Source organism: Carcharhinus amblyrhynchos, chromosome 16, assembly GCF_965287045.1.
Source record: "Carcharhinus amblyrhynchos chromosome 16, sCarAmb.v2.hapA, whole genome shotgun sequence".
NCBI lineage: Eukaryota > Metazoa > Chordata > Chondrichthyes > Carcharhiniformes > Carcharhinidae > Carcharhinus > Carcharhinus amblyrhynchos.
This window is the reverse complement of record NC_137339.1, coordinates 5,844,556-5,916,644: the sequence shown is the minus strand read 5'-3', so window position 1 is coordinate 5,916,644 and position 72,089 is coordinate 5,844,556. Positions and strand designations below refer to the sequence as shown.

At 45.6% G+C, this 72,089-nt stretch overlaps 1 protein-coding gene across 1 annotated transcript; it reads right to left on the bottom strand.

Moving 5' to 3' along the window:
- Positions 1 to 28,039: 28,039 nt before the first annotated feature.
- Positions 28,040 to 57,290, bottom strand: sdc4 (syndecan 4). The gene is made up of 5 exons (XM_080204611.1): positions 56,941 to 57,290; positions 36,725 to 36,845; positions 33,892 to 33,920; positions 33,040 to 33,220; positions 28,040 to 32,265 (listed from the first exon to the last, which is right to left on the bottom strand). The coding sequence occupies exons 1-5, from the start codon at positions 57,001 to 57,003 to the stop codon at positions 32,114 to 32,116; spliced, it is 546 nt and encodes a 181-aa protein (XP_080060737.1). The 5' UTR covers positions 57,004 to 57,290; the 3' UTR covers positions 28,040 to 32,113.
- Positions 57,291 to 72,089: the final 14,799 nt, after the last annotated feature.

The window sequence follows — 72,089 nt, the reverse complement described above, 5'->3', positions numbered from 1 at the left end:
CAAGTGCAAGGTGGTCCACTTTGGTAGGAATAATGGTAGGAAGGACTATTACTTACGTGGTGAAAAACTGCAGCAGGCGACGGTGCAGAGGGACCTCGGGGTCCTTGTGCATGAGTCGCAAAAACCCAGCCTGCAGGTGCAGCAGGTGGTCAGGAAGGCTAATGGGATGATGGCCTTCATAGCGAGGGGGATTGAATATAAAAGTAGGGAGGTCTTGCTGCAGCTGTATAGGGCATTGGTGAGGCCGCAGCTGGAGTACTGTGTGCAGTTTTGGTCGCCGCACTTACGCAAGGATATTTTGGCCTTGGAGGGAGTGCAGAGGAGGTTTACTAGGCTGATGCCGGAGTTGAGGGGGTTGAGCTATGAGGAGAGGCTGAATAAACTGGGCTTGTACTCGTTAGAGTTTAGAAGAATGAGGGGAGATCTCATTAAGACATATAAGATGATGAATGGGATGGATAGGATAGAGGTGGAGAGACTCTTCCCGCTCAGAAAGGACAGTAGGACTAGGGGGCACAGCCTCAAGATAAAGGGGGGGCGGTTTAGAACGGAGTTGAGGAGGGACTTCTTCACTCAAAGGGTGGTGAATCTCTGGAATTCTCTGCCCGTTGAGGTGGTGGAGGCTGCCTCGCTAAATATTTTTAAGACACAGGTTGATGGGTTTTTGATAAGCGAGGGGATTAAGGGTTATGGGGAGAGGGCGGGAATGTGGAACTGAGCCACGACAGATCAGCCATGATCTTATTGAATGGCGGGGCAGGCTCGAAGGGCTAGATGGCTTACTCCTGCTCCTATTTCTTATGTTCTTATGTTCTTATCTCCCCACACAGTCAGAAGAATACTGACAGTACATGACTGCTTATTGCTAATTTTCAATGTTCCATCAAGATTAATCACAGAATCTTTATAGAACTATCTTCCAAAGCCACATTCTCTTATTATAACTCTCACCACCACTTTCTTCAATAACCTCCAACAGGCCCTCCTTCACAACAGTCCCTTCCTATCTTCTGCTCAGCATTCTCTTTGCCCTGTTGTAGTGCGTTCCATGTTCTTTATTACTGGGGCAATGAGACACAGGTTTTGTTTTAGCCACAGATATCAAGGAACATGCATCAGCACCAGGTAAATGCAGTTCGAGTGCAGATCAACTATGATCTATTTGGGTGGTGGTGTGCAGCTTTGAAGGGCTGAATAGCCTCCTCCTGTCCCTATAAAACCCAAGTGTTTGTTGTCACTACGTCATTTAGAGTTGGGCAGCATGGTGGCACAGTGGTTAGCTCTGCTGCCTCACAGCGCCAGGGATTCAGGTTTGATTCCTGGCTTGGGTCTGGGTGGAATTTGCACATTTTCCCCATGTGTGCATGGGTTTCCTCCAGGTGCTCCGGTTTCCTCCCGCAGTCTGAAAGGCGTGCTGGTCAGGTGTGCTGGTGCATTGACCAAACAGGTGCCAGAGTGTGGCGAAACTAGAGGAATTTCACAGTAACTTCATTGCAGTGTTAATGTAAGCCTTGCTTGTGACTAACAAATAAACTTAAGATGAGAAGGAATGTCTTTGTAAATCTTTGCAACTCTTTATTCTCAAGGGTTGTAGATGCTCAGCAAGTGGATATGCTCAAGACACTGATTGATATATCTATATACCAAGAACATGAGAGAAATAGAGATAGTCCAGAAGGATGGAGTTAATGTTGAGCAGTTGGAGGAACTAACCAGCCTCTTATTTCTTACAGAATAGTGAATGTGCGATTGTACCCAAATGGATATCTCTTTGACTGTTGTAGCTTTGTGTGAGCCCATCTCTGTTATCCATCAGGAACTACCTTACCCTGGTATGTCAGGCTGGAAGTTAAAGATTAGAACAGATGTAGAATGTGAATAGCAAAATCTGTACATGGGAATTTTATAATTTATTGATTCACAGACACAGGCATCTTTTTGGCAAACCAAATAAGGCAAGGGCAGCATTCATTTCCAATCACTAATTGCCTTTAAGAAGGTGCTGGTGAGCTGCCTTCTTGAATTGCTGCTGTCCCTGAGATGTAGGTACACCCACAGTGCTGTTTGCGAAGGAGTTCCAGAATTTTGACCCGGCGACAGTGAGATGTTAGGATGGTGAGTGGCTTGGAGGGGAATTTGGTGGTGGTGTTTGTATATGCCTGCTGCCCCTATCCTTTGAGGTTATGATGTGGAGATGCCGGTGTTGGACTGGGATGGGCAAGATGAGAGTTCACACAGCACCAGGTTATAGTCCAACAGGTTTATTTGAAATCACAAGCTTTCGGAGCTTTCCAGGGCCTTTAGTCTTCACCTGATGAAGGTGCAGCACTCCGAAAGCTTGTGTTTTCAAATAAACCTAATGGACTATAATCTGGGGTCGCGTGACCTCTCATCTTGTCCTTTGAGGTGATAGAGGTTGTGGGTTTGGTAGTTACTATTAGAGGTGCCTCAGTGAGTTGCTGTAGTGCATCTCACGGATAGCACACAGCTGTCAGTGTGTCGGTGGTGGAGGGAGCGAATGTTTAATGTTACAGTAGAGTGGCCCTTGAAGTGAGGGAAGAGGCGTGTTCTGACAGTCACGTGACTGGCAAGGATCGTATGGATTGCTCCGGCAGGAAGCTAAGCCAATCGGGAGGAAGGGGCAGACCAGGGGTGAAGGTGGGATTCATAGTTGGAGCTCAGAAGTCCAGAAGAGCAGTCACATTTGTAATCTGGTCTTACTTTGTTGTATATGTATATAAATAATCTGCTGGCAATAAAATCTTTATAGTCAAAGGTAGTGGGTGGATTACTGCTGAATGCTCATCAGGTGGATGTTCTGGATTTCTGCAGCAAATATAGAGCGCAGCTGCCTGGGAACAAAGTACACCCCCAGCCATCTGTGTGCAGAGGGGAACACTCTCAACAACACAGGTCAAAGAATAGTGTCCTTGGGGAATTAACAACTCTGTTCTGACTTAGTGGCTTACCAAGAATTTCTCAATCCAAAACAAAAATGCTGAAAAATAATTCTGCTGAGGTTTTGCCACATTACTGAGGTTAGGGTTTTTTGTGCCTTGCAACCATCTGTTCATACTGCAATTGTTTGCAATATGCCCAGGGTAGATGAGGGTACTGGGGGAGGGATCACATGTCAGCCATATGTTGGGTTAAATACATACAATAATTTGCAGTTGTGTGGTGCCTTTTACTTAACAAACTTTGCCAAAGCCCTTGACAGGCAATTAGAGGACACTGCACCAAAGACTGAGTTGCAACACTAGATGCATTGTTTCTTTGGAATTTAGAGAGAGAAGTGGCCAGTTTAAGGGATTTGAAGAATCCCTGAGAACAAGGTTGTGAGGGGTGATGAGTCCATCACTGGTGGCAAAGGGGACAACCAGAAACCGTGGAGCTTTGGTTAGGCTAGGAGGTTTAGTGGATGCTGTCCGTACACCTGAGCCAGAGGCTCCAGATTCAAGCCTCACCCCAAGGCCTGATGGCTAAGGAAGTGTATTCCTTCCAACACATGCAGGCAGAAAGAGCAGGAGAGAGTCCTAGTCAGGCATGAGATGGAAAGAAAATTGAAGCACTTATATGTGGGTGGCACAGTGGTTAGCACTGCTGCTTCACAGCACCAGGGACCCAGGTTCAATTCCAGCCTTGGTGACTGTGTGGCGTTTGCATGTTTTCCCCATGTCTGTGTGGGTTTCCTCCAGGTGCTCCAGTTTCCTCCCACAGTCCAACGGTGTGCAGGTTAGATGGATTAGCCACAGTAGATGTGCAGGGTTAGTGGGATAGGGCGGGGGTGTGGGCCTGGGTAAAATGCTCTTTTGGAGAGTTGCTGCAGATTCAATGGGCTGAATGCCCTCCTTCTGCATTGTTGGGATTCTATTGATTATCATTACTATTCGTAGTTCCAGATATACATGTAAACTGTATGTTGCCACAGAAATGCAGATTCCTTTGTGGCTGGCTCAGTTGGCTTGGTGTCTAGTGTAGATCAGACCAGGAGCAACAGCACAGAGTTCAATCCCCATTCTGAGTTATGTGGCGATCAGGGGGAGACGATGGTCTAGTGGTATTATCGTTAAACTATTAATTGAGGAAACTCAGCTAATGTTCTGGGATCCGGGTTCGAATCCCGCCACGGCAGATGGTGGAATTTAAATTCAATAAAAAACATCTGGAATTAGAATCTACTGATGACTATGAAACCATTGTCAATTGTTGGAAAACCCATCTGGTTCACTAATGTCCTTTAGGGAAGGAAATCTGCCGTCCTGGTTTGGCCTACATGTAACTCCAGAGCCACAGCAATGTGGTTGACTCTCAACTGCCATTGAGCAGCCAGGGATGGGCAATAAATGCTGGCCAGCCAGCAACGCCCATATCCCACAAATAAATTTTAAAAAAATGTTTAAAAATGGACTGAAGAGGCAGATTCTGCGTAATCAGAAACCTTGCAGATTGGGCAGTTGAGTGATAAATGAGTTTAAACAGAGGTAGATGTGAGGTGATGCACCATGGTAGGAAAACATCACCTCTACCTTAGAAAATAGGAAACTGAAGAGGATGGAATTGAGAGGAGATCTCATTGAGACGTATAAGATGATGAATGGGATGGATAGGATAGAGGTGGAAAGACTCTTCCCGCTCAAAAAAGACAATAGGACTAGGGGGCACAGCCTCAAGATAAAAGGGGGGGCGGTTTAGAACGGAGTTGAGGAGGAACTTCTTCACTCAAAGGGTGGTGAATCTCTGGAATTCTCTGCCCGTTGAAGTGGTGGAGGCTACCTCGCTAAATATTTTTAAGACACGGGTTGATGGGTTTTTGATAGGAGAGGGGATTAAGGGTTATGGGGAGAGGGCGGGAAAGTGGAACTGAGCCACGACAGATCAGCCATGATCTTATTGAATGGCGGGGCAGGCTCGAAGGGCTGGATGGCCTACTCCTGCTCCTATTTCTTATGTTCTTATGTTCTTATGGAAGAGCAAAAGGGATCTGGAGACACGGATGGATTAGCCGTAGTAAATGCACAGGATTATTGGGATTGCAAAGTAACTAAAATGCTAAATGAGCACTCCAAAGTGACCAATCAGTAGTCTGGGGATTTCTCTTGTTCTTCTCCTAGGAAGTCTGTGATGGGCTTTTTCTGCTTCTGGTTTATTTTGGAAACAGCAATAATTCCTTTGTTTATTCCATTTATTGGAGCTTTGGAATGAGTAGAGGTTCCGCCACTGCCCTACCCTTCTGCATCTGAAGCATTCTGCACTGCCTGTGTTGTAGGCTGAAATTTTACTGGCCAGCCTGAAACGAGAATGAGAGCCGGTGAGGGGTGGACCATGCAAATCGAGGAAACTCAGCTAATGTTCTGGGATCCAGGTTCGAATCCTGCCACGGCAGATGGTGGAATTTAAATTCAATAAAAAACATCTGGAATTAGAAATCTACTGATGACCATGAAACCATTGTCAATTGTTGGAAAACCGTTGATCTCAGGCAGGAGATTCTGGTTTCGGGATGAACGAGGCTGAGACACAGGTGGCATCACGCTGGGGAGAGACCATTCATCTGTTCAGTAGGTGGTAAAGGATTTATTCAATCATCCAACCTGTTGACACACTGTGAGTGAAGTCACACTAATGAGAGACACTTTAAATACGCTGACTGTGGAAAAGGCCATGTAAATTTACAGGAACTGATATACCATCAGAGTGATCACACTGATGAGAGGCCGTTCAGGAGCTCTCACTGTGGGACTGGGTTCAAGCGATCATCACACTCACTGTACACTAACACACTCACACTAGGGAGAGGCCATTTATTTGCTCTGAGTGTGGGAAGGGATTCACGGATTCACCCAGCCTGTTGGGACACCAGCGAGTTCACACTGAGGAGAGACCATTCAAGTGTCCAGACTGCGGGAGGTGTTGTAAAAGATCTGAGGAACTAAAGCTCCATCAACGTGTTCGCACTGATGAGAGACCATTCAGGAGCTCTCACTGTGGGACTGGGTTCAGGTGGTCATCTCAACTCACTGGGGAGACAGTGTTCACCTGCTCTGTGTGTGGGAAAAAATTCACTCAGTCATCCCACCTGCTGGGTCACCAGCAAGTTCACAAGTAATTAAAGTGATTGGATTTTGCTGTTAATCACATCCAGGACTGATCCAGGTTTACTGGGGTCTGCTGATGTTAATAAACTGCAGCCCGGTTATAAGGGTTTATATTGAGTATGAAGTGAAATAAATCAGCTTTGTGTTAAACATAGTGCGTCGAGTCTTTTTAATATCCGTTAATTCCTTTTGAAGGTCTCTCTTTCTCTCCCTGACTCCTCCATCCTCACCTCCAACAAGTGTGAGGAGCCCATGGAGCTTCTTTGTAAGACTTACAAGAATGGTACACAAACTGAGACAATGTTATCAGCTCCTCTGCTGCTTCCCTCCCTGCCTCTAACCCACCGGAGTCAGACATTGTTTCTGAGCTCTGAACTCACACCTTTCCTCCAGTAGCACGGTGGTTAGCGCTGCTGCCTCACAGCGCCAGGGAACCGGGTTCAATTCCCAGCTCGGGTCACTGTCTGTGTGGAGTTTGCACATTCTCCCTGTGTCTGCGTGGGTTTCCTCCGCATGCTCCAGTTTCCTCCCACAGTCCAAAGATGTGCGAGCTAGGTGGATTGACCATTCTCCTCAGTGTACCCAAACAGGCACCGGGGTGTGACAGCTGTGGGATTTTCATAGTAACTTTATTGCAGTGTTAATGTAAGCCTACCTGTGACTAATAATAAATAAATAAATAACTAAGCAAGTTATAAAAAGAGCATTGGAGCACTGGGGAAATAGCAAATAAGACTTACAAGAATGGTACACAAACTGTGAGGTTATAATTGCCAGGAAAGATTGAACAGGCCAAGGCTATATTACTTTTAACCACATTGAGGTCTTTAACATTATGAAGTGTGTTGCACAGGTTAGATGTGGTGAGAATGTTTACCCTCATTGGAGAATCCCAAATGAGAGACGCTAAATAGTGGGTTAATCAATGTAGTAAGGCAATACGAAGAAATGTCAGTGTGGCTCGTAGATGAAACTTGCTACCATTTGAGGAAGTGGTTGAAGCAAATAGTTTAGACTCTCTCAGAGAGAAACTGGAGAACAACAGGGGAGAGAGAGATAAGCTGGGAGGTTCTGATGAGGCTGATTTCAGAGAATTCCTATAATGCAAGAGGAGGCCATTTGGTCCATCAAGTTCACACCGACTCTCCAACAGAGCGTCTTACCCAAGTCATATCCCCATTACCTCATGTAGTTACCCCACTAGCCCCCCCCCACCCCCACATCACACATCTTGGGATACTAAGGGGCAAGTTAGCCTGGCCAATCCACCTAACCAGCATGTCTTTCAGGAAGGAAACTTGGCGCTGTCCTTGGTGCTGTGAGGCAATAATGCTCACCATCATGCCACCCTAGATGGAATGGGGGTGAGTCATGTGAACTATAAACACCAGCACTGATTAATAGCCGGCTTCTGAGCTCAATATTTTGTGTAAAAGTCAGATCTGTCTTTGTAGAATTGGAAAATTTGCAGGCACTAATGTCTGTCGAAGTAAGACCCAGCCATTATCATCTGTAGAGCATGAGAAAAGCAGCAGATGGTGCGCCCAGACCATCAAATAGCTGCCCTCTCGGGCAGGACCCCTCTTCCCTGTATCTGTCTTTGGACAGGGCTACAGTAAGTGGACGGGGTTAGGAACGGGGTTGGGGGTGAGGACTTGGGGATGCGGAATGGGGTTGGGATTGTGGAGGGGGTGAGGGGGATGGGGACAGGGCTGACAGTGTTTGGGACAGATTTGGGGATGGGGTTAGGGGCTGGTGATGGTGTTGGTGATGGGGTGGGTTTTGGGATTGGAGAGGGGGGTTTTGGATGGTTTGAGCTGGGGGGGTGTTGGTGATGGGGAGCGTTTTGGGATTGCAGAAGGGGGTTTTGGATGGGTAGGGGTTTGAGCTGGGGGGGTATTGGTGATGGGGTAGGTTTTGGGGTTGGAGAGGAGATTTTGGATGGTTTGAGCTGGGGGGCTGTTGAAGACAGTTTAGGGGGTGTCATTGGCTGGGCCAATATTTATTTCCCATCCCTAATTGCCCTTAAATTCAGTGAGTTGCTCGGCATTGGTAGAGGGCGGCTTACAGTCACCACATTGCTGTGGCTCTGGAGTCACATGTACTGGGTAAGGACGGCAGATTTCCCCTCCTAAAGTACATTAGCGAACCAGAAGGACTTTTCCAGCAATCGACAATGGTCATCATTAGATGATTAGATCATTAATGATGCTAAAGGGTAAAAACTTTCCTTTAATAAAGGTTAATTATTATTATCCTTTATTAAGGTTATTAAAGTTTGACAAAAACTCCTTTGCCAAAATAGAGCTAATTAGAAAGGAATGAGTTGGAATCTTATTCCCCAGGAGGTGAGAGTGGGGAAACACTGTCCCCATCTCCGACTCACCTTCGTTGATATTTCACCAAGTGAGGCAACCAGATCGACCTTGGTGAGCTGGCAGTGAGTGGCAGAGTGGTAAAACCCCACGCTCTGGGGTCACAGGTTCGAATCCCACCAAGGCAGCCGGTGGAATTTAAATTCAAGTGATAGAGAAACAAGTCAGGAATGGAAACCACAACCATTGCTGATTGTTATTAAGAATAACCCACCCGGTTCACTAATACCCTTAGTTATGAGGCCTCTAAACTCTGAATTCCCAACACCTCCCCAAATCTCTCTGCCTTTTCCCTCCTCCTTTAAGATGGTCCTACGAATCTACCCTCTTTAACCACTTGCCCTAATGTGTGGCTCGGTGTTCAATTTCATTTGAGAGCACTCCTGCTTTGGGATGTTATGTGCATTAAAGGCGCTGTCTAAATGCAAATTACTGCTGCTGCTTTAGTAGATTTGAATCTTCTCACTGAAACAGGTGCTAGTTGCTGTTTGGGAGCGTTACCTGCTCTGTCCACACTGAAGGAAATAACAAACCACACACACAGGCACACACAGCGCTCTACCCTGTTGGTACAATCCAGCTGTGGGGGTAATTGGGAGGGCACGCTGCCAGCTCTGATGAGCTAACGTAGACCACATACATTTCAGAGCTCGTTTTCGCCAAAGTTAAGCTTCCATGTAACAGCAGCACCGTGAGGCCAAAGCAATGCCAGTAAAATACCGGCTGACCCTGTGCCCATTGTAATTAACCCAGCACCTGAATTGTGCCAATTAAGGCACTTGGCACGGACAGGGAAACTATTCCATATTCTTCACCAAGGAGGTTTATTCTTTTTCAAATTGATTCAATTAAAATCAATTAAATTGGAGACAGAGGATTGAATTTTTATGAGCACACTTTACCACAAACATTAAAGATTGAAATACCTCACCAATTAAGCTATTAAATGGATTCGCACAGTTTGTATTTAATTGAAAACCTAATTTAATTTGGAACTTGTATTTACACGGATCCTTTCATGACCCTGGGCATCTCAAAGCGCTTACAGCCACCGGAGTTCCTTTCAAAGTATAATCGCGCTCCTCATGGCGGAAGCACAGCAGCCAATGTGTGCACAGCAAGATCCCATGCCCAATGGGAACTCCGTCTACTTTCTCAGGAGGCTAAGGAAATTCAGCATGTGCGCTATGACTCTCACCAATTTTTGCAGATGCCCCATTGAAAGCATTCTTTCCAGATCTATCACAGCTTGGTATGGGCTCCTGCTCTGCCCAAGACCGCAAGGAAACTACAAAGGATCATGACTGAAGTCCGCAAACCAGCCTTCCATCCATTACCTCCATCTACACTTCCCGCTGCCTTGGAAAAGCAGCCAGAATAATCGAGGACCCCCGCACACCTTGGGTATACAGGGTGGAATTTTCCCTTCTCAACCACCACGGAAATCAAAGCGGGTCGGACCATGCAAATGTCAGTTGACCTCAGGAGGGATTTTCCAGCTTTGGGGTGAGCGCTTCCTTCCACTGTCTTCCATTGGGAAAATGAAACAAAAATCTGAAAATATGTACCAACTGACTCTGCTGTCATCAGACTTCTGAATGGACCAACTTTGTATTAATCTGATCTTTCTTTAAACTCTAGCTATGACTGTAACACTATATTGTGCACCCTTTCCTTCCCTTCTCTGTAAATGATATGCTTTATCTGTATAGTGCGCAAGAAACAATACTTTTCACTGTATCTCAGTACATGTGACAATAATAAATCAAACCAAATCTGTAAACTGAGAACTGCCAGCCCCTATCCCTGTAACCCCATGTATTTACCCTGCTAACCCAATTGGCATTAAAGGAGCAATTTAGCATGGCCAATCCACCCACCCTGCACGTCTTTCAGACTGTGGGAGAAAACTGGAGAACATAAGAACATAAGAAATAGGAGCAGGAGTAGGCCATCTAGCCCTTCGAGCCTGCCCCGCCATTCAGTAAGATCATGGCTGATCTGTTGTGGCCCAGTTCCACATTCCCGCCCTCTCCCTTAATCCCCTCTCTTATCAAAAACCCATCAACCCGCGTCTTAAACCAGGAGGAAAACCACGCAGACACGGGGAGAATGTGCAAACTCCACATGGACAATCACCCAAGCCGGGAATCGAACCCAGGTTCCTGGCGCTATGAGGCAGCAGTGCTAATCACTGTGCCGCCCCAACCACTGTGCCAACATTAAAAAGTGTGAGCATATTTCTACAACAATGATGCCATGGATATTTAAGGTGAAACACAATTGTTTGTGTACACACCCTTCTCATTTATCTGCTCTTTCCAATGTGCGTAACATCTGGAAATGTTCCTGTTCAAACATGACGCATAATCATGAGCCGGCTGAGGTGAATCATCTCATCAGGCAGCAGGAGCTCTCTGAGAGGGATACGTGTGTTGTTCCACCTCCAAACACTCAACTCTGATGACTGTGTGTCTGCTAACAATGTGGGGCATTTCTATCAGGATTCTCTCGGGATCAGTTCAGAGAGGGATTCATGTCATGTCTGTCACGATCACAGGATGTTGTAAACCACTTTTCAGCCAATGAAGCACTTTCGAAACGTAACTACTGTCGCAATGTAGAAAATGCATCAGCAAATTTAGGCACAGCATGCTCCCAACCGCAGCAATGGTGATAATGACTCAGATAGTCTGCTTTTCGGATATTGAAGGAGGGGGGAGACGTTGGAAATAACTCACCACTGCCCCTTCCACAACACCTCCCCGCTGCCCAACTCTTTCTCGAAACATTGCCGCAGGATATTTCATGTTAACCTGGGAGAGTTTAATTTCTCATTCAAAAGAGCATTCCCTCAGTACTACACTCGAGTATCAACCTTGAATATTAAGGAATATTAGGGGGGGGCTTCTTCACGCAGAGAGTGGTGGGAGTGTGGAATGAGCTGCCGGATAAAGTGGTAAACGCGGGGTCACTTTTAACATTTAAGAAAAACTTGGACGGGTTGATGGATGAGAGGGGTGTGGAGGGATATGGTCCCAAGTGCAGGTCAGTGGGACTAGGCAAAAAAATGGTTCGGCACAGACAAGAAGGGCCAAAAGGCCTGTTTCTGAGCTGTAATTTCCTATGGCTCTATGGTTAATCCTTGTGCTTGAGTTCCTGATGTGGGATTTCAACCCACAAACCTCTCACCAACATTTACAGATGCCCCAATAGAAAGTATCCTTTCTGGTTGTATCAGAGCTTGGTATGGCTCCTGCTCTGCCCAAGACTGCAAAAAACTACAAAGATTCGGAGACAAGTAGGCTATCCAACAAGACACTGCTGATGCACAAAGTAAAACTTTGGCTGCAGATTATGCTGGACAAGGTTATGCCAAGAGTGTCACTCATTACAACAACAATGTGCATTTACATAGCACCTTTACTATGTGACATGCCCTATGATGCTTCTCCGGAGCCTTAACAGCCAATATTTGACACTGAAACATGTAAGGAGATATCAGCTCGAAGGAATTTGTTTTTCAGTCTCAGGGAACAGTTTTATTGCCTTTTGGATTTATTTCTTTCTTGCCAGTTTCCCTGTCTGATTTTCTGTATGTGAATCCCAGAGACATTAGACGCTGTCCAGAACTTCAGTAATGTGATTATTCATTGGGTGCAAGCCTGAGAAGTGAACGCTGTCAGCATATTTTCACAGCTGCATTGCTTACTTGCAGACTCTGAATCAGGGGATGAGTTCAAATCCCCCACCAGAAATGTCTAAACCACTGCAGGGCCAGTGCCGGAACAGAGTGCTGCACTGTCAGGGATGCTGTCCTTCAGCTGAGGTATTAAACCAAGGCCTTGCCTTTCCCTTACATGGACATCATTGATCTACAGATTCGAAGAACAGCTGGAGAATTCTCCCCAAGTGACTTAGACAACATTTATCCCTCAACCTGCATCATCAAAAATAGATTATCTGATCATGTGGAACTCTTTGCCGCAGAAAGCTGTGGATGCCAAGTCATTGAGTGTCTTTAAGACAGAGATAGATAGGTTGTTGATTAATAAGGGGACCAGGGGTTATGGGGAAAAGGCAGGAGAACGGGGAGGAGAAAAATATCAGCCATGATTGAATGGCGGAGCAGACTCAATTGGCCAAGGGACCTAATTCTGCTCCAACGTCTTGCGGTCTTACAGTCATTACCACATTTCTGCTTGTGGGATCTTTCTGTGCCCAAGTTGGCTGCCACAATTCCTATGTGGTAAGAGTGACAACAATTTTAAGAAGTTTTCCCCCGGCTGTGAAGCACTTTGGGATGCCTGAAGATATGGGACGTGGGTGTCACTGGCAAGGCCAACATTTGTTGCACATCCTTAACTGGGGGGCACTGTTTTAAAATTAGGAGTTGCCCTTGTAGGGCAAAGATAAGGAGAGCCTTCCTCTGGGAGGGTAGTGTGACTTTGGAGCTCTCTGTCTCAGGAAGCAGTGGAAATAGGTTGTTGGGGGGGCAGGGTGGGGGGACAGGACTTTACAGCCTTGCTCATCCTGAGTAAAATCCCACCCGAGCTCAACAGACCTTCCCATGCGCCACACCACCTCTCTCTCCGCCGCCCCCCCCGCCCCCCCCTCCCAGTTCCCAAGGTGGGCAGGCTGGTAAAATTCTGGCCAGGGTCTTTGAACATTTTTAAGGCGGAGGTAGATAAATTCTTTTTGGGTAAGGAAGTAAAAGGCTATTGGGGGGGGGTGGGGGTAGATGGGAAGAGTGGAACTCAACACAAACAGATCAGCTGTGATTTTATAGCATAGTGGAGTGAAGGGCCAAATGACCTACATTTGCTCTAATTTTTTCTGTTTGTATGTACTGAGCTGTAGCTGGCTCCGTAAGCCACAAGTCACAGTAAGTTGATCCACTATGAAATGGGTTAATACCTGGGTGTGATCGTTCATCAGGACTCTGTCCTTGATTCTTATTTTGATTTGATTATTAATGTGTATTACCCTCAAGCACTTTTACAATAAAAGATGTTTGTTTAAAATAATTAAATCAGCACACACCCTTAATGCTGGTAAGCACGTTGCCTCCCACAGTCATTCCACCCCCACCTCCTCTCCACTATTACCCCCGCCCGCCCACACTTCCCACTCCTCTCCCATTCTTCTCCGTGAGCAGGAATGCGAACGAGGGACGTGCAAACCAGTTTGTTTTGGCACTAATTCATCAGTATTTCGTAAAAATTTGATGTTGCGCATCTGATGCTCAAATCCCAATAGGAAAGAGATTGAACACAATGGAACTGCATTAAAGTCTTGACAAGGACATACATTTGCCTGTTTAAATCATGTGTTGCATTCGTTAACTCACACCTCCTAGAACTAGGGTTAGAGTCGAACTCTCAGAATAAAAGAACAGCCATTTCAGATGGAAATGAGGTGACATTTCTTTATTCAGAGGCTGGTGAATCTCCCCAGAGAGTTGTGAATGTTGAGGATACTCAAGGCTGAGATTGATAGGTTGTGGATGTGGAGACAGGATATGGCCAGGTGAAGTTAATCTCTGAGCATGACTGTGATTTGATCAAATTAGGGAAGGTGCGAAGGGTTAAATGAGCTACCCCAGCTCCTATTTCTGAGGTTCTCATATTCCCAGATTAAATTAGCTTTGAAAAATGGAATCAAGCTCAGCCCCAAATCATAGAATTCCTGCAGTGCAGAAATTCGGCCCATCAAGTCTGCACCAACCACAATCCCACCCCAATCCTATTCCCGTAACCCTCATATTTACCCTGCTAATCCCCCCTCACACGAGGGTTAATTTAATATGGCCAATCAACCAACGCGCATATCAGGGTGGCACGGTGACACAATGGTTAACACACAGCGCCAGGGACCCAGATTGGATTCCCGGCTTGGGTCACTGTCTGTGTGGAGTTTGCACATTCTCCCCATGTCTGTGAGGGTTTCCTCCAGGTGCTCTGGTTTCCTCCCACCGTCTGAAAGATGTGCTGGTTAGGTGGATTGGCCATGCTAAATTCTCCCTCAGCGTATCCGAGTAGGCACCAGAGTGTGGTGACTAGGGAAATTTCACAGTAACTTTGTTGCAGCGTCAATGTAAACCTACTTGTGACTAATAAATAAACTTTACTTTTACTTTGGACTGTGGGAGGAAACCAGAGCACCCTGAAGAAACCCACGCAGACGTGGGGAGAATGTGCAGTGTCCTCACAGAGGGCGACCCGAGGCGGGAATCGAACCCGGGTTCCTGGCATTCTGAGCAGTGCTAACCACAGTGCCACCATGCGCCACCTCCCCCCCCCCCCCTCCACCTCACCCCCTCAAAATGAATCGTACTGAGTACTGTAGCTTCTTGGAGCCTGAGGGCAGATTTGATCGAGCTGTGCAAGATCAGAGAAGATAGACAAAAAATTATTCCCATTGGCTGATGGTGTAAGGATAGAATTTATGTCGTAGATCAAGGTGGAGGGAGGGGGGTGTGAGGAAGAGTGTTTCTCTGCAGCGAATGGCCATGACTGAGAACTCACTGCCTGTGAGGGGGCAGGAATCAGGGACAATGAATGATTCCAAAGGGAATTAGATGTGTACTCAAGAGGGTTAAACAACAGGGCTCCAGGGATAGAATGGAGCAGTGGGACTGACTGGATCACTGTACAGAGAGCCAGAATGGAGCCAATGGGCCAAGTGGCCTCCTTCTTTGTTCTTATGGATCTATGGTTCAATGACCCCTCCTAATGGCTCATAGCCTCCGAGTTCCACGGCAGCAACTTAGAGGGATACCCACTCCAAGGATTGTCCCCAATGGGACATCCCCACTCTCACATCTCCTCAGGGGAACTCTGTCTCACAGAAAAACTCACCTCCCCCTCCCCCCACAGTCCCACAGGATCTCCTTCCCTAAACGGGAATCTTTCCCCCATTGGGACTGCCCCCTCCCCCATCAGTGCTCCTCCTCCAAGGCCCGCACACCTTCTGACTTCCACCACCCCACCAAGGCCCGACCCAACACTCTCCACTGCCCCCCCCGCCCCCACCCCCTCCTCACCCTCGCTCCCCCCCCCCCCCCCCGGCTCGACTTACCCCGAGGCCCAACCCAACAGCCCACCCCAAGGCCTGAATTAACTCTCACCAAGGCCCCACCCAACCTGACCTCCCCCCATCTCCCCCTCCACCCTCCCCCACCACCACCCCCCGCCCCGGACTCTCTCCATCTTACCTCCCCCACTCCATCCCAGCACAAAACCTACCCACTCACCTTCTCCCTGGCCTGCGCGGGACATTCCAGATTGCCTGGACCTTTAACTTACCTGGATTTTGATAATAAAAAAGGGGTGTGACGTTCTTAATCTGACCCTTGGCCTCGGGAACTCGCTGCATGGCCTGACCTTGCCGGGCCTGAGTTGGAAGGTTCAGTGAGATAGGACCAATAGAAATTTGAGGTAAAGAAAGCCAAGAGGATAATGGCACCTGCCTATCATCGCTACTCTGTAGGAGTTCAGTCCCATTGGCTGGAATTCTCCGACCTCGCCCACGCCTGGGATTCTCTGGTCAGCGAGTTTTGGCTGAGCGCCAAATTGTCTGTTCTCGCCGGCAGTGGTGATGGAATGAATGAGATCGAAGAATCCCACCCATTACATCCTTCTCGAACTTGATGTGAGATCTTCTAGCCTGATTTGATCTCCTGTGAAGGGCCCTGGGGTGTTTTTGTTAAGCTAAAGACAGATTGGAAGTAAAAACTGTTGACTTTGTAAATCTTTTGCCAAAAACCCATCTTCAGCCAGTCCTTGAGGAAGCAGATTGGTGCCTCTATGGGCAGTGCCAGTGTGTCACACCTCCATTGTAAGGCCAGTTACTGGACCCAAGGCATTGGCACTTTTGCAAACCACTTTTGTCCGGCTAGCAAGTTTTTATTTTAGAAAGATCATAAAGCCACTCCCCAGTATGTTTTTTTTACAAGGAGTGCTAGTTACTCTTTACAAAAATCTCCATGGTAACTGCTGAATTAACACAGGAGGCTACCATGGAAATGAATAGAGGATAAATTTGTTGTTTGGAAACCGATGCAGATTAAGAGGTTGGAGCAGACTTTAACATGCAGAGTCTCGTCTTGATAAACATGCAACTGCATTGCCAACTGGCACTCAGCTCCAATCAGGATTAAAATGCATCAGATTCATTGCACACTACATTGAAAGACAGTCATTTGGTCACGAATTTTGCTGCAGGCACATACATCATTTATTCAGCAATTCAGGGAGCGTGGAACAGAATTGAGTGATCCGATATTGCATCAGGAAAAGCCATCTGATTTCTAAAAGTCAACTGCTGCAGTTTGATGGATGAGAGTTGGATTAACTGCCTCCAAGTCACTATCATGTAGAATTATAGAATGGTTGCAGCTCACAAGGAGGCCATTTGGCCCATCTTGCCTGTGCCAGCTCTCTGCAAGAGCAACTCAGCTAGCCCCACTCCCCTGCCCATTCCCCCAAAACCTTGCAAACCTTTTCTCATCAACCCACAGAAAACGGCTGGTCCGGATGGAGTACCTGGATGAGCACTCAGATCCTGTGTGGACCAGCTGGCGGGGGGATATTCGCAGACATCTTCAACCTCTCATTACAACAATCTGAGGTCCCTATCTGCTTCAAAAAGACGACCATCATTCCAGTACCAAAAAAAAGACAGAGAGCGTGTCTCAGTGACTCTGACTTCCCGTGGCTCTGACTTCCATCATTATGAAGAGCTTCAAAAGGCCAGTCACGGCACGAATCAATTCCAGTCTCCCGGACTACCTGGATCCACTACAGTTCGCCTATTGGCGCAACAGGTCCACAACAGACACCATCTCCCTGGCCCTGCTCTCAATCCTGGAACACCTAGATAACGAGGATACCTATGTCAGACTCCTATTTATCGACTATAGCTCAGCCTTCAACACCATTAGTCCGAAGAAGCTCGTCTCCAAACTCCATGGCCTGTGGCTCAGCTCCTCCCTCTGCGACTGGATGCTGAACTCCCTAACCCACTGATCGCAATCAATAAGGATTGGCAACAATATCTTCACGATCATTCTCAACACCAGTGCCCCACAAGGCTGCATCCTCAGCCCTTTATACACCTATGACTGTGTGGCCAAACTCCCCTCCAATTCGATTTTCAAGTTTGCCAATGACACCACCATAGTGGGACGAATCTCAAACAATGATGAGACAGAGTATAGGAAAGACATAGAAAATCTGGTGAACTGGTGTGACAACAATAATTTCTCCCTCAATGTCAACAAAAGGAAGGAGAATGCCATCGACTTCAGGAAGCATAGAGGAGAACATGCCCCTGTCTACATCAACGGGGTTTGAATGGAAATGGTTGAGACCTTCAAGGTTTTAGGTGTCCAAATCACCAACAACCTGTCCTGGTCCCCCCCATGCCGACACTATAGTTAAGAAAGCCCACCAAAGCCTTTACTTTCTCAGAAGACTAAGGAAACTTGGCATGTCCGCTACAACTCTCACCAACTTTTACAGATGCACCATAGAAAGCATCCTTTCTGGTTGTATCACAGCTTGGTTTGTGCTCCTGCTCTGCCCATGACCACAAGGAAGTAGAAAGGGCTGTGAACGAAGCCCAATCCATCAGGCAAACCAACCGCCCATCCATTGACTCTATCTACACTTCCCGCTGCCTCAGAAAAGCAGCCAGCATAATTAAGGAACCTACGTACCCCCACGGTGAAGGAAAAGACAGAGTGCAGAATATAATGTTTTAGTCACAGCAAGGGTGTAGATCAACTTAGTGTGAGGTACGTCCATTCAAAAGTCTGATGGCATCAGGGAAGAAGCTGTTCTTGAGTTGGTTGGTATGGATCCTCAGACTTTTGTATCTTTTTCCCAATGGAAGAAGATGGAAGAGAATATGCCTGAGGTGCAGCAAAAGCAGTGGTTCTGATAGCAACACCTAGCGAGCTCCACTCTATATACCATCCTCCAGTTCAATAAACAATCATTCTCCATCAGTCTGTGTCTCCGGATGCTTTGTCAACTTTGTACCCATGCTGTCCCTTTAATTCCATGGGCTTCAACTTTGCTGGAAAACCTGTCACATGGCATTTTATCAAGAAATTTTTGGAAGTCCAACTATTCTACATCAACCTTATTAATCCCCTCTGATAACTCAGCAAACAACTCAATCCAGTTGGTTCACAGGCATTTATTTTTCACAGTGGTTAGCACCACAGCCTCACAGCGCTAGGGATCCGGGTTTAATTCTGGCCTCAGGTGTCTGTCTGGAATAGGGACATTTTACCGCAATTATACAAGGTGTTGGCAAGGCCACACCTGGAGTATTGTGTGCAGTTTTGGTGTCCTTATCTGAGGAAAGATGTTCTTGTACAGAGGGAGTACAGCGAAGGTTTACCAGGCTGATTCCTATGATGGTAGGTCTGTCATATGAGGAGAGACTAAATCAGTTAGGATTATATTCACTGGAGTTCAGAAGGGTGAAAGGGGATCTCATAGAAACTTGTAAAATTCTAAAAGGATTATGCCAGGTAGATTCAGGAAGAATGTTCCCAATGGTGGGGTCAAGAAGTAGGGTCATAGTTTGAGGAGCAGTGAGAAATCTCACAACACCAACAGGTTTTTTTTGGAATCATGAACTTTTAGAGCGCTGCTCTTTCATCAGGTGAATGGAGGTTAGTTCACAAACATGGCACATATAGGCAAAGACGCAATTACAAGAGCAGTATCAATTGGAATGTGAAGAATGGTTGGAATGTGAGTCTTTACCGATATAAGTATTTATAGGTAAGAACAGTATGCATAGAGAGAAGTATTATCTCAGTTAAGGACGTGTGAATTGTCTCAATCCAGGACAGTTAGTTTGAGGAGGTTACACAGTGAGGGAGGGCCCAGGTCGTGGAGGAGGTTACACAGTGAGGGACGGCCGAGGTCATGGAAGAAGTTATACAGTGAGGGAGGGTCGAGGTCGTGGAGGAGGTTATAAAGTCAGGGAGAGTTGAGGTCTTGGAGGAGGTTACACAGCGAGGGAGGGATCAGGCCATGGAGGAGGTTACACAGTGAGAGAGGACCCAGGCCATGGAGGAGGTTACACAGTGAGAGAGGGTCGAGGTCGTGGAGGAAGTTATACAGTGAGAGAGGACCCAGGTCATGGAGGAGGTTATCCAGTAAGGGAGGGTCGAGGTCATGGAGGAGGTTGCACATTGAGGGAGGGATCAGGCCATGGAGGAAGTTACACAGTGAGAGAGGACCCAGGTCATGGAAGAGGTTACACAGAGAGGGAGGGATAAGATCGTGGAAGACTCATTGAACCTGAAGATGGGAATTTTAAAATTGAGGCATTGCTGGTCCAGGAGCTGATCAGTGAGTGGGGGTGGGGCTGAACGGGAGTTTGTGTGCATTTAGGGGAGAGAGATTTGCATCAAGAAAGATTAATAAACAGTAGTCGATGAATCACCAGCTAACCTGGTTTTAGTGATAGTCAGTAAGCATTGCATTGGGGTGTAAGTTTAGATGATGTTTCAGAATCCAAGAATGACTGGTGAGTCTGCAGCCTGTGACTCACGGGTGAGAGTTTGTGTCAGCGCAGAGAAGTTGATATAGTTTGGTCCAGTGTGTAGTAATTACAAATACACACATTGTTATATTTACTCATTGTAATATTATGGGTTTGTCTTACCCTTGTTGTATTGATTTGTGGTTTCTTTTGGCCAGGAAACTCAATGTTTCATCATTTGTTACCAGATATGGTTGAATCATAGCAAAACCTGCCAGACTTTCGCAATGTTCTATGATCTTTGGTGAAGGGCCAAGGCCCCAGTGAGGATCCTTGTGGGACACCACTGATCACAGGATAGTTCAGACTATCTGCTCATTAGCTTTGCTCTTTGTCTGCAGCAACTCAGCCAATGTTTTATCCTTCAATTCCGTTAGCTTCGGGCTTTAGCTAGCAATACCCTGTTGTGTGACTTCTGGTAATCCACATGAATAATAGCAAGATAAAAACAAATTACTACAGATGCTGGAATCTGAAACAAAAACAGAAAATGCTGGAAAATCTCAACAGCTCTGACAGTGTCTGTGGAGACAGAATAGAGTCAATGTTTCGAGTCAGAGCTCTGATAAAGGTTCATCCAGACTCTAGACATTAACACTGATCTCTCTTTACTAATGCTGTCAGACCTGCTGAGATTTTCCAGCGTTTTCTGTTTTTTGAATGACAGCAATAAACATTTCGCTTGTCTGTCCATTGATTCTGCCTACACTTCCCGCTGCCTCGGAAAAAGCAGCCAGCATAATCAAGGACCCCATGTATGCCGGACACTCTCTCTTCCACCTTCTTCCACTGGGAAAAAGATACAAAAGTCTGAGGACACACACTAACCAGTGCAAGAACAGCTTCTTCCTTGCTGTTGCCAGACTTTTGAGTGGACCTGCCTATACTAAGCTATCTTTCTCTACACCCTAGCTATGACTGTAACACTACATTCTGCACCGTTTCCTTTCCTTCTCCCCTACGTACTCTATAAATGGTATTTTTGTTTGCACAAAAAATATATACTTCTCACTGTATATCAAATCATGTGACAATAATAAATTAAAACAAATCAGAAAGCATTTAAAAAATATTTGGATGGGCGCTTGAACTGTCATAACTTTCAAGGATATGGGACAAGTGCAGGAAATTGGGATTAGTGTGGCTTTAGTAACACTTGTCAGTACAGGCTGGATGGGCCGAAGGGCCTTTCTCTGCCCCGTACAACTGACTCTACTGTGACGACTTGAGTCACCGCTTCAAAAAATGCAATTAAATTCACGATCCACCCTTGACAAGTCTGAACTGGCTTTCTGTGATTAGTGAGATGATCTGTCATCCTATCATTAATTACAGACACAGGCACAAGTGTAATGTGCTGAATGACCTCCTCCTGTGTTGTTTGGTTCTATGGGTGGGGTTTTATTGACACGCCACGCTTCCCAACATTGGGCCCTGGTGCCGATCCCAAGATGTCAGGGTAAACACTGTCAATGCAACGAAACGTTCACTCATGGCGGCCGGTTAAGAAACAGCTGCTGGGACCTGTGTCCCTCCGAGTTGCTGGTCCAATCAGAGAGCCAGCAGCTCAACAAGTGCCACCATTAGAGGTGGCCATTGCAGAGGCTGCAAGGAAAGAGATGGCACCGCCATATTGAGGAGTTCGCAAAGGGCCGGTGCAAAGAATACTGAAATGCCTTTGTCCAGCACCATCCAAGGGACTGGAAAACCCAGCAGATCATAGAGTCCCTATGATGCAGGAAGAGGCCATTCGGCCCACCAAGTCTGCACCCATTCTCTGACAGAGCATCTTACCCAGGACCATTTTATCCTGCTAATTACCCTAACCTACACATCTCGGGACACTAAGGGGAAATTTGATAGGGCCAACCCATCTAATCTGCACATCTTTGGACTGTGGGAGGAAACCGCAGCACCTGGAGGAAACCACTGCAGTCACAGGAAGAACGTGCAAACTCCACACAGACAGTGACCGAAGCTGGAATTGAATCTGGGTCCCTGGCACTATGAAGCAACAGTGCTAATCACTGTGCCACCATGCTGCAGGTTGCATGAAGGTTGGTTGGATCTTCAGATTGTGTGGGCCTTCATATGGGCCCATGACCCCTAACGTCTACACAACATGTCTACAAACAGCCATTGAAAGTACAAGGACTCATTGTGAACTGAACACAGTGACTGATGTCACTCTAGACTTCACCTATGAATCATTTCTCCCGGGTTGTGTGCATTGGTTCCACCCACTCCAGCTTGTCTTCTTTTTCTTTTGCAAATATCTGCTTCTGGCATTGCTCCCTTTTCTCGTCAACAACAAACTGTGAAACCAATACAAGACACAAATTGACTCACGTTACCCACTGACCCCCTCCTCCCGCTCCTCTCCCCCAAGGACTGAGGCACTCTCAGGGTCAGAGAAGGCGGCTAGTTCCAGGATTGCCTCTGGCCTGCTGGGAAGTGATTATTTGGAGGACAAAAGTGAGAAAATATGTTGAGCAAGAGGTTTGGCAAAGGGCAGAGAGAAAAACAGCAATCTGTGATACTTGAAATCTTGAAAATAGAATGCTAAAATAAGGTGCAGCACAAGCATTTACCTTGTAGAGCAACTCTCTGAGAATTAAAATATTGTGGAAGGGAAACTGAATAAGCTCCGAAACGAGCAGTGATTATTTCATAAGAACATAAGAAATAGGAGCAGGAGTAGGCCATCTAGCCCTTTGAGCCTGCCCCGCCATTCAATAAGATCATGGCTGATCTGTCATGGCTCAGTTCCACATTCCCGCCCTCTCCCCATAACCCTTAACCCCCTCACTTATCAAAAACCCATCAACCCGCGTCTTAAAAATATTTAGCGAGGCAGCCTCCACCACTTCAACGGGCAGAGAATTCCAGAGATTCACCACCCTTTGAGTGAAGAAGTTCCTCCTCAACTCCGTTCTAAACCGCCCCCCCTTTATCTTGAGGCTGTGCCCCCTAGTCCTACTGTCCTTTCTGAGCAGGAAGAGCCTCTCCACCTCTATCCTATCCATCCCATTCATCATCTTATATGTCTCAATGAGATCTCCCCTCATCCTTCTAAACTCTAATGAGTACAAGCCTAGTTTATTCAGCCTCTCCTCATAGCTCAACCCCCTCAACTCCGGTTTCAGCCTAGTAAACCTCCTCTGCACTCCCTCCAAGGCCAAAATATCCTTGCGTAAGTGCGGCGCCCAAAACTGCACACAGTACTCCAGCTGCGGCCTCATCAATGCTCTATACAGCTGCAGCAAGACCTCCCTACTTTTATATTCAATCCGCCTCGCTATGAAGGCCAGCATCCCATTAGCCTTCCTGACCACCTGCTGCACCTGCATTCGAAATAAATGCAGAAAGCACGTGAATATTCTGCTTATTATTTGATTTTATTTCTTTTATTTGATTTATTTTTGTCAAATTTATTGGTATCCAGTGAAAAATATTGTTTCTTACACGCTATACAGACAAAGCGTACTGTTCATAGAGAAGGAAACGAGAGAATGTAGAATGTAGTGTTACAGTCATAGCTCAGGTGTCAAGGAAGATCAAATTAATATAAGTTAGGTCTGATGGCAGCAGGGAAGAAGGTGTTCTTGAGTCGATTGGTATGTGTCCTCAGACACATACCAACTGACTACCGGCGGGGGGGGGCACGGTAGCACAGTGGTTAGGACTGCTCCTTCACAGCTCCAGGATCCTGGGTTCGATTCCTGGCTCGGGTCACTGTCTGTGTGGAGTTTGCACGTTCTCCTCGTGGCTGTGTGGGTTTCCTCCGGGTGCTCTGGTTTCCTCCCACAGTCCAAAGATGTGAGGGTTAGGTTGATTGGCCGTGCTAAGAAATTGCCCCTTAGTGTCCAGGGATGTGTAGGTTAGAGGGATTAGTGGGTATAATGTGTGGGGATGTGGGAGTAGGGCCTGGGTGGGATTGTGTTCGGTGCAGACTCGATGGGCCGAAGGGCCTCTTTCTGCACTGTAGGGTTCTATCTGACTTTTATATCTTTTTCCCAATGGAAGAAGGTAGAAGAGAGAATGTCCTGGGTGTGTGGGGTCCTTAATTATTCTGGCTGCTTTTCCGAGACAGCGGGAAGTGGAATGGATTGGGCTAAATTTGTGACCAGTTTCTTGCAGTCTTGGGCAGAGCAGGAGCCATACCAAGCTGTGATACATCCAGAAAGAATGATTTCCATGGTGCATCTGTAAAAGCTGGTGAGAATGGAAGCTGACGTGCCAAATTTCCTTAGCATCCTGAGAAAGTAGAGGCATTGGTGGGCTTTCTTGACTATAGTGTCAGCTTGGGGGGACCAGGACAGCTTGTTGGTGATCTGGACACCAACAATGATGGTGATGTGCAACCTCAGCAATTACTGCACTGCTGAAGGGTCAGGTTCCATGCGGTTAGGTAGATTGGCTGTGCTAAATTGCCTCTTAGTGTCCAAAGACATAGTTTATATGGATTAGCCACAGTAAATATGCAGGGTTACGGGGATAAGGTGTTGGTGTTGGGTGGGGAAGGACATGCCTGGGTTGGATGGTCTTTCGGAGAGTTCGTATCGACTTGATGGGCCAAATGGAGTTCTCTGTATTCTCTCGTACTCATGCCTCTTGAAGTTAACTTGCATCTCTTAAAGGTCAGCCGCTGCTTGCAGTGGAGGCTTGAGTGGGTGTGTTAAGAAGGTCAGAGAATGTTCTCTGAAGATCTTTTATGCAGCACTGGAGACTTTGTAGGAGAAAGAGAAAGGCATGCATTTGTATAGCACCTTTTATGACTCCTGGATGTTCCCTACTACTTTTTTCTTATTCATTTGTGGTACACAGCGTCATTGGCTGGCCAGCACTCAGTGCTCATCCCTAGTTGCTCTTGGGGGGCAGTTGAGTGTCAACCACATTGCTGTGGCTCTGAAGCCACATGTAGGCCAGACAAGGCAAGGACGTCAGATTTCTTTCCCTAAAGGAAATGGGTTTTTCCGTCAATTGACAATAGTTTCATGGTCCCCAGGTTCTAAACTCCAGATTTTTTTTAGAATTCAAATTCCAACATTTGCCATGGTGGGATTTGAACCTGGCTTCCCAGAATATCGGCTGACTTTCTAAGCACTGGACCACCACCTCCCCTCAACTGATAAAGTACTTTTCTGAACTCTAGTTATTGTTGTAATGTAGGAAATGCAGCAGCCAGTTTGTGCAAAGCAAGCTCCCACAAACAGCAACATGACAGATATGAGATAATGAATGGTCTTATGTGGGACCAGGCTATAGCGATATTCAAAAACAAAGATGGGAATTTTTAAACTGAGGCATGACTGGACTAGAGAACTAATCTGGAGGATTGCACTAAAGCTCTGGAGACATGAGTTCAAATCCTATCACAGGAGTTGGGGGGAAGTGGGGGGTGCTGAGTTGAATTTAACTTCACTCAATAAACCTTGAATTGGAAAGCTGATCTCATTAATAAAGAGACCACAAATCTACTGGATTGTTGTAAAAACTCATCTGGTTCACCAATGCCTTTTAGGGAAGGAAAGCGTCTGTCTTTGCCTGGTCTGGCCTACATGTGACTCCAGACCCACAGTAATGTGTTTTGACTCTTAACTACTCTTGCAAACCTTTCGATTGTGTGAAATGCTACAGAAAAAAAAAGTGGGTGTACCCACTCCACATGGACCGCAGCAGTTCAAGAAGGCAGCTCACCACCACCTTCTCAAAGGCAACTAGGGATGGTCAATAAATGGGCGCCGCACCTGCGCAAGGATATTTTGGCCCTGGAGGGAGTGCAGAGGAGGTTTACTAGGCTGATACTGGAGTTGAGGGGGTTGAGCTATGAGGAGAGGCTGAATAAACTAGGCTTGTACTCGCTAGAGTTTAGAAGAATGAGGGGAGATCTCATTGAGACGTATAAGATGATGAATGGGATGGATAGGATAGAGGTGGAGAGACTCTTCCCGCTCAAAAAAGACAGTAGGACTAGGGGGCACAGCCTCAAGATAAAGGGGAGGCGGTTTAGAACGGAGTTGAGGAGGAACTTCTTCACTCAAAGGGTGGTGAATCTCTGGAATTCTCTGCCCGTTGAAGTGGTGGAGGCTGCCTCGCTAAATATTTTTAAGAAGCGGGTTGATGGGTTCTTGATAAGAGAGGGGATTAAGGGTTATGGGGAGAGGGCGGGAAAGTGGAACTGAGCCACAACAGATCAGCCATTATCTTATTGAATGGCGGGGCAGGCTCGAAGGGCTAGATGGCCTACTCCTGCTCCTATTTCTTATGTTCTTATGTTCAGCCAGCGACACCCATGCCCCCAAGGATGAATACAAAGAAAAAAACGTCATTGAATGCAGAAGTGTTGGATGAACAGAGTTGGTGTGGTGAGGACATGCCAATATAGCTCTTAATGAGATTAAGTTTTTGAATTTGGAGGACGGGTGGCCTGTAACGTGAGAGATGGAACAGACAAGTCTGAGATAAAAAATGAACGGTGTTTTGGACCTACCGCCAACTGCTGTGGAGAGACATTGGATGCTGCATACAACTTAGCTCTCAGGAGACACCAAGCTCCCATCCCCACCCCCGCACCTCTCCCTCTGGTATTGGTTGGCACAGAAGGAATGAGAATAATTGTCCCTGAATTGGTAACATTTTGGGTAAAATGCTGGAATAGCCACGTATTCTCTCTCTGGGAATACCAGAGTAGGAATCTGCCAGGAAAACACAGCAAACAGCTAAAAGTAGGATTTCTCTCCTTGATAGTCTGCTGTGCCACGTCTTGTAAAGGAGTCCAGAGAAATTCTTTACTCTGCTGTCAATGGCATCTATTTAGTCTTATTTTTTATTCATTTCAGGGATGTGGTTGGCATAGCAAGGACAACATTTATTGCCTATTACTAAGTATCTTGAAGAAATTCCGCATAGTTGCAGGATTAGCGTTGAGGGAGTGCTGCACTGTCAGAGGGTCAGTCCTGGGGGAGTGCCGCACTGTCAGAGGGTCAGTCCTGAGGGAATGCCGCACTGTCAGAGGGTCAGTACTGAGGGAGTGCCGCACTGTCAGAGGGTCAGTGCTGAGGGAGTGCCGCACTGTCAGAGGGTCAGTCCTGGGGGAGTGCCGCACTGTCAGAGGGTCAGTCCTGAGGGAATGCCGCACTGTCAGAGGGTCAGTACTGAGGGAGTGCCGCACTGTCAGAGGGTCAGTGCTGAGGGAGTGCTGCACTGTCAGAGGGTCAGTGCTGAGGGAGTGCTGCACTGTCAGAGGGTCAGTGCTGAGGGGGTGCTGCACTGTCAGAGGGTCAGTGCTGAGGGGGTGCTGCACTGTCAGAGGGTCAGTGCTGAGGGAGTGCCGCACTGTCAGAGGGTCAGTGCTGAGGGAATGCCGCACTGTCAGAGGGTCAGTACTGAGGGAGTGCCGCACTGTCAGAGGGTCAGTGCTGAGGGAGTGCCGCACTGTCAGAGGGTCAGTGCTGAGGGAGTGCTGCACTGTCAGAGGGTCAGTGCTGAGGGAGTGCTGCATTGTCAGAGGGTCAGTGCTGAGGGAGTGCTGCACTGTCAGAGGGTCAGTGCTGAGGGAGTGCTGCACTGTCAGAGGGTCAGTGCTGAGGGAGTGCTGCATTGTCAGAGGGTCAGTACTGCAGGAGTGCTGTACTGTCAGAGGGTCAGTGCTGAGGGGATGCTGCAGTAACACTGAGGAGCAGGACTGAGAGAGTGCTGCACTCTGAGGGATGTCTTTGGACAGTAAACAGAGACCCTGTCTTCTTGGGCAAGTTGACAAAAGATTCCATGGCCACCATTTCAAAGAGGAATAGGGGAATTTTTAAGCTTCACCAAGAAGCAATTACCTGATGATTATCAGGTTACCTTTTGTGGGACTTGTGTGTGAGCCAGGCACATTCTTTCCTATTTCCAGTGACTACATTTCAAAAGAACCTCATTGGCTGTAAAGTGCTTTGGCACATCCTGAGATCAGAAAAAGTCTTTAACTAAATGCAAAGAGAGAAACTGATATTTTTGTGTAAAGATAATGTTTTATTTATACATAATACATCCAGTAACAGAACAAATTAAACATATGAATATGTACAGATCTGAAAATAGCAAATCACTTTTCTCCATGGACAAATGAGTTAGTCAACAGGAAGACAAGTTACAGTTTTCCCACTGGTACTAAGACAGTTTGGAATATCGGGGAAGCAATTTTAACCTAATCTGCCCATTGGAATTCCGATGGGATCAGGAGCAATGTTGGTACTTATGCAACAGCCACTTACCCCATTTCCCCCCCCTTGAAATGAACGGAGGACAATATGGGAGGGATGGAAAAGTGGCGAGCTGCAACTTAGCTTCAAATTGCACCCACAGATCTCTGACAGTGCTGGAAATTACCATGTGGATCACGACAAAAACTAGATAAGTGTGAATTCGGCATGTACAAAAACGGTATTCAGAATACCAAAATTGGAACTTATGTTGCACCCACTAGTGCCAAACTCACTCATTGGAAGTTCTAACCTAGAAGTCCCAGCAACTGGCATTGACCATACTTGGAACATAATAGGGAGCAAGAAATGGTGTTGTCTGCTCACCTCCCCAACACCTCCCATAAATATAAAGGGAGGATGAATTGATCTTTCTCTCGCTCCTCTTTCACCCTACTCTACTTATGCATCCCAACAGTTTCATGTGCTTGCAAGTATTGCACAGCAGGGAAGCAAGAGTAACAATAAGCAGAATATTTCTAATCCAAAAACAGTCCCAAACCAATCCTAATATCTTCAGTGAGCAGTTGGTGATGCACTGTAAAATGCACGAAGCTTCCTCCCTTACCCAAAGACTTTATTTACCCTGCAGTTATTTGAAGCTTGCGAGGGCCAAGGAAAGAAGCTTCACTTTTCAAGGACCAATAAACACACAACGCTGGAATCTCTCACTCCAGTTAAATGATATGACACTTTATATTTGCGTGTAATAGCACCAAGGATGGCATGCAACTCCACAGTCACCAATTGGCCGCACAAGGGAGTTGATCAGGGGGTGGGAGCATTGGAGTTTTTCAAAAGGAGTTGATCTACTCGTTTATAAAATCCAATCCCACTCGCACATCAAGCCACCATTAAGAATGTTGCTATTAGTATTTACACCAATATAAACCAAAAAATACCACAAATTCTTATTTCTGTACCAAAATATAGTTTTAATAGCAGAACCAAAAAAATTATACTTTTCTCAAGTTCTGTACTTGGGTGTGCTTTTCAGATACTGCAGCAGCCAGTAAATCAGCACAAAGAATTAGAAACAAACTCTTTATTTAAAAAGAAAGCTTCAATCCTATTTACTGAGTAGCCGAAGAGAAGGGAATAATGGCTGGACATTGGGTTTTGGCCACATAACTCTACAAATACCGACACAACCGACTGAGCCATCAACATGCTTTCTTTTGTATAGTAATCTAGGATACCAGCTGCCTCTCAGCCCTCGCAAAGCAACAGGCCCATTGAGGCCTTATTGAGAAAGGCCCATGGTTTGAAAGCCATCATCTTCTCCAGCCACTTTCTTGCTTAGCCACCTGGTAGGTGGATGGGTCAGATTATAGCCAGATTCAATTCACCATTTAATTTAGTTCACAGAAAATTAAACCAATGTTAACCAGCAACCCACAGTATGCAGAATCCTGCAGGTTTGGACAGGATTAGAACACAGGTGTGTACAATAAAGCACCACTTTATCAACTACAATTCTGCTTAATTTTTTTTTGTCCATTAAATCTATTGAAAGGAGTCCTATTCCCGCAAGATTGAAAGGATGCCTTAAACCTGGGACTGCCACAATAAAGAAGAGAATGGGGTGTGGTTGGAAATTGGTCGATTCGCCCAAAATGCGCAGAGGAAAAGGCATCAAAAGAAATTGCTTAAAACCAAAGTTCTCTTGCCTTTGGCATAGCACTTGCCTTACTGAATTCCCATGGGTGTTTCAAACCATACCATTAACCACCTAGACCCAAAGATCTGCAACTTCCCTCGCTAAACTCTCTCTCTGTAAAAACATAACACTAAGGGCCTTATAGCTCCTCTGTGGCCAGTTCAGTCAATCTTACTCTGAACAATGCAAAAAGATCCATGGTAAATTTTATTATAAAGCTATTTAAAAAACGGTAAGCTTGCTTCAGAAAAAAACGTTTTAAATTGCTTTTATTGCTATACGATCAGTTTGGCCTTTCAAATAGGGCTGGCACCATCAACACTCTGATTAGTGTCTTTCTTAGTCTCAAGTGGAAACCGATGGAAAATTCGGCTTTTCCACAGGAGGGGCGATCTGAAGGGAATTTTCTCTTTAGTGTTTCTGAATTTAAATGACATTACGATGAAAATGAGCATGGAAAAACAAAACATCAAAAGTCTTTTTGCATAGGATCTACAGCTGCACAAATGCAAGATAAAAGATTCCTTTATTTATAAAATAATTTAATCCATAAATCGCTCTCCCATTAATTTTTTTTGTACACAAAAACAGGATGTGCTTGCATTCTGAGGCAATGGAAGGTTTAGTTTAGGCTGAAGCTCAGGTTTCCCCAACAGTCTGAGTGGAAAAGTAAAGAGAGTTGTGTTTAAAAACTTTGGCATTTGATGTTCTTTAAAAAAAAACATCTTTCAAAGAATTATTCTAATCGTCAAGGGATCTTATTCTCACGAACACTGACTGAGAAACGCAGCCATAGGTTCAGTTACATCAATGACTTGGGAGAGAGAAAAACAGCAAAGGCCAAGGGTTGGGCCCCACTACGACAGGAAACGATGGATATGTGGATGATTGGTGGGTTAGTGTAAATGAGAGGATAATAAACAACAACCTCAAGTGCCCAGGAATTTGAACTTGAACCCAAAGTGTTTGACTTTTGCATGTTTCTTGCACAGAACGTCTACACAGTTCCCTAGTAACAACATGGGCCGGGGTCAAATTGAATGAGGAATGGAGAGGCAGCACATAGTCTGTACATCTCCAGGATTTAAAAAAAAAGGGCATTTCCAGGGACAGGGTTAAATTTAAAAATAAAAAAACACACACACAAAAAGAAACCCTCTTTCTTTAAAAATAACACAGAAAACATTTCACTCCATCACTTTCAGAGTGACTGACCCCACATTATCCTGTGATGTACTGATTACTAAAATAGTAATCGTTCCAGTATGAAAACTAATCATATTCACAAAATAAAAATGGCAGAAAGGTACATCATCCTAGAACTAAAACATCATTCATCTGAAACATACATTTTTAAAAAATAAAATCACACCTTGAAATAAGTGAAGAGGCGGCAATTAAAATATTTTTAGATAGATAAATTATTTTTTCTTAAAAAAAGCATGAAATTTTTAGTTAGAACCAGCTCTCACAGAATTCTTGACAGTGATGTTATAGGAACACGTTATTAGTATTTGTAATAAAATACTACAATTTATGATTATGTATGCCTCTAACCCATTTATACAAATTCCAATTTGTTTTGTGGTCAAGATGAAATGTAGGTGCCAAATACTTTTCTGTATGGGAGGGGAGATGGGAGGCAACTTGTGTGAGCAGTCATTTATTTAAAAAACTCAGAAGAAATGTAGAAATACACCTGCGATTCTTAACGTCATTGATCAAGTTACCAATTAGTGTTTATCCGTAGATTTCTGGGAAAATCCGTGGATATCCCTGCCCGTCTATTGAAAATCAGTTACAGCTTCAGAGATCAGAAATGTGAAACCTTTTGTCGATCCCTCCTCAGCAGATCTTGATAGAAATACTCGGGTGGGCAATAACAGATATGTTTTTTTTAAATCCAGACATCCCAATTCGAAAATGCTTTAAAATCTTTTTAATCTGGGTTAGACAACATTTTTTCCAGCACTTTGTGGATTTGTGGTTTTTTTTATATATAATGCACACAGATGTATACGTTATATATAAAAAAATGCAGAGTTTTTTTTGAAAAAACTAGTTGCAGAATTTGGCTTCACTTTTTGTCTTTGTCGTGTTAAGGCGGAAGCTCTTGGAAAGAATATAAAGTCTGTTGTTCAGAAGCTCAGGCACCCGTGAAGCTTATGCATAGAACTCAGTGGTTGGAGCCTTTTTGTAGATGGGTTTTTTGCTCAGGTCGTAGCTGCCTTCATCCTTCTTCCTCATGCGGTAAACAAGAAGCAGGATGAGGAGGATGGCAAACAGAAGGCCAATGGTGCCACCAGCAATCATTGCTGTAACAAAAAGAGAGCACAGAGTCGATCAGCATAACTTTACATTGTGTTTTTAAAGTTTATCAGTGTCACAAATAGGCGTACATTAACACTGTAATGAAGTTACTGTGAAAACCCCCTAGTCACCACACTCCGGCACCCGTTTCAGCACATGCAGGGAGAACTTAGCACAGCCAATGTATCCAACCAGCATGTCTTTCAGACTATGGGGAGAAATCAGAGCACCCGGAGGAAACCCATGCAGACACAGAGAGAACGGGCAGACTCTGCACTGACAGTGACCCAAGCCGGGATTCGAACTGGGTTCCTGGCGCTGTGAGGCAGCAGTGGTAATCACTGTGCCACCCATGACATTGAAGTGTAGTTACTGTTGTAACTGACAAAGCGTCACTCACTGTCCATTTGCATAGCAAGCTTCTAATAGCCAGATATTTCAAAAAATAATTTGGTTTTAGGTGTAACACCCTTTAAAGAAAGGAAGTCTGTCACCCTTAACATAGCCAGTCACTTATAAATCTAATCGGGAATTCAGCAGGAATTTCTTTACCCAGCTTTATGTATTCAAATGTGGAATTCACAGCCACGGGGAGGGGAATAGCATCAATGCACTCAAAGGGAAAGCTGGATTAACAAGATGATGAGTGGAGTCAACAGAAAATAGCAGCACAGACATTGAGCCACTGTTAATTCTACACAAGGTGGGTTTTGTTTGGGCGAGGGGGGTATAAATACTTGGAACTAATCATTTCCATATATAGTGATGTCAGACAGTACCTGCTAGCATCTCTGTGCTTTCAAAGACACTGCCATTGTTGTTTGTGCTCGCCATGGCAACCCTGTTGTCGATGTCATCCTGTGATGGGGCATTTTTCAGCAGATGCACTTCATTTCCCTCAATGCGGGTCTCTACATTGTCAACAATGTCACTCTCATCAATTCGATTGTCTAGATCATCCTGGAGTAGAAATAACCATTCTGTTAGACTAAGTCTTCCTCACTCCCACCATTTCCCAGAATTCTGTCTCACACAAAATGAGTAAAGAAGCCACAATGTGGTATTTGTGTTATGTTGGATGCCAGCTCCTTTGTCAATGGGGTCATTCCCTTTTGCTGCCTTATTAGCAGCCATTGCTGGACGGCCATTGGGACTTTTGGTCATCTTGGTCACTTCTGCCTCCCCCTTTCTGGCACCAAGTGCAATCACTGCCACCGTCATTAACTCTGCCGTGTCAGCCAGCAACATATCGGAGCATGAGACTGCAAAACATCGCAACAACCATAACTGTGCTCCTATCAAGGTGTCCTTTGTTAGTGCCAACACTGTATCATTGCATTGAGCTGACACTGCAGGGGGCATCAATACCACAGCAGTGGGGTCCAGCACAGAGTTGCAACACAATGCGTCAAATGGCCGCTTTCTGTGTGGTAACATTCTGTGGTTGGGAAACTTGTACAAAACCAAATCTCTTCAGTTAGTGGGGAATCCCCGTAAAATTCACCCAGTTCTTTGCAAAACCCCAACTCTCCTCCCATTCCAGATTCCTATTATTGGGCTCCCTTGACAATCATAGAATGAAAATCATACGACCCCAATGGCAAGTCAGTAAAGAATGGAGCATATCTCACCTCATCATCAAATGGTTTCTCGCGCCCATCTGCAAATAAAGAAGGAATAGGTTAACCATTACAATCTGCAAAGTTTAAATGAGCAATATATCATCGCAAAGTAAAACTGTACATATTACTATAATAAGAATCAAAACAGCCTCTGTATCACTTGAAAATGTTTCAGTGCTGGGGATGTTATTTGGGGTTAGGTAGCACACTCAGTGGGGGTGAACCTCTCCAGACCATAGGCACTGGTACCACAGGCTTCAGATACTTTCAAGGCTTCCATTCTAGAGTGGAGTACAAATTTAGACATTTACTCATTCTCCAGTGTAGTTTGGATGGATGGGAGATGTTAACTGCTCAGTCCTCTCTGGTGGATCTGAAATACCCCATGACATGATTCAATGTAGAGCAGGTTTGTCCAGGCCAAAATTTTATCCTCAAACATCACCACAAAGAGAGAGGTGATCTGGTCATTATGGCATTTGAGGTTTGTGGGAGCTTGCTGTGCACAATTTGACTTGGTTCTACATCACAATGCAGCCAATGAATAACACTCAAGTGTAACCAAAGTGCTTTGAGGGTGTCACAGGATTGTACTAGCTTTGTATGCCTGCATGGCTTGGTTCCTTCCTGAGCAGTTAGGAGTTAAGGGCAGAAAGCGGGAGTGGCTGCAAGCGGTGTAATTATTTTAGAAATTGTGCCGTGTTTAGCGATAATGTCATTAGGAAACATCTTGTTCATGAGTGACGGAGAGGAATATTTGGATAGTCAAATGAACATTGACATCCAGCGCACCCCAGCATGAAGAGAATTAAACTCATGCTTCAGCATCTGTGATGTTCATCTCAAACAAGCCTTTGATGTTCTTTCCATCCAGAATCGGAATTTCCAAAGTTGCATGCTGACGAGGTGCGATTGTCATTGTGTTGGCGAGGGCGGGAAATGTGGGGTTTGAAAAGAGGCAGATTTTACAGTAACGCAGGATGTTGTAGCCTCGCTTCAATCAGCATTGTGCTCCCTCACCAAAACCACTTCCTCAACTCAGCTGCTTGCTACAACAGGTGACAGCTCTCACCAGAAACCCTGGCAGGAGAACCTTGCAGTCTTTCTGTAAGCCTCCTACTTCAACCAGAGGTCAAAGATTCCCCTCCTCTCCACCACCCCACTCCCTCCACTAACCCCCTGACTCTAGCTCTCAATAAGTATTCTCCATATGGCCTATTTTGGCTAAGTTAGCAAACGAGGGGGAAAATAAACTTCCAAAAATAAGGACACTTAAGGGAAGGGCACCTTAAATATTTGATGTTTTTGACCCGCTCATTGAAGGAATTGGAAAGAACTTGCATCTCGGATTCTCTTCATCGAAAATCAAATCCTTCTAAAAATGTCAGTTGCATGTGAAGGCCAGACTGCCTTGTATCCAACTCCAGACCCACAGCAAGTGAGGCAGAATCCAAAATAGTTTCACAAGCGTTGTGTTCAAGGCAACTGATCAACACCATTCCCAAGGGAAATGAAGGATGGACAAGTTTTGCCACTGGGTGTTGGATACCCCTGAATGATCAATCCCAGAGCTGTCTGGCCTCTCCCAACCTCCAGAAAGACACAAAGCCTGGGAAAAGATAGATTACAGGCCACTCTTAAATTAATGGGCAGCTTGTTAAAGAGACAGATTTTAATAGCTGGAATTACACCCACATCTGGAAAAAAAAGAGCTGAGTGGACTTGTAAAATAGTTTTTAATAAATAAGATATGGTTTGTAAATCCTGCCCAGTTAAATAGAAATGAATGAATTAACAAGAGAAATATACACACATCAGTGGAAGGGACAGCCACAAAAATGATTGTAAAACTAAGCTGCATAAAAAAACCCACAATTTATACAATGTTGGCAGAAACTATAAGTTAGAGAGTGCTTAAAATAACTCCCAGTGGTTTAAACAGATTAAAATGTAGAATGAGGTTAAATGTTAGCATGTGATGGAGTGTTTTGCAAGTTGCAGATGAGGATTGCAAGAGATTTGCTTATTTCTGAAGTTGCGAGAGATAATTTCATATAACACAATGCATTGCATGTGAGAGAAAGAGATCGATTGTATTGAATATGCAAGATGGGCTGTTCGGGAGCACACTATTAAAATTCCATTTATCTTCAAGCACAAAAGAGCTTGCCCTTTAACTCCAAACTAGTAAATACTTAAACCCACAAACAGGCTTGAAAAGAACCCCGCTTTTTAAACAGGTGGAAGTCTCACAACACCAGGTTAAAGTCCAACAGGTTTATTTGGTAGTAAACGTCACTAGCTTTCAGGGTTTGCCCCTTTGTCAAAAGGTAGTGGCGTTTACCATCAAATAAACCTGTTGGGACTTTAACCTGGTGCTGTGAGACTTCTTACTGTGTTTATCCCAGCATCTCCATATCATTTTAAACAGGTGGCCAGGGGTATTGATGTGCATGAACTGCATTGCACTGGAGATGTGACATTAGGGATGGGTGGGTGTTCAAGTCAAGTTCATTTACTTCAGTCTGTGACTGAACACAATCCTATACAGTAATCAAGAGCTGCACACGAGAGGTAGTGAGGAGCTGAAATAGCCCCCTCCCTCTGACTGTAGCGATGAAAATAAATATGTTTAGAACTTAGTAATGGAGTTTAGCCTATTGTCCCCAACAATTAAACTTCCAGAGTCCAGAAGCTAAGTTAGGTGGCAGATGTTGGAAATCAGAAATAAAGATTTGTGGAAATTTAGTGGTTGGGGGACGGTGGTTGTGTATCAAGTCCCAACCCACATAGATTAACCTGGATTAGTACAACTACACAACCAGAAATGAGATATACTTACCCATATCATTGTCATCTCCAGAGGCAAAACCAGAGCCATCTTCTTGCTCGTCAGGGTAAAATTTATTTAATCCATGAAACCCTGAACCCTCCAGGTCATTGAAGTGGTTCCTTTCAGAAAGCTGCGTGAAAGGGAGAGAGTGGATACTCGGATCAGTACAGAGTATGCAATTCGGCAACCAGACCTTGTGCAGCTTAACGCGAACATTGCATTCAGTTCCCAGACATTTAAACAACATTAAATTTATTCTTTTTCATGGTTGGACATGGGGAATGAGAGAAATTTCCCTCTCCCTCACCCCCTCCTCCAAGGTCAGTCGAGCACAAGCTCCAAATCACATGTTAAACAGAAACAAGTGCGACATTCTTACTGTTAAAGCAGCAACATTCCGATCAGCCAGTAAACAGGAAAGAAGTTATAAATATATAGCCTGGACCTAAGTGCAAACAGAGGGGAAAGAGGGGCAGAGACAGATGCATTCATTGTCTTTCTACTCTGCCGCAAGTCATCTTCTGAATCTTTCCATTCACTCGTCATTTCTTTTTAAAAGAGACAACTTCATTGATAGTAATGTGACCAAAACCAGAGGAAATAAAAAAATGATTTAATGTATTTGATCTGAACACTTCTGATCCCACTGCGTCTGTTAATGTTGCAGTGTTGGGTCCTCAAGAACAACATTCAACTCAAGGAGAGCAGACAGATGCTGGTTCACAAAGGGAGATTCATAGAAATCTTGCAGTGCAGAAGGTGGCCATTTGGCCCATCGAGTCTGCACCGACAGCAATTCCACCCATACCCTATCCCCGTAACCCCATGAATTTACCCTGTTAATCCCCCTAAGGGGCAATTTAGCGTGGCCAATCCACCTAACCCACACATCTTTGTGGGAGGAAACCGGGGCACCTGGAGGAAACCCACGCAGACATGGGGAGAACATGCAAACTCCACACAGACAGTGACCCGGGGCCAGAATTGAATCCGGATCCCTGAAGCTGGCTACGCTAGCCATTCTGAGCAGAAGATTTGGGGCTTGGCTCCTTAAGTGTGGGAGTTACGGCAAAGGCGGAGTTGGAGGGAGGCTGTGCACTGATCATCGTTTCCCCATACACTTGAGCCAAGGAACACCACGCACCTCCAACACAAACTGCACTTGCTGATCAGTAAAACTCACACCCATAGGAAGAAACAGCAGGGCAGCAATCAGCTGCTACAACAGACCTCAGCTTACCAGGAAGGGGAGATCAGCTGGGATTCCCATCAACAGCAAGTGACCCCTTGGTGTAAATTTAGGTAGCTAATCCAGCTGGGACTGAGCACTATCCTATATAGCGGCACTGATGACCACTGCACACAAGACTTGGCTGGGAATAAGAGCGAGAGACCTGGGCCGCGACCAGAGAAATGATTACACTTTGGAAAGCCTACAAGTGGAAAAATGTGCAGGGGAGGTTGCAGATTTAAAATAGATACAGTACTGTGTTACAGCCCATCAGTCTGACAGTTACACATGTAACATTCCATCAGCAACTGACAGCAAATAGCTCAACAATAACCAACTGGGTAACTTCCTCCACGGACAAGCACCACTTGCACTCTCGGACTGGTGCCTTCCCTCCAGTTCAAAACTGGAGTTGTGTGGGATTTACATTTTAAAACGATCTTAAAGCCTGCGTGCGCATGTCAATCCCACATGACAGGTATTTGACACTTTTCCAGAACGACTTCTTAAAAAGCAATTAGACGCTGCAGAAGATAAGATTGGGGAAATTCCAAAAAGGATAGGATCAAATGGGCAGAAGGGCCTTTTTCATTGAAATTAATCTCCTGACAACAGCATACAGTTGGAATGTAGGCAGAAATTTCCCAGGTAATTAGGGGTATTGGTACCGTGGTATTTGTCTCCATGACTAACGTCCTTTAGCAAAGGAAATCTGCTGTCTCTACCCAGTCTGGCCTACGTGTGATTCCAGAACCACAGTAATATGGTTGATTCTTAATCACCACTCAGTTCAAGGGCGGTGGGGGATAGGCAACCAATGCTGGCCTTGCCCACATCCCATAAAAGAATAAAAAAAACTTCCTTTTTATGGAAGATATGGAAGCACCATGTTCCATATCACCAATTTCTAAATAAAGCTATTAACTGCACAGGTTACAATGGTCTGAAAAAAAATTGCTGGTTGAGTGCAATTCTCCCCAAACAGGAGCCTGAATGTAGCGGCTAGGGGACTTTCACAGTAACTTAAACTTATTGGCCGGGACGCTGGGGAGAATCTGTAACCTAGTGCCTCGGGACCTTCTAACACCCTCTCCATGGGGCAAATTGGATTAGTCTGTAATCCCTCAGTATGGCACTGGGGTGCCAGTGGAAGTTTGCTTCACTGACCTCTGACAATGGGGCACAAAGCCACAATCTTCAGAGACTTCTACCCAGAACCAAGGCTGACAACAAAGTCATTGATGGGATGGCACAACAGTCACTTGTGGGCTGCAGATAGCTTCTCAGATATACAAGAGGACTAAACCATCAGAGAATTTAATTAGAGAGGAAGGGAAAGTGTAATCAATAGTTACAAGGTTACTTGCACAGCTTGTTTGGGACATTTTGAGTCACTGAGTTGCAACATAGCCTCCTCACTCATGAAAATTTTAACAAACTTGTGCAAGTCACTTTTTCCTTCAAATTCCCTCTCCATTAAGGCATACTAGGACACTGTTTTCACAAGCTCCTGCAATAGGCCCAAATGGCACATTGCCCATACAAGAACAATGAATGTTGATTAGAAGGAATGGAACCCAGTGATGTCAGGATTATAGAGCTGCTTTTTGCCCCTCCTGTGCTAAAGTGGTCAAGTCCAAAGCCTTCCAATCTGTGCAGGCCACATTCAGAAATATCAATTCACTCACAATCCCAAGGAATACCTGCCTGCCTCCAAACTCGGTGACTTTTCCTTCAGAGTTTCCATTATCACACTATCAGGGGCCACACCTTCAGCTGCCCAAGTACCCAAGCTCCCTCTCTCTCCTTTAGTATCTGCACAGTTGACCAATATTGTGGCTACCAGTCTCCTCAAAAATAGCAAATGATGCTCTTACAAAATGCCTTGGGATGTTTTACCGCTTTCAACAAAAAAAAGGTGCAAGTTGTTTTATAACAAAACGTTGATAAGAAGGGGCTGTTGAATTAGCTGCTCACTTGCACGATCCAGGTTGTCAGCCAGTCAAAAACATGCTCACACTTCAGCTGTGTAAACACAGAAGTCCAGCGAGCACCCGGTATTTGAGTGATAAGGTGAAATAAAAGCATAAGCACCGTGGCGAGGAAGCCACGGCTGGGTGCTCCGAGCGGGTTGCAGCTTGATCAATAGCCTGCACAGTCAAAAATGAACAAAGAAGCTAAGAAACTCCCCAGATGCTAAAGAAATAAAAACGGAAAGGATGTGATGGAAGATGCGGGTGGTGGCAAGAAGTGCACATGTTCTGATTAAAATCAGTGTTACTGGAACAGCCCAATCACCTGCTTGGTCTGCTGCCAGGATCACTTCTAACCAGTGCCAGTTACATTCCGTATCCACGATTCTGCATTCCGAGCACCTTGCTCGCAGGAAGGGTCACCTAGACTGTATTCGCTGCATGTGACAGTTACAATCTTTTAGACTTCCAAGCGAAACTCTGGCATGGTTGTTACGGGGCAAACTGAAATCCCATCCACCCTCAGCCCCCTCCCCCTGCTGCACTGCTCCATATGGTTAATGTACAGTCTGTCCCTTTTAAGGGCCACTGCTCAAGTACATTACAGCGGGAACGTTGCCCCAGAGGCAAATTTCTGTTACTAAATTGGTTTCAATCAACTCGTGTCCGAGCCCCCGATAATTAGCTCCGTCTGAATGGTTATTCAATGATGGACATTTCCCTCCCAAACTTGAGGCAGCTGAAGAGGGCAATCTGCAGCACCCAAACCCTGTCATTCAGCAGCAGGCACTGACAATTTAGGGGCATGCATGAATGGCCTACATACTAGCCAATGAGGTGGGCCATTTGGGGGAGCCAATCAGCGAGCAGGCTTCAAGGGGTCAAAAGGCCTCCTTCCATGTTGTACGAGTTAAGAACACGAGTGCTGAGGTGATGCAAGCCAACACACAATGTCTGAGTGACCACCCTGTACCCAGAAACCTCCTCCATGACTGACCCTGTAGTTACAGACTCACAAACCCTCAAGTCGCATCTGATCTCTCCCAAAAAATCCAAGGGGGAGAGTGATTGAGGGAGCGTAACAGCATCATCCCCATTCTCTGCAGACTAACGATTGAGCCCTGACAGTTCTAATCAATCTCTGGGTGTAATTCTGGCTCTCAGCTTCTGTGTACAGTTGAATAATTGCTCCCACATGTAAATTTATTCCATTTTCTCCACGTCTTTCAACATTATTTCTTGAAAAGCCAGATTGATTGAAATGAAACAGGTGTCAAATTTGCATCTACTAACCCAATAGCAGAGCACGATAAACCCCAGTAACGGGGGTGGGCAGGGGGTAGAATCAATATTCAAACAGTCTCAAGTGGAAAGTCACAGGTAACTCAAAGTCAGAAAAACGTACCGCTAACCAGATGATTTGCCACAGGGAAAGAGATGCTTATCCATTCACCTTCTGGAACACGCTACCCGAATGTGGAGGAACTAGATTCTATCAATCATAGTAACTTCTGTAAAGGCAACCTGACACGTACGTGAAGAGGATTAATTTGCAGCGTTTTGTGTTTTTGGGGTCGGGGGAGACTAAATTGTACAGCCTTTTCAAAGAGCTGGCACAGTCATCTTGGGCCAAATGGCCTCTGTGATGCAAGATTCTATTCTTGGTGCACCCATTTAACCCTATCCCTTCCAATTGGTCATATGGTACGTTGGACTGCAAGCCTGTCTACCAGTGGTATCTCCATTGGAATGGTTATTCAATCCCAGATATGGGAAAAGTGCTTGGCTCTTTTGACTCCGGACTATAGCTCTGGTCACCGTGCAAGATAATTGCAAAATACACTAGCCCTTCAGCCAGTCTCACCATCCAATTAAATCATGGCTGAACTGTTACCCAACCTCCAAATCCTGGACTCAAAACTGAGCTGGGTTGACCATAAAGAAACACTGAGACCACAAGAGCAGGTCAGGAATACTGCAGAGAGTAACTTGCCTCGACTCTCCAAAGCCTGGCCACCACCTACACAAGTCAGGAGTGTGATGGAATACTCTGCACTCGCCTGGCTGAGCGCAGCTCCAACAACACTCAGGACTAAGCAGCTCACGTGTTTGGCACCTTGTCCAGCAGCCTAAACATTTACTTCCTCCAGCACCAACACACAATGGTGAACAGCAAATCAACCTTAATCCAATATTCCAGGAAAAGTGACCCTGGTTTGAGATTAAGCAGAAGCATTGGCTGTTGATGACAGAAAAGCAGCTAAAATTTAAAATATTATTTTATGCTTTTTAATTCCTCATTCATCAGCTTGTAAACTTACTGTATTCTAGACATCAGGTGATACAAACAGATCGCTTCCAACTAGGAAACAACTCGTACATGTCACGCTTTCATTGTTGCATTTGTAAGGATATGTGAAGGGGAGGGGGTGGGTAATATTTAATTTTAGGCTTATTAAATGTCCTAATTTTTAATCAAGCTCAGGATTTGCAGCAATTACATAGTGGCCTTTTGCCAAGTTGAACACAATACTCCCGTTAGCAACTCAGGGGGAATGGAATGGTCACCATAAAGAACCATCTCTCACTGTGGCAGCAATCTCATTTCATCTCCACAAATGTTTAAATATCTAACCTTCGGTAGCTGATTAACGCTCACTCAATCTGCCTCATAAAAAAGGGCAAATCTGTTGAGGAAGGAATTCATTTTTTCTTCTAAATAAAAGATTGTAAACAAGAACACCATAGCTTTCACATCCCTGCACCAGTGACTGGAAGCACCCCCACGAGGAGCTCTTGAACCGACCATGCCACATTTTGTTGCATTTACTGAAATAATATTTTTGTTGGGGGTGGGGAAGAGGGAGAAAGCAGACCTGTAGACCTCAAGATGACTGAATTGGTTCTGTTGGTGCCTCAAGCAACTCCTCAAAGCTCCCATCACAATTATTTCAGGTTAGAATGAAAATGAGGAAATCACATCCACCCATCCTTCCACAGGCAACAGCTCCTTCCCGGCCAAGGAACTCAGCCCTCGCACACAATCCAATCTTACAGACTTCTCGCTTGCCAAGCCATGCATAGGTTGCTCTGTCGCAACAAGGGAATGAGCCAACACTTGGCAACTCTCCAAACCACTCCCAGTTGGATTTTGTTTGCTGCAGTGTTAAGCGGGGTGGATACCAACACTGGGTCCTTTGACAATGCCAAAGGAGTGGAAATACACCAATAATTAGAGCAATTTTTTTATCTGAACCAAACACATGGGGAGTGACTCTGCTATTCTCAGTTTCAAATTTGATCACGCAATGGTCTCCTGATCCTTCTCAAGTCTCAACTTGTAACTTCTGGGAGCGGTCCAAGACTTTCCAACAACACAAATCCATGAAGAGGTAAAATGGCGCGATTTTAACATCTGACACTTGTCTTCATTTTGAAGAAGCAGATTTGAGTGGCGCTGTCTCTCCCCCGTCCCAACGGGGAGTCACCCCGTTCAACACAATTCCCTTGCATCCTTTTGTCTCTTAAAATGGCTCCAAATGACTCCGTTTGAAAGTCAACTCGTGATAAAGTGTAATCCTACCCGTTGCATAAAGAAATTCCAACTCCCTTTTCTTGCCATTTGGAATTCAAAGTGCTTGTATAATTCTATATTATAATAAACCTCTAGCATAAAAATACTCCCAACTCCCTTTAATTCTTGCCATAATTGGAACTTAAAGAATGTGGCAGCTACTTCCAGGACTGGGATGGGGGTGGTAGTGTACACTCATTTACAAATCCCTCTGTAGCCTCAATCATTCCCGCTGGAACTCTGCAACATTTTAAAATATCTCAGCGCTCCCAATTTTTAATCACTCTAACCATTGGCGGCTGTGCTTTCAGCTGCCTGGACCCTAAGCTCTGGAATGTCCTCCCTGTACTACTGTCTCCTTGTAGAGAATGCTTGTTGAATCAAAGATGTTGGTCACCTGTTCTAATATCTCTTTACATGGCCCAGTGACTCGACATGTTTGAAACCGCTCTTGGGAACATTTTTACCATGTCAAAAACCAATACTATACAAGTTTATGCTGCTAGCTGTGTTTTCTGCTGCACCAGAACGTTTTGGAACCATGAACAATTTTAGCTGCAAACTCTTAATGAAATGTAGGTTTTGGCAATGCCAACTGAAACTGGGTGGTTGAATAAAGGAATAAAACACAGAGAGGTTGGGGATAGGTAGAATGGCCAGTTAGGGTGCACATGCTCAGTACAGCAGGACACAAAGGGATAAAATGTTGAGGCAACCTATCAAAAGAGGCTCATTGGCTCACCAAGCTAAAGTGAGAATGTGGCCCGACCACACTGAGACAATTGGTTATCTTTTCGACCGCAAGTGTGTCAAATCTCATCAGTTCCGCTGTCAGTATGGGGCAGCTATTGAACAAAAATGTCTGACTTGAAATGTCTGCATAAAATGCCAGGGAGAAGGAGCGAGAGATGGAGGTGCTAGCGCCTGGACTCGGCCACAATGGATGGACAGATTTGACAGCAATGGTGTTCTCAAGACCACTTTTATTCTTAATCAACAAGCGCTGCATACAGCAACCAAACGTTAAAGGGGACGAAAGTTGCCAATAAGAGATCAACGAACTTGTGCAGTCACAGGGGCCTGGACAATTTTCTCAGCAAGAAATATCATCTGCATATCTCCACTCCATCGAAAGGCATCGCATTTTTTAGAACAAGACCTGGTTTTGGCATTCCGGCATCAAAAGGGGGAATGTGAAGTGCCAGACTGGAGATTTAAATACATAACTCATGGCATCTCTTCATGCTCACTGTTCTCCCTGGTGTCAAAGACCCAAGAATGGCCTCTTTGGAAGCAGCACTCCCCTTCCCCCCTCCATCATTATTTGGTTGATGGATAAATGTTGGCCAGGGCACCAGGGGTGAGGAATCTCTTGCTCTTCTTTCATAAGAGACATTGGATATGTTGTCTTCGCTCAAGGGGATGGTTCCAATCATTCCTCACATAGGCCTTCACCATAACATTGCCAGTTCTCGCACTTTCTAACATTTCCAGAGCTGGCTGAAAACTCCTCGGTGGCCTTGGTCCTGAAGAGAAAACAGAACTCTACCTGGATTCTTGTCCCGGTTACGCACAACGTGACAAAAGCCTTTTCGTAACCAGAGGGTCAATGAGGCCTTCATATCACTGTTCCTTATTTAAAAACTTGGCTGTCATTCCAACCTCCTTTGTTTTGCTTGACAATGGTTTCTACATTCATATTATTTGCACTCGAAACAGAGGACAATGGTGGGGGTTGGGAGGGAAAGAGAGACAGTGACCCCAGACAGAGTTTCTAAACATCTGCAGGCTCTGAGGGGGGTGATTTAAGAGGCTCAAATTCCATACAGCCACTTCATTGCGTTTGCCTCAAGAGTAAAGTTTCTTTCTGGAATACATTTAAGTATCTTCTATCACTAACCCCTCCCCTAAAGTATACCTACTGGCGACACCAAGCCCTCCTGCAGAGGAGGTCCCAGTTATGCGAACTGAACACAACAAATCAGTGATCCGAAAACAACATCAGTACAAACAGATTATCCACTCCGTTATCACACTGCAGTGTGCCAAGTGCTTGCCATGTGCAAACTGGCTGCTATTGTTTCCAACAGTGATGACTGCATTGGCTGTAAAGCACTTTGGAAGCCTGGAGGTTAAGAAGCCTCTGGATTTGGGGCAAACAATAAAAATAGATTCTTGTCATTCAGCTCGAGGGCACGTGTCCCTTTGCCTCTTCCCCTACCAATCAAAGAGCCTCCCAATTGGTGCACAAGACTCAAACTCACACGGGTCAAGTGCTGATAACCGGGTTTAGGTGGGAGGTCAGGTGTAACTCACATGCTGCTACAGACTTGAGGGCCTCTCCTGCATGGTATGATTCTACGAATTAACAGTGACTTGGAGAGCCATTGGTGTCTCACCCCATGCAAGAAGTCAGCTTCAAAAAAGGAGACAAGAGAGAGCACAGGGAAACTGAAATGGGGGAGCTATATCTGGAGACACTGACTACAACAAGTGGTACACAGAAATATACAGGAAATCCCTTCTGCTTAAGTTTAAAGTTTATTTATTAGTGTCACAAGTAGGCTTACATTAACACTGCAATGAAGGTACACTCCAACGTCTGTTCAGGTACACTGAGAGAGAATTTAGCATGGCCAATGCACCCTAACCAGCACGTCTTTCAGGCTGTGGGAAGAAACCAGAGCACCCGGAGGAAACCCACACAGACATGGGGAGAACGTGCAGACTCCACACAGTGACCCAAGCCAGTAATCGAAGCTGGGTCCTTGGCGCTCTGGGGCAGCAGTGCTAACCACTGTGCCACCCACCTGGCAGCGACTGAAGCAAACCTACGAGTGTGCATTACGTAAAGAGGAAGGAGAAATGCTGGATTGTGAAGCTCCACGGACACAATAGCATTATATAAAATCAAAAGAGGATATTTTCAACAATTTAAAAATGTTAGAAGGATTGGCTGCGCAATTTAATGAATTCTGCTGCATTGCTTTCTGGTGAAGGAATGTTTTGCAGCCACTCCCTGTTTGAAGAGGTACTTTGATACCTATAAAACAAAGAAAACAGGTGAAGGCTGGTGGTGGGAGGGTGAGAGACTCAGGCCCGAGGGTCTAAGTACAGGAGGAACTATACTCGATGCCAAACTACTGTCACTACAGTAGAAACAAAAAAAGTTTCAGGATGGAAAAGGCGATCTGTGATTCCTTGTGAGGTGAAGGAACCCAACAACAATTCACTCCATAACTATCTGAACCAACCAAGAGAGAAACACGTCAAAGGGATTTCTGTTAAAGGGGCACTATACCTTTAGCTTACACAGTCCTCCCTCCCAGTTTGTTGCCTCCAAGAAGCTAATCTTTTGCGTCTTCAGCCCAACGTCAGTCAGCTGGTCAACCATGAGGGGCAGTGGGAAACAAGCCAAATCTTGCCCTTGTCAGACACCCTACAAGCTGGCTGAGTCATTCCGACAACCCTAACCCAGGGGTACAGAGCAGACTGGCAACTAACCAGTGAGTAGGGTCAATAAATGAGATCCCTCAATTCAAGAGCAAATTAAAACTGTATAAGAACAATTATGTTGTTAATGGTAACGACGGAGATGGGCAAGGGGATTAAGGGTTATGGGGAGAGGGCGGGAATGTGGAACCGAGACACGACAGATCAGCCATGATCTTATTGAATGGTGGGGCAGGCTCGAGGGGCTAGATGGCCTACTCCTGCTCCTATTTCTTATGTTCTTACTCAAATCACAAAACTCATGCACACCAACTGTCATTTTAACTAGTTAACAGATTTCTAGAACATTCTACCTGTCCAGACAGAAAACTCACAGCCTTCCCATCACAGGACCCCAACATATTAGTTCAAACAGCTTATCAAAAGCAGCTCAGCATCAACCAGCCTCCCAATTGAAAACCCAGCTTGCAGGAGTGCAGACTATGTGTAATCTCGAGGGACTGCACTCCATCGGGCTCTGTAAATAGCACCAGGTCTCACCAAAAGCAACAGCTTCAGAAAAGGGTCAGCAAGTCTACCGGAGAGAGAAAAAAAACTTTACCATGTAGGAAGGGGAAGAAGTATGGATCCATGCCTAAATGAAACAGAATTCATCCTATCTGACATTGCAGTCCCCTTCTGCAATGAGCTCCTTCTGCCACAAGATTATCTAGTTGAGAGCGGTTTTGGGGTAGCACGATGGAATAGTGGTTAGCACAGCTGCCTCACAGCACCTCACAGTCTGTCTGGAGTTTGTATGTTCTCCATGTTTACGTGAGTTTCCTCTGGGTGCTCCAGTTTCCTCCCACACTCCAGAGAGGTTCAGGTTAGGTGAATTGGCCATGCCACATTGCTACTTTGGTGTCTCAAGATGTAGAAGTGGGTGGGGGAGGGGCAGGTTTAAATGGGGAGAGGGCCTAGCTGGGATGTTCTGTTGGGAGATCAGTGCAGGCTCGATAGGCTGAATGTACATGGGGATTCTATGATTTACAAAGCCGGTGTGATACGTCACCCACCTTCACAATGACAAAGTACCAGACCAAGAAAGCAAAAACATTTCATAGAATGGTTATTACTCAGAAAAAAGAGGCCATTCTGCCCACTGAGTCCATGTCAGCTCTTTGCTAGAACAACTCAGCTAAGCCCAAGCAAATTAAATATCCTAGTAGATCTGGACAAGGGGAATTCCATGTCAGCCTAGTGTCAACCTCACAACCCTCAGCAATTCATTGTGCAGTAGGCTGCTGAATACTCTATTCTCAGTGAGAATGCACTCTTGCCTCTGGGTCAGAAGGACAAAGGTTCAATTTCCATTACAGAAACTGGAGCACATTAATCCAGTGCAGTGTGGAGGGAGTGCTGCACTGCCAGAGGTGTCTTCTTTTGGATGGTACATTAGACCAAGGCCCACGCTACCCCCTTACTGGAGGCAAGAGAGGCAATGGTACTAACTTCAAAGAAAAGTAGGATGCTGACTGACCTGCCCGCACGCACCTTCTGGTTTTAATTCAAAGCATTTCATTGGCTGTGTAACACTTTTGGGGCATTCGGAAAGTATCATACAATGCAAATCATTTCTATGGAGGGCGTTGAAAAAACATCATCATACCCGAGAGAGAGAGAGAGAGAGAGAGAGCCCCTTCCCAACATCAATCACAACTCAGGTAACCAACAAAGGAAACTCTTTCACCACCTCAGAACATCTAAGATTGATGAATCAATGAAGTTCTATATTGTAGAAAACCACCACAACATCTAAGGCATTGCAGCCACAAAAGGGAAAATACACCCAGTGTGCATATCCAAATGCACACAAGAGTAGGTCATAAATTCAGCTTTAGCCAACATATGACAGGATTGACTGGGGGTGGGGGGGTCACTGGCTAGGTCCTGCAATGCTACTGGTAGTGAAGAATGGTGTTCACTGCTACCGGCTGCTGTAACTCCTTATCCAATTAATGTTTAGACTGCATTATTTTTAGGCAGGGGCATTAGAAATCTAGAAACTAGGCAGGCATACATAGTTAAATACAGATCAGTCATGATCCAACTGAATTATAGAACTGGCTTGAGGGGCCAAGTGGCCTCTCCCTGTTTCTACCTACACGCACTTTTGATCCCTTATTATCTCTCAATAATTCTAAACACAAATGGTTAGCACTGCTGCCTTACAGCGCCAGCGACTTGGGTTCAATTCCAGCCTCAGGTCACTATGTGCATAGCTTGCACATTCTCCCCATGTCTGCATGGGTTTCCTTTGGGTGCTCTGGTTTCCTCCCACACCCCAAGATGTGTAGGTTAGGGGGATTAGTGGTGGTAAATATGAGATTACGGTAATAAGGCCTGGGTGGGATGCTCCTTCAGTACAGACTTGATGGGCCGGGTGGCCACTTTCTGCACTGTAGAGATTCTACCCAAATTTTACCACCCCGCCCACCATGGGAATCGGAGCGGGGTGAGGGGCAGACATGGGAAAATCTGTTGACCTCGGGCAAAATTTTACAATATTGGAACGAGGGAGGCTGCAAAATCCCGCCCAATGGTTCTGATTTCCATTCTATTGTTACTTTCGCATTATTTCTCACCCTCACTTTTAAAAAAAAAATTTCTTAAATATATCTTTCAGTTCTGATGAAGCTCCATGCCCATGGTGTTAAAGCTGTTCCCTCCATAGGTGGCCCTCGGATTGGTGAATATTGTATCACTGATATGTAGGAGACTTTGACGGAAACACTTTGGGGAGGTCCCACTGTTATGTGAAAGGTGCCGTACAAATGCAGCTAGACTCAAATATTCTGGCTCATTGGCACACAAAAAGAATGGGAGCTACCAATGCCCACAGAATTCCTTCAGAGGCGAATGGAAAATACTTCTATCATTTCACAGCGGAATTCAAATACAGTCTGCCAAACATCCAAACGCGAGGCCACGCCACAGAACGCAGCCTGGATCAGTGTCTCTGCACAGGTTCAGCGCTCCATTTGCCAACCCTTACTGCTACAATCTTTCAAAACAAGTTGACTTTAACCCCATCCCATCTACTCAAAAGTTGCCCTTTCCACCCTGCTCAGTCAGCCACTGCATTGTTTTTAAATGAACCCACGGAGGACTGTAAAACACCCAATGACTTTACAAAAAAAAGCTGATGCATGGACAAGCACTTCTGCAATGCTCATCATGTTACAGTATTGCGACTGACTGGCACAGAACAACTGCTCAGATCCTCTGACACTTGGCCACAGGATTGGTTCAGTTGGAGGCGGAAAGGCACGGAGGGGGGGGTGAGGGGGAGGCTGGCGTCCCCATCAGCAAGTAATAGGCACACTTTTCAAGCTGTGCCATGTGTTCCCAAGGACCCCACATTAAAAACACTGTACAATTCCAAATTTGTACTGATAGAGCAAAATATATAGTGCTTTATAGAAATGTAACTCCCAGCGGGGGCGGGTGGGGAATTGCCAAACAGGAAAGGATACATTAGGACAAGCCAGCAAAAGCTTAATTTAAAAAAATATAGGTTTCATAGCAGCCTGCTGTCACACGACGGGGTGAGAAATAAGGGAGGAATTCCTCAGCTTAGAGCTTGAGAGAGCAGGCAGAAGGCACATGGTGACAAGATAACAATCAACTGTTACATGAATGACTATTTCAACACTTGTGTCAATATTTCCAGATGATATGCAACTTGGAAAAATGTGGTAAACATTGAGTAAGAGAATATGGACAGTTAGTGAAATGAGTGGACATGTGACAGATTTTGTATATTATCAGGCCCTGAGGCTCTGGCACAGTTTTAAAGGGATTGCATGCACAAATCTCTGAAGGCTTTGCAGATTAGAGGCACGAGTATAAAAGACAGGAAATTTGGCTGAATTTACACAAGGTACTAGTTTGGCTCCAGCTAGGCTATAGCACCCAATTCTGGCTACCAGATTCAAGGAAGATCATGAAGACTTTGAAAGGGATTCAGAGATTTATTAGAATTAAACAAGGGATAAATAAGCATGATAGACCAAAGCAGCTCCGGTTGTTCGCCTCAAGAGTAGAAAAGGCAGGATTAAAAATCTGATAGAGTAAATAAAGAGGAACAGTCTCTACTGGCAGAGTAGCCAATACAGTGAGAAGTTTCACAACACCAGGTAAAAATTCAACAGGTTTATTTGGTTGCACAAGCCACTGGCTTTCGGAGCACTGCTCCTTCATCAGGTAAGACCTGATGAAGGAGCAGTGCTCCGAAAGCTAGTGACTTGTGCAACCAAATAAACCTGTTGGACTTTAACCTGGTGTTGTGAGACTTCTTACTGTATTTACCCCAGTCCAATGCCGGCACCTCCACATCATGAGTGGCCAATAACCAGAGCACAGACAGACTGGCAAAAGAACCCCAAGATCACACAAGGAAAATGCTTTCATGTAAGATGTGGTTAGAATTTGGATTGTACTGCCCTATATGGAATTGGATAAATACTAGTCTAGGAGGGAAAAAAAGCAAGGACACGGGGAAAAGAAAAGCAGGAGAGTGGGAATAACTAGGTTGCTCCTGGAGTTGGTGCAGGATTTCTGGACTTCTTGGGCTGTACAGGATGAATCCACCGGTGGTGCGGTGGAAAAATCATCTCCCCAAAGCCCAAATCTCCCTGAACTAGAATTGGAGAAATATATCATTCAACAGGTTCACTTCAGCAGAAATACTTTACTGCATCACATCCTCAATCTCATCTTTCCTACTCTCAGTTGCAAATTGAACTCTTCAGCCCCATAGTGGAGAACTACAACCAATATTCTTCAGTGAACTCTGTCGCATATCCAACTGTTAAACAGGTGCCTACTTTCAGCTAAGCTAGTTACACTGGAAATGCAAAATAGGCCTCCTTATGACTAGCACAAATCCCATTGCACTTTCAGTATATCTTCTGTCCGTCAAGTGTCATGAAGCCTATGTCCAATGCATTGCACAGGGCTTTTCTTTGAAAGAGGTCAGTTGTTTCCTTGGCCATGTGCAAATCAAGAAGAAAATCCACCGAGGTCACCATCTCTGGCCAGTGGGATCAGACCCAACACAGGGCAATGGAAGCTCTCCCCAGAGTCTTGGTCAATCATATACCACTCAAATTACAAAAGACATCAAGTTATCACATTGCTGCTGATGTGCAGATCGAACGCTGGTCCTTACATTACAGTAACCTGGGCCACCCCGTGGTTGTGAAAAGGTTTGATTTGATTTATTATTGTCACATGTATTAGCGTACAGTGAAAAGTATTACTTTTTGCGCACTATGCAGACAAAGCATACCGTTCATTGAGAAGCAAAGGAGAGCGTGTGGAATGTAGTGTTAGTCATAGTTAGGGTGTAGAGAAAGACAAACTTAATGCAAAGTGCTCTGAAAATGCAAGTCTTTCTGTGAAGAAAGCACCCCCAATTTCCCTGAAATCTCATATTGCAAAAACAACTTGGATGATTTAAAGTGCTTCACTACCTCTTGGTTAATTCAAGACATAATTTAATGGAAGCATTTCATTTATTCTGCTCATTAGGCAACAAACTTAAAGAAAAAGTCCAATCTGTATGTGCAAGATAAATCAGCATCCAACATAACTTTCATTTCCTCCATCAACACTGATTATTGCAGGAATCGCTAGCAGCAGTCACAGGCTGGCAATTCATCTCAGAGATGTGACAATTTACTGACAACTCTGATACTTTGGCTGAACCCCTTGGTTGGATGCCTGTCTTTAATCGTCTCAAACTCTGAACATGAGGAGGCCATTCAGTCCCTTTGGTCCATCCCACCATAGATCCTGGCACCATCTCAACTCAATCTACCCACCTTCACCTGATTCCATAGCTCATAATATCCTCGTATCTCAAGTTTTTAAACTTTTCAATCATTTGTCAGATTTTTGGGGAAGGTGGGGGGAAAGGAGGGCAAGAAGAGAGTTTGACTGTCCTCTGAGTGACCTGCATCCTGCGTTACTCCTGAACATTCTGGCTCCAGCATCAATGTCGCATTGCCTTGTTCTGAATGAGCGAACGAGAGAGAGATAAATTTATCAAATCCTTTAATCATCAGCTCACCCCTTTAATCTTCTCTACACGAGAGAATACAAGCCTGGTTTACAGAGTTCACCTCTCAATTTAACTCCTTCAGCCCTGTGACATTCTGGTGACAATCAGTCACCAATATCCATCACAGATTCATGATGTGGAGATGCTGGTGTTGGACTGGGGTGGGCAAAGTAAGAAGATCACAACACCTGGTCAAATTGGAATCACGAGCTTTCAGAGCGCTGCCCCTTCATCAAGCGAGTCTGTTGATTCACCCGATGAGGGAGCAATGCTCTGTAAACACATGATTCCAACTAAACCTGTTGGACTTTAACCTGATGTTGTGAAACTTCTTACTGTGTTCACAGACTCAGTCAGCGATGGGTAGATAATGCTGTGCAAACTGATGTATGTGAATAGATATTCCTCCAGAGGTAAACAAGGCAGCTTGGTTCAATGTACAATTTGCCCAGAAAGTGAAGTCCACTGAGAACTACTTCCCTCTGGAAAGAGAATGTATTCTTTTTGTTATAATGGCAGGCTGGCAAAATGAGTATTCTTTCTTGATGCTTGGAGCATTCCCGTGTAGAATCTCCAAGACAAAATCCCAAAACAAGTTCCTTCTTTCAGCCTCACACACAGAAACAAATGTTGTGTGCAGTGTCTTGCCTGAGGCATGAAGGGGTAGATTTACAACTCAATCCCAGCATGGACTGGGCAACAGAACCAAAACACAGCTCCAATTACACAAAGAACCTCTCCAGTTTAGTTGCCTAACCTGCTTGGTCTTTTCATTACTGTTTTAAAAAAAAATCACTGCAGTTCAAGACAATAACAAAACAGAAGGTCTTAAAAAAAAATCCGAACAAACAAACCCTTGCAACCATTTCCAACAGTTCAGTCGCAAGTAGTAAAGTCAAGGCTGGGCTATAAATTCATCAACTCTCTGTGAACCATTGACATAATATACCAATACAGACTTCAGAGGGGTGGGTCCTGTACTGATCACATTTAAAATATTCTGCAGTAATTCCATCCAAGCTATCAATATAACAATTACTGCTGTTTTATGATTGTGATTCTTTCCAAACTACAAGATCACCCACCTTCATTAAAAACTGGCTTTGATAAACTTTTCCAATGTGTTTGCCAAGTACTGCAGCCAGAGGCTGTGATAAATGACATTCTTGCCCATGGTAACAGGGAAAGTTACATTGTACCTCAGTGCAGAACAGAGCCATGGCCTTTGTGTACAGTGTAAGAGGGGGTAAAAACCCTTTTAATTAAAATCTATTGGTTTACAAGAACAATTTAGTAAGGGAATGTTTCCACACAGCAGAGGGAAAAACAAACCCCAGGGTGTCTCAAGCAACCGTGACCTAACATTTTAAACCATAGGAATTCCCGGAATGCTAACATCTTTCTAAATCATTACGCAAAAACACACTTTCCTCTACTTTGAATGCATGACAGAACAGCTTTAGGCTGCACCATTCCAAAATAACAGTCTTTATAGAGTTTGAATAATTAAAACTACTTGTAAAAGAAATCCCATGTCTTTGAACAACTTTAAGAAAATCATTTTACTATTATGAAAAACAAAACTAGGGAAGGTTCCAGAAATCAAATATCAAAGCACAATCCTGACATTTGGTTCCAAATTCAAGAAGCTTGGGTTAAATCACATGTGTGTGGTTTATTCCCTACTACCTCCTTGCTTTTTGGTAACAAGGCAAGCAAATATTAACTGGAACCAGATACAAAAAGGAGATCAGATCCCATAACTCCAAAATGTAGTCAACAACATGTATCTCTTTTTTCACTATCAGATTCAAAACTTACAAACATAACAATCTTTTTGAGAATTACTGGCCTGTGGTGTTTATGAAATTTTAACTTTGAGTTAATTCCCAATCTAAACACTTATCCATTTAGTGCCAACACAAGATTATATTGGAATATTACCAATCAACCTCTTTTGTTAGTAAACCATTTTTCCTTATCAACTTCCTCATTGCCAAGGTACCGAAAGTCAATAACTTAAACTCATAGGAAAGAACAAATTAGTGAAATGGAATCTATAACTTTCATAGAATCCCTACATGAGGTCATTTGGCCCTTCGAGTCTGCACCGACCACAATCCCACCCAGACCCTATCTTCATAACCCCATGCATTTATCCTAGTTAGTCCCCCCTGACACTAAGGGTCAATTTAGCATGGCCAATCCACCTAACCCCGCAAGTCTTTGGACTGTGGGAGGAAACTGGAACACCCAGAGGAAAACCACACAGACACAGGGAGAACATGCAAACTCCACACAGACAGCAATCCAAGCCGGGAATTGAACCCGGGTCCCTGGCACTGTGAGACAACAGTGCTAACTATTGTGTCACGGTGCTGCCCACTCCATGGGAAAAAGAGCAGTGGGGTGAGACGAATTAGCCAACGAGGCCAATGGGACAGCACAGGTATGATGGGCCAAATGACTTCTGTGCTGCAAGATTCTAATCACAGCAACTCCCTCGCTGTTCTGTTTTTGACCAAGGCATCATGATCGTATTTTCTTCACAAAATATTTGGAGCAAAGTCCTCAAAGCTGCTACAAACTTAATCCAGTGCATGGAAACACTGGGATAATCTGTACAGTGGGAAAACTCAATGCAGGGTTAACACGTGCCTGATGATACTGGTGTTACAAAAGTTAACAATGAGGGAAGGGGGGAATATTGCTCATTTGTAATTTTGAAGGATTGTAATAAAGATTCAACCTTCTTGCAGACGCCTTCAGAAAAAACAAAGTATTTTGCGAAAACATTCATCAGGCTAGAACAAGAAAACAGCAGCATAATTGTAATTAATATCAGTCACTTTTTCGCAACACTCCAATAGCCTTTATGGAGTGACCAGGGTGGAAGTTGCTCCCATTATATTCCAGCAGTAACAGTGAAGAGATGAATGAGGGAGTGCAGACAGAGGAGATGTGCTTTATTTGTCTTAATTAATCACCTCTTACACCCCAACCCTCATGCCCTCTGCTCTCCATTCCCCCTCCCTATCAGCCATTACTGGGAGTGTAACTGGCTCCCCTGGGGGTGGGGGGGGGGGAGGGGGGGGGGTGAAGTTCATTCATTCATTGAGTGCAGACTGCATCCCCCCCCCCCCCCCCCCCCCACCCTCCTCACAGCAGAAATACAGCAACTCCCAAAGTTTGTGTTGAGAGTCACGTTCTAAATGCTCAGTGAAAACAGATACTTGGGGGGGGGGGGGTGGAGGGAGAGAGACAGGGGGAAGGAAGGAGGGGGAGAGATGGGGGTAGAGAGAGAGGGTAGAGAGAGGGGTATGGGGGGGTACAGAGGGGGTTACGGGGGGTACAGAGGGGGGAGAGAGAAGGGGGAGAGAGAAGGAGGGGGAAAGGGGGAGAGAGAGGGGAGAGAAGGAGAGGGCGAGGGAAGGAAGAAAGGAGAGGGGAGGAAGGAGGGAGAGGGGAGGTGGGAGAGTCTAACAGCTCAGAAAGGGGCTGTGAATCTGCCCGTGTTGCCATCTCATCCGCTCGATCGTCAATCTGTGGGAAAATCAGGAACATTCCTCTTGACTGACTATCCTTAAAATGAGGGATTTAATCCCCCTCCCCCTCGCCTCCCCCAAGACCTACTCACAGCTGCTGAGGGAGGAATTTAATCCCCTTTCAACAGATCATCTCAAATTAAATATACAGTTCGCCCAAAATCCATGGCTCCCCGTCCCATTCAGGGATCCGGGCTGTGTGTCCGGGTTCGATTCTCAACAAGACCAATCTATTGAGAGATGAAGGATTGAGGCAGGTTCTGGGACAGGGTGTCCTCGGTATCCTGGGGGGTGGGGGGTGAAATTTAAAAATGTTTCAAACAGCGAGAGTGCCAACACTTACCGTCTTGGCTGAAGAGAGTCCGCAGAGAGAAACCAGGAACACTAAGGACAAGAATCTCAACATCTTCCAACTTTCCGATACTTTCCTTCGCTTTTTATTTGGAGGTGGGGAGGGATTTTTCTCTCTCCAAGACTTGACTGGGCAACTCTCTCTCTGGCAGTCGCTCCTTATTCACACCGATTCTCTTTGCTCCTGGCTGGGTGGGTTTTGCCTGTTGCTAACTTGTTGCCAGTGAGTTCACTCGCGTTACTTGCCCCGCGTGTGTTGAGAGTAACAAAGTGATCAGTTTGACTGCCAGGCCACTCTCAGCACGGCTCCCAGCAGAGTGTCTCTGTCCCTGTGCCAACTCCACACTGTTTTATATCCACCCTTGCTCTCCGCCTCTGCAGCGTAATTTCCGCAAATTCTGCATGTGTGTGTGTGTGTGTGAGAGAGAGAGCCGGGGAAACACACAAACTGCAGCACTGGGGGGGGATCTCCTCATCTTCAAACCATTTCTGGTTCCTGTCCTCATTTTTTAAAAAATCCTGCCACACTCCTCTTTTTAAAAAATATAAAGAAATGAAGCTGACGCTCAGTGGGGGGGGGGTCCATTGTAGACATTGATTTCAATGGTTTTAGTGAGGGGGGGTAAGGTAACCCCAGCCTCTGCCAAGTTCCTGGGCAAAGATTCCGGGGAGCTCTTCGCTTTCCTCACGTCACATGCGGCTTGGAATCCCCTCCTCACTCCAACAGGAGAGTTTCTTTTTCCTTTTACAACCGGGCTGATGAAAATTTAGGAGTCAAAGGAAGAAAGCTGGAATCAGAATAGAAAGTGGGTGGGGTGAGAGGGAGTCGGTGGAGAGGGGAGCACAGTTTGGGGGCCCAATGTGATGACTTTTCTGTGTTTAAACAGGATTTTTCCTGGGAATAATCTCTTTTTTTGGTACTGGAATAGGAAGGTGAAGGGTCTCTACTTTGGACTGGAGCAGACTGAGAGGAGATTTGACTGAGGTGTACGAAGTGATGACTGGGGGAGGGGGGGGGCACGCGCTTAAGGTGAGGGGGTGGGGGAGTTCAAAGGAAATGTGAGGGGGCAAGTCTTTTTATACAGAGAGTGGTAGGTGTTTGGAATCTGCTGCCAGCGGTTGTGGTCATGATGTGGAGATGCCAGCGTTGGCTGGGATGGGCACAGTGAGAAAAAAAGCAAATTACTGCAGATGCTGGAATCTGAAACCAAAAGAGTAAATGCTGGAAAATCTCAGCAGGTCTGGTAGCTTCTGTAAAGAGGGAAAGTGCTGACAAATGGTCGTCTGGATTTGAAATATCAGCTCTTTTCTCTCCTGACAGATGCTGTCAGACCTACTGAGATTTTCCAGCATTTTCTCTTTGGGCACAGAAAGAAGTCTCACAACACCAGGTTAAAGTCCAACAAGTTTATTTGGAATCACGAGCTTTCGGAGCGCTGCCCCTTCAACAGGTGAGTGGTGATGAAGGAGAAGCGCTCCGAAAGCTCGTGATTCCAAATAAACCTGTTGGACTTTAACCTGGTGTTGTGAGACTTCTGACTAGGGGTGGTGGTGGAGGCAGATGTGATAGGGGCTTTTGAGGGGCTTTTAGGTAGGCACATGAATATGCAAGGAATAGAGGGATTTGGACCAAGGTCAGGAGGGAATAGTATAATTTGGCCTCATGTTCGGCACAACATCGTGGGCTGAAGGGCCTGTTCCTGTGCTGTACTGTTCGGTGACCTTTGAGTCCTGATAGTGTATGATGTAAAGATGCTGGCGTTGGACTGGGGACAGGGATGGTCAACTCCCCTGGTACAAGAGTCTACATTCAGGAGGCATTGATTTAAGGGGGGGGATTGGAAGGGGATTTATTTTCACCCAGAGGGTGGTGAGATCTGGAATTCTATGCCTGAAAGGATGGAAGAGGCTGGACCCCTCATCACATTTAAGAAGGAGTTGGACATGCACCTGAAGTGCCATTGGCCTACAAAGCTACAGACCAAGGGCAGAAGGTGGGATAGGTCCTTATCGGCAGGTGTAGCCATGATGGGCCGAATGGCCACCTCCTGAATTATTCCTGTACTTCTATGATTCAGTCTCTTTGATCAAGCTTTGGGTCACCTCTTCAGACCTGTGAAGTGGCGAGGGTGCTTTGTTTTGTTAGATTGAGGTTGCAATTAACCACATTCTTATTGAATGGTGCAGCAGGCTTGAGGGGCCGAATGGCCAACACCTGCTCCTAATTCATATCTTAAAATCGTTGTTTAAACACAAGTTGCTCCTGCTGATTTACGCTGCTGTGGCAGACTGAAGAATGTGTTGCTCCATTAAGGGTGCTATATAAATGCAATGTGGTGTTGTTGAGTGTTATCATGGAAACATCCTCTTCAATCTGTCAGCTATTTATGTTGGGATTTTTAATGGAGTGTCATTGGCACATGGCTGTGTACTGAAGACTTTAGCATGTAGGTGCTCATGGGTCTGTCTTTGCCTCTGGCACTCACCAGGGTCCAAATCAAATCAGGCTGTGTGGCCATTTCTTGGTATTGGGGTGGGGGAGCTGACACTGTGAATGCAGACAGGCTGATTGACCATGGAACCGACAGAAAAATGCCCCGTCCTTGTCTCAGCCAGAATCTCATTTCCAACCGAGATCACTGAAAGAAAGACAGAAAAGAAAGATTTGCCATAGGTTGTCCCAACACACGTTACCACCAATCTTAAGAAATAGGAACGGGAGGAGGCCATTTGGCCCCCCGAACCTGCTCACCATTCAATAGGTTCATGGCTATTCTGACATTCCTCACATCCACTTTCCTGCCCTTTCCCTGTAACTCTCGATTCCCTTACTGATCAAAAATCTATCTATCTTAGCCTTAAATATACATGAGCACTCTGCCCTCACAGCTCTCTGTGGCAAGGAGTTCCAAACCTCACAACCCTCTGAGAGAAGAAATTCCTCCTCACTTCAGTCAATTGGTGCCCCTTTATTCTGAGACTCTGCCCCCTGGTCCCAGACTCTCCCATAAGGAGAAACATCCTCTCAGCATTTACCCTGTCAAACCGCTTGACAATCCCATATGTTACAATGGGATCAATTCTCACTCTTTGAAATGAAGTACTTTTGAAGTGTTGTAATGTCGAACACACAGCAGCCATTTTGTGCACAGCAAGCTCCCACAAACAGCCATTAGTTAAAAGGTGGAATAATCTGCTCGAGTGATATTGTTTGAGGGATCAGTATTGGCCTAGCTCACAGGGGAGAAACTGCCCTCTTCCTCTTGAATTAGTAAGAAATCTCACAACACCAGGTTACACTCTGTCTTCCGTGTATCCTTCATCGCCCAGTATTTCCCCGGAGCGGAGAAGTTACGGTATCTTCTCCGAAGTCTTCAACAGGTCATTGATGAAGACGAACATCTCGCCAGGGCCATCCCCACACCCCCACTTCTTGCCTTCAAACAACTGCACAACCTCAAACAGACCATTGTCCACAGCAAACTACCCAGCCTTCAGGAGAACAGTGACCACAACACCACACAACCCTACCACAGCAACCTCTGCAAGATGTGCCGGATCATTGACGCAGATGCCATCATCTCACGTGAGAACACCATCCACCAGGTACATGGTACATACTCTTGCAACTCAGCCAACATTGTCTAACTGATACGCTGCAGGAAAGAATGTCCTGAGGCATGGTACATTGGGGAGACCATGCAGACGCCACGACAACGGATGAATGAACACCACTCGACAATTGCCAGGCAGGAGTGTTCCCTTCCAGTTGGGGAACACTTTAGCAGTTATGGGCATTCAGCCTCTGATCTTCGGGTAAGCGTTCTCCAAGACGGTCTCCACGACATACAACAATGCAGAGTCACTGAGCAGAGACTGATAGCCAAGTTCCACACACATGAGGACGGCCTCAACCGGGATCTTGGGTTCATGTCACACTATCTGTAACCCCCCTCAACTTGCCTGGGCTTGCAAAATCTGTCCTGGCTGGAGAACACCTCTTCAACCTGTGCTCAACCCTCTCTCCACTCACATTGTCTGTACCTTTAAGACTTGATTACCTGTAAAGGTTCACATTCCAACCATTATCTTGTAAGTTGAGTTTGTATCTGTGTGTGCCCTGTTTGTGAATGCAGCTCTTCACTTACCTGAAGAAGGAGCCCGAGACTCTGAAAGCTAGTGCTGCCAAATAAACCTGTTGGCCATTAACCTGGTGTTGTGAGACTTCTTACTGTGCTTCCCCCAGTCCAACGTCGACATCTCCTCATCTTTGAAACTGTGCCAGACGACCTTTTCCTGAGACAGGGACCTGGGTTTAATGTTGCATTTGAAAGAGGCACCTCCTACAGTTCAGCATCAGTACTGCACTCAGGATGTCAGCCTGGCCTCAAGCCTGCGCAGTGGGGATTTGACACCACAGTTTCCTGTCAGTGGTTTTACAATGCCAGCCTCATCATGGATAATGGTGATTTCAAAAATAAACCCCATGTGGGTACATTTCCTGTGTCACAGTATGTAGTTTCCGAGGGTTTGGCAAGGCACTTTTCGGAGAGAGGGATTGGCTCAGAAGTCTCACCAGCTGAGTAGGTCGTGCGGAACTGAGCCACACGCAATCCTGCATGTTACCGATCGTGATACTGGTCCATTCTCCTTCCCTGTGACTCAGTGAAAACTCTCAATTCCGAATTGGAAAGTCGTGGATCAAAATCCCACTCCATGAAACACAAACACAAAATGACACCCAGGGCAGCAGCAAGGGATTGTGGAACAAAACTTTATTCCTTTTATTAGTATCACAAGTAGGCTTACAGTAACGATGAAATGAAATTACTGTGAAAATCCCCTAGTCGCCACACTCCAGCACCTGTTCAGGTACACTGAAGGGAAATTTAGCATGGCCAATGCACCTAATCAGTTCGTTTTTCAGGCTGTAGGAGGAAACCGGAGCACCTGGAGGAAACCCACACAGACACGGGGAGAACATGCAAACTCCACACAGACAGTGATCCAAGCTGGGAATCAAACCTAGGTCCCTGGCGTTGTGAGTCAGCAGTGCTAACCAGTGTGTCACTGTGCTGCCCATTGCCAAAAGACACATTAGATCAAGTCCTGACTGCTTCCTCAGATGGCTGTAAGCAGTGTGACCGCACTATTTCATGCTGAGGATGTAGGAAAGGCAGCAGTCAGTCTATGCACAGCAATGCTCCCACAAATAGCGGTGAGACAGTCGCTGCTGATGTTGATCCTGAGATAAACATTGGCCAGGGCACTCGAGAGAACTCTCCTCCCCTGCTTTGAAATGGGAGGAAGCTTCTATATCCACTCAAAAGAGCAAACTCAGGGCTTGATTTAACATTTGACCCAAAAGGCAGCACCTCTGGCAGCACAGCACCCCCTCAGCACTGCACTGAGAGTGCCAATCTGAATCATGCACTCTGGCCTGGTGCTGAGGTCAAATCAGCCATGGCACCACCAAGGAAGTAAATAGTGCAGAGCACACAATGTCCCACAGGGACAGAGGCAAAATCCCTGGCTCTCTCCATGTGCTGTGCAGCAGCTACATTCAAGTGACATCAACAAGTTGACTGGGAGTGTTTGCCAGTTAGTATGGCCTGCGGCACTGGGAGACTCACAAAGTGGGGCAAATCCTTTCTGTGTCCCCCCTCCTCCTGCCTGAATATTTTCTAATGCCAGGGAGGAGGGGGCAAAGTACAAAGCAGAGCAGCAAGAATTAACCCAATTGTAAAGAGGATGAACGATCTGGGATGAATGGCTGAGTTTAACAGCAGGAATTTACAGGAAATAAATAAAGGATTGTATGTTTGTAATATATTTCGCAATCTGGGGTTATCCCAAAGTGCTTTGCAGCAATCAGGTACTTTTAAAAGTGTAGTCACACGGCAGTCAATTAGCATACAGGAATCTCCCACAATTAGTAATGTGATGATAACAAGATTGTTGTTTTTGATGAAAGGTCGTCAACCTGAAACATTAGCTCTGTTCCTCTGCTCACAGATGCTGCCAGAACTGCTGAGATGGCACAGTGGCACAGTGGTTAGCATTGCCACCTCACAGCACCAGGGACCTGGGTTCGATTCCCAGCTCGGGTCACTGTCTGTATGGAGTCTGCACATTGTCTGCGTGGCTCCCCTCCGGGTGCTCCGGTTTCCTCCCACTGTCCAAAGACGTGCTGGTTAGGGGACCATTGGACATGCTAAATTCTCCCTCAGTGTACCCGAACAGGCGCTGGAGTGTGGCGACGAGAGGAGTTTTCATTGCAGTATTAATGTAAACCTACTTGTGGTACGAATAAATAAAACTCAGAGGCTGAATATTTTCATCACTTTGGTCTGACTTGGGAAGAAGACATCCCCCCACCATCTCCAGCGAGCCCTTCACCATTTCAAACTCTGACAAGTGTTAATTGACAGAAGGTGGGACTTCCATCCACCCCTGAACTGCCTCGGAGAACTCTCCAGACACTCTAGAGACAGTGCTGCAGTGGCCAGAGGAGGTACAGCAGCTCGCTGAGATCCAGGAGAAAATGTTAAGTGAGAGGGTTAGGGGGTCACCAGGAGGGTGATTGGTGTCCGGGGGGAGAGGTTGCTGGCAGGGATTGAGGCCAGGAGGTCACTGGGCCTTGGGGGGGATGGTGCCCCCAGTTCAGAAGGGGATTCTGCTGGCAGTGGTTTCCAACCCCCCCACCCTTCCTAGCTGAGATAAAAACTTTGTTTATTTCCAGCCCTCCTTCAATGAGCAGTCAACTGCCCGCCAATCTAAAAAATTGATGCTGGGCAGGAAATGGCCATGTAAGGGCCTTAATTAGGGTGGCACATTGGCACAGTGGTTAGCACTGCTGCTTCACAGCGCTGGAGTTCGGGGTTCAATTTCCGGCTCGGGTCACTTGCTGTGCAGAGTCTGCATGTTCCCCCCGTGCCTGTGTGGGTTTCCTCTGGTGTTTCGGTTTCCTCCCACCGTCCACAGATGTGTGGTTTAGGTTGGTTGGCCATGCTAAATTGTCCTTTAGTGTCAGGGGGATTAGCAGGGTAAATGAGGGTAACGAGAATAGGGCCTGGGCGGGGGGGGGGGGGGGGATTGTGGTTGGTACAGACTCAACGGGCTGAATGGTCTCCTTTTGAACTGTAGGGATTCTATGATTCTAAATGTGAGATTCTGTCTGAGATCCTATTTAACACAGTGTAAAACCACGTACAGGTTCACACGTGCCCCCTCCCCCACCACCCCACTTCTCCCCACGACCACCGCACCCCCACCTTCCCCATCACCATCTTACGCCCACCTTCAGATCCCACCAGGGTGGGAGGTACATAAAATTCTGGCCTTTCTATTTTTGTGATGTAAGGGGAATAAATTTGGCCGGATCACCGGGGAATAACTCCCCTCCACTTGTTAAAGGTATCACCCTGCCAGCATTTATATCCACCCAGGAAGGCAAAGGGGGGGCTTTACTTCCTGCCTTGTCTAAAAGACGGCGCCTCAACAGCACAGCACTCCCTCAGTGCTACACTGCGCTTTAGGCTGGAAATCTCCGACCTCGCCCGCAGGCTGGGATTCTCCAGTCTCGCCGCAGTGATTGGAGTTACGACTGAGCACCAAGTTTTCCATCCTGGCTGGCAGCAGAAGCGGGGTTTGTGAGTTTGGAGAATGCCAGCCTCCTGTCTGTGGTGTGGGGCTGAAATCACCGTATTCTGACTCGAAGGCTGGGTGTTTACAGGAATCAGGATGGGTGAGGGGCAGACCATGGAAAAATCCATAGATCTCGTTTGGGATTTCACGGTTTTGGGATGAGCAAGGCCCGTAAAATCCCGCCGACAGAACCTGACCCTCTCGACCAAAGCTGTCGCCTCATTCGCTGATTTCTGTTTGTGGGGTCTTGCTATGCACCAGTTGCCTCGGTTACCACAGTAACTCTTCAAAAGTGCCTCACTGACGGTGATACATTTTGCAACACCCTGCAAGGCACTATTGATGTGTAGAACCGAGTTCTTTCTCTCTGCGTCTTCCATTTGACTGGTAATGTGCTACAATCTTGATGTGGTAGATGTTGTTCTTGGAATTGGATTTTTTTATTTACAGTGCCAATTCTAAAATTATCTCTTTAATGACACCAAGGGGATCTGTGGGGAGGGCGGCTGCAGCAGGAATTCCAGATAATTTTCAAGTACGGAGGCCACAAATGATTTCAATATTTCCCACTTCTGGCATCAATTACTTTCCAAATGTATCCTCCAGAAAACCTGCCTCATATCCTTTACGGTAAGTTATATAACTTGCATAAGGGTAGACTGCACTCCTTCAGAGAATTGGCAAATTAAACTATTCCACAGGAATTACCAGGACAATGCACGTTGGGATAGTGTATTACAGAGGCAAAGAGAGAGAAAGACTGAGGGAGAGACAGGGCAACTAACAAAACCACTGTTATCAATCAAATAACTGAATTGTTGTGGTGAAAAAAAGATAATGCTATATTTATTACTGAACCATGCTGTTTGGGATCCAGGTTTGAGGGGGATAACTGGTTGTAGCCACCCTTACTCTCCTGGTTTGCATGCCTGTTAACTAAGGAGGCAAACATTGCACACAGCTTCTCTTCTGGTCCCTTGCTCCCACACAGCTGGAGTAGACATGGATTATCTGTGATACCCTCCCTGGTTGAACAGACCCCTGTCACTCACAGTCTAAGCTGACATGTAAAAGCATTGCCATGTGAGTGAGGTACTGGTGGAGATCCAGTAGAATCATAGAATCCCTACAGAGCAGAAGGAGGCTATTTGACCCATTGAGCCTGCACCAACAACAATCCCACCCAGGCCCTTTTACCCTAGCTAATCCCTCCGATACTAAGGAGCAATTTAGCACGACCAATCAACCTAACCTGCACAACTTTGGTGTCAGAAAAGGGAGAGAAAGAACATAAATAGAGACAGGAGGAAGTCATTCAGCCCCTTGTTCCGCCATTAAATAAAATAATGGCTGAACTTGCTGAGTAAGTTCACTCTCCTGTTTGCTCCCCAGGAGAACCCCTCGATTCCATCAGTTTCCAAACTCTATCCACCTCAGTGAAGGAGTGTTCTGAGCACCCTGGGGTAAAGAATTCCAAACTCTCGCAACCCTCTGGGGAAAGTAATTTCTCCTCATCCCAGTCTGATGGTGGACCTTTTTTCCTTAGGGTGTGACAGCGAGTCCTAGATTCCCCAGGTCGGAGTGGGGTGGTGGGAGGAGGAATCATCCTCTCAGCCTCCACCCTGTCAAACCTTTGAAGAATTTTATACATTTCATTGAGATCACCTCTCATTCTTCTATGTGGTGTGGAGATGCTGGCATTGGATTGGGGTGGGCACAGTAAGAAGTCTCACAACACCAGGTTAAAGTCCAACAGGTTTATTTGGCAGCACAAGCTTTTGGAGCATTGCCCCGTCATCACCTGGTGAAGGATCAGTGCTCCAAAACCTCGTGCTACAAATAAACCTGTTGGACTTTAACCTGGTGTTGTGAGACTTCTTACTGTTCTAAATTCTAAAGGGTGAATGAAGAATGCAGACTTGCTTCAGTGAAAGATATTCGAAATACCCTCTGTGCTCTGCCCCAGGGAGACAGCCCAGGATGTATCGCTGTAAATAATAAGATTGTATGGAATGTTTCCAAGGCTGTAATCTAATCCAAACCATCTTGATGACGTTTGTGAGCACACAGACTGCACTGAGGTGCTTTATTGGATTAGTGGCATTGTGCAATTGCTGCAAGAATCCTCCTAGTCAGAGACTCCTCGATTTCACTTATCCCACAGCCACATCTCAGTCTCCCAGTTGTTTATGTGCACCCCTACCAGGGACACCAGTTTAATATTTTAACTCCTTTAACACCCAAGCATTGTACAAAATGTACAATTCCTAATACACGTGTATGATTTAAACAATGTACTACTATTTCAGTATGAATTGGAAAGGGATTGTTTGCTTGAGCATAGACCTCTGATATTGGGAGTGATCGTTTGAGTCACGGCTTACTCAGTACGTTGAACAAAATGTGGAGAGATGCCGGCGTTGGATTGGGGTAGGCACAGTAAGACGTCTCACAATGCCAGGTTAAAGTCCAACAGGTTTATTTGGTAGCACAAGCTTTTCGGAGCGCTGCTCCTTCATCAAGTGGTGGCGGAGCAACACTCCAACAGTTCTTGCTACCAAATAAACCTGTTGGACTTTAACCTGGTGTTGTGAGACTTCTTACTGTACATTGAACACTGAAGCAGAACAGCAATTTTTTGTGCACTCCATGGGCGATATGTGAGTTAATATCAAGAAAATTTGCACACCCAATAAGGGAAAATCTCATCAAATGCTGCATTAACCTAAGGGGACTTGATCGGATAGACACCGGAATGATCGCCGGAATTCTGCTACCTCATCCTCCACGGAATCAGAGCAGGCAAAGGGCAGACGACAGAAATATCTGATGACCTCAGGCAAGAATTTCCAGTCTCGCCTTGAGCAAGGCTGTAAAATCCTGATGTTTCCACTTGTGGGAGAGACCAGGTCCAGGGGGACGTGATTTAAGGATAATGGGTTGACCATTTAAGACAGAGATGAGAAGAAATCGGAGCACCTGGAGGAAAGCCAGACAGACAGGGGGAGAATGTGTAAACTTCCCACAGACAGTGACCCAAGGTCCCTGGCACAGTGAGGCAGCAGTGCGAATCACTGTGCCACGCTAATTGCTTCACAGACTATCTTGTAATTTTGAAGAATAGTCACTATTGTAATGTAGGAAATCCCAGAGCTAATTCGCACACAGCAGGGTCCCACAAACAGCAATGTGCTAATGACCATACAATGGGCTGAATGTTATGGTCCCATCACGGTCAGGGTGAGGCTGGAAAATATGGCAAATGTTCAAAAGTCCACTGACTTCACCGGGAACAGAAAATTCTACTCAGTCTAATTTTGCGATGTTGATTGGGGAGTAAATATTTTTCAGGACACCAGGGATAGGATTAGGAAATAACAGTCATGGTACCTTTCACATCTAACAAAAGCAAATTACTGCGGATGCTAGAATGCGAAACCAAAAGAGAAAATGCTGGAAAATCCCAGCAGGTTTGGCAGGTCTGTTAGGAGAGAAAAGAACTGATGCTTCAAGATCAGATGACTCAAAGCTTTGACAAAGGGTTATCTGGACTGGAAACGTCAGCTCTTTTCTCGCCTCACAGATGCTGCCAAACCTGCTGAGATTTTCTAGCATTTTCTCTTCTGGTACATTTTACACCGAGCTGAGAGAATAATTCCAGGGATGAGAAACTTCACTTATGAAGATCAATTGGAGAAGTTGGGACTCTTTTTCCTTGGAATAAACAAGGCTGAGAGGAGATTTGATAGAAGTCTTCAAAATCACAATAGCTTGAATAGAGTGGAGAGGGAGAAACTGTTCCCACTGGCAAAAAAGATTGAGAACAAAAGGATGCAGATTTAAAGTAATTGGCAAAAGAAGCAAAAGTGATGTGAGAATAAATTTTTTCACACAACAAGTGGTTAGGATCTGGAATGTACTGTATGAGAGAGTGGTGGAGACAGAGTCACACAACAAGTGGTTAGGATCTGGAATGTACTGTATGAGAGAGTGGTGGAGACAGAGTCACACAACAAGTGGTTAGGATCTGGAATGTACTGCCTGAGAGTGTGGTGGAGACAGATTCACACAATGAATGGTTAGGATCTGGAATACACTGTCTGAGAGTGTGGTGGAGACACTTTCACACAGCGAGTGGTTAGGATCTGGAATGCCCTCCCTGAGAGTGTGGTGGAGACAGATTCACACAACGAGTGGTTGGGATCTGGAATGTACTGCCTGAGAGTGTGGTGGAGACAGATTCACACAGCGAGTGGTTAGGATCTGGAATGCCCTCTCTGAGAGTGTGGTGGAGACAGATTCACACAGCGAGTGTTTAGGATCTGGAATGCACTGTCTGCCAATGTAGTGGAGGCAGATTCAATTGAGGCATTCAAGAGGGAATTGGAGATTAGTTGAAAAGAAATGATGTGTAGGGATACACGGAGAATGGCATTAGGTGAAATACTCATTCAGAGAGCCAGTATGGCCATGATGGGTTGAATGGCCTTCTTTATTGCACTATAGAGATCCTGAGAGCGTAGTCGGGGCCTTAATTTAACATTATATTCGAAAGACAGCACTCTGATTGTGTGGCTCCACCTCAGTGCCCACACTGGAGTGTCAAACTTGATTTGTGTGGGACATGAATCCAGACCAGGTGTTTCGGAGGCCAAAGTGCTACTTCCCTGTGCCACAGATGGCACTGGATAAGACTCCATAAGCGCAGGCAATGATTCCATTTCCGTTCCCCCCCCCCCAGCCCCCGCCTCACCCCCAACCCCAACCCTCCCCTTTTCCCCCAACACTGGGACTGTGCACTGCTGCAGATGACAAGTCATTTGGAAGGAGACCAGTCCTGCAAGATTTCTGATTCACACTAGGAAGCTGAGAGAGTGGGCTGGGGGTTCACCAGTGATGCTGAGACCTTCCCTCCAAGGAAAATCCAATCCCTGAGTTCCACCATGGGCTTGCACTTGGGAAAAGGCAGAGAAATCATCCTTTGCGAAGCATCCTAACCTCTGTTTTTATCGCACGTTCAATGAAAAATTAAGAATAGGAAAATGAAAGAGGAAGTTTGTATTAACATTCACTACCGTTATAACTGTACTAATTCCTCCATCATAACCGACCAGAGTTCTTATCCAATCATTGGGAATCTCTTGCTCTAGACTTCCTGTGTAACTAGGACTGCATTGTAGAATCCTAGAGTGCAGAAGGAGGCCATTCGCTCCATTGGGTCTGCACCGACCACAATCCCATCCAGGCCCTATTCCCATAACCTCATGCATTTATCCTGCTAATCCCTCTGATACTAAGGGGCAATTTAGCATGGCCAATCCACCTAATCCGCACATCTTTGGAGCATGGGAGGGAACCGGAGCACCTGGAGGAAATCCAGGTGGACATGGGGGAACGTACAAACTCCACACAGACAGTGACCTGAGGCTGGAATTGAACCCGGGTCCCTGGCGTTGTGAGGCAGCATTGCTAACCACTGTGTCACCGTGCTTCCTCTCCTGGCATTTTGACTAATTATTTCCACTAGAGTCTGAAAAACTGCTTTTAGAAATGGACCTTTTCAGAGCCATCGGATAATGGATGCCTGCCCACCACAAGGTATGGACAATATTCAGGCTTGAGGAGATATGTGAAAAGTATATAGACAGATATCAGCCAGTGAACATGTGTACATATCTCACAAGAAACAACCTATCTGTCTCCCCTTGACAGTCAATGTAAACCCAATGCCCAGTGTGGTGGGGAGACATCCTCTCAGCCTCGGCCCTGTCAAACCCTCAAAGGATTTTATACATTTCAATGAGATCACCCCTCTGTCCTCTAAAGTCTAAAGGGTGAAGGAAGAGCACTTGTTTTGGTGAAACATATTCGAAATACCCACTGGATGTTAGAGTGCCCAGGATGTATCGCTGTAAATAATAAGGTTGTATTCCAAAGCTGTAATCTGTTAAAGGTGCGATGTAAATGTAAATTAATGTTGAGTGTCTCAACCCCTGACTCCCAAAACCTGTCCACCATCTTCAAGACACAACTCAGGGAGTGTGATGGAATGTTCTCCATTTGCCTGGATGAGTGCAGCTCCAACAACATTTGTGAAGCTCAACACCATCCAGGACAATGCAGCTGATTTGAATGGCACTCCATATACAAACATTTACCCCCTCTCCACCGCCAGCACTCAGTAGGTGTAGTGTTCACCTTCTACAAGGTGCACTGCAGCAACTAAGGATCCTTCAACAGCACTTCCCAAAGCTGTGGCCCCTGCCTCTTTGAACAGCAGAGAGTTGGGAATACCACTGCCTGGAGATTGCCCCCAGGACACTCACCATCCTGACTTGGAAATATATCAGCCGTTCCTTCACTGTCATTGGGTCAAAATCCTGGAACTCCCTCCCTAACAGCATTGTGGGTGTGCCTACATCTCAGAAACTGCAGCAGTTTAAGAAAGCAGCTCATTCCCACCTTCTGAAGGGCAATTAGTGATGGGCAATAAATGCTGGCTAGCCAGCGATGCCCACATCCCAAAAATAATACAAATAAAAATCTATTTTATGACGTGGTTTGAATTGAGCCCTGGTGAAGGGCAGCTAGAGATTGGTCTAACCGGTGAACTCCACACCCTAAAACTGAATATCTTAAGAAAGAGTCACAAAGTCTTCAGTTTTTACTGAGCAATTGGTTATATCCAGAGAGGGTGAATCAGAGTTTGTAGCTTTGACAAAGGCTCACCTGGACTTGAAATGTCAGCTCTTTTCTCTCCTTACAGATGCTGCCAGACCTGCTGAGATTTTCCAGCATTTTCTCTTTTGGTTTCAGGGTTTGTAGCTGCTCACTGTAATGATGTTTTTCAGCAGTAATAACTCCACCTAACCCGCACATCTTTGGAGTGTGGGAGGAAACTGGAGCATTCGGAGGAAACCCACGCACTCACGGGGAGAACGTGCAAACTCCGCACAGACCGTGGCCCAAGGTCGGAATTGAACCTGGATTCCTGGAACCGTGAGGCGGCAGTGCTAACCACTGTGTGACCGTGCTGCCCCAGATGTAATCCAGAGACCCAGAGTATTGTCCCGGGTTCAAATCCCACCATGGCAGATGATGAAATCTGAATTCAATAAAAACCTGGAATCAAAAGTCTAATGACGGCCATGAAATGATAAAATCCCAACTGGTTCACTAATGTCCTTTAGGGAAGGAAATCTGCCATCCTTACCTGGTCAGGCCTAAATGTGACTCTTAAATCCCTCAGGGACAGACAATAAATGCTGGCCCAGCCAGCGACGCCCACATCCCAAAATTTCCCCCCTGGTCTGAGACAGCTCAGGTGCGTCTGATTTTTGCCCTTGTCTCAGGATCCAAATTTCCACAATAGTACAAGTCAGCGGAAGCAGCGTTAATAAATCACAAACAGGAAAAAACCCATTCTTGAATGAGCACAAGATGAAAGAGCAGCCTTCAGGGAAACAGTGATAAAGTAGTTGTTTAGAAACACAT

What these genes read in the sequence shown, in the direction of transcription:
- sdc4 (XM_080204611.1), bottom strand. Translation starts at nt 57,003, where the DNA reads ATGTTGAGATTCTTGTCCTTAGTGTTCCTGGTTTCTCTCTGCGGACTC. An exon ending in TGGAGATGACAATGATATGG is followed by an intron (nt 33,921 to 36,724) that starts GTAAGTATATCT and finishes CTTTATTTGCAG; the next exon opens with ATGGGCGCGAGAAACCATTT. An exon ending in AAGCACAGAGATGCTAGCAG is followed by an intron (nt 32,266 to 33,039) that starts GTACTGTCTGAC and finishes TTTTTGTTACAG; the next exon opens with CAATGATTGCTGGTGGCACC.